We start from the raw sequence: 72089 nt of genomic DNA, 5'->3' as shown, positions 1-72089 counted from the left end.
TATCCCCTTATTTGTTTGTGTTGATAAATAGTTACTGTAATTTTAGTACATGTAGCTATGGTACTGTTCACCCCAGAGTTTAAATGTGAGGCTCACATCCTCCTGTGGAGATGGAATTCTGCCAGATTGTCTAAAACTTTTATTAGATCAGTTATGAGATCTGGGACACTTAAAAAATAGAAAAATAATATACATGAGGCATGAGTAACAATCAAAATTCTGGAAAAAAGCCAAAGCAGAACAACACCCCACGTTTTTGAAGGCAGGAGCCTAAATAGGGATGTGGAGCTGACCATTGCAGCTGAAGCTGTAATAAGCCTAATCCTCAAATACTTAAAAAATTTGGAATTCAGGTCTGAATTATTTCAATAACTTTTTTTTAAATGATCTTATAGTTCCCTTAATAATAGCTTCCTTGGTTATCATTGCTTCCATTCTCAAAAAGCACAAGAAAACACAATATAAAAACACAGGGCAGGCAGTATACATATTGAATCAGTGGTAAATGTGTCTTAATACCTATCTGCAGCTATGACCTGTAGCAGATTATTTGAAAACGAGTATAAATATAGTGTACACTAGCACTTGTCTTGACCGTATTTCAGCTTTCAGCTAGCCACAGTTTAAGGATTTCACTGCCTGGCAGTTGTAGCAGCATTTTTTGCTCAGTACTCCTAATGGATCTGTTTGCCATGAATTTGTCTAATCAATCACTGGTGTTCACAGTTCCCTGGGTCAAAGAATTTCACAGTTCAGCTATGTATTCATAGTCATTTGTTTTAAACCAACCACCTGTTAAGTCAGTTTGATGCCCATGGACCTTGCGCTTTGAGAAGCAGTAACTAAACTTTCTGTTTGCCTTCTCTGTCTTTCAGAAACAGTTGTACCTCTGTCACATCTCTTCCTCATCCTCGTCTCCACACTGAAATATAGCAGTCCCACTAATTTCCCCACTCTGCAAAACCGGTACACACCTTCAGCCACCTTTGTCATCCTATTTTGGTAGCTTTGCTAGTTTTATTATCTGCGTTCCAGGATGAGGGAGACCACAACCACATGTAATCTAAGATTTCCACTATGCTGAAACAGCCAAGTTGCTCACCAAATTCTGAATCACTCTGCTTTGGGCTGGGCATTATACAAAGGCTTCTAACAGATTACTGTGTGAAAAAGCAACAGGCTTAGGTGTGAATCTCCATTGCCAACATGAGAAAAATAGGTAGGTACAGGACTTCTGCGCTGTGGCAGTAGCAGTTAGTGACTCATCCTATATATCTGTCTACAATTAAAAAATAAAGAAAGGAAGAAAGAAAGAAAAAAAAAAACCAAGAAAGAAAACAACAACAACAACAACAAAAAAAACCCACAACTTTATACATTGCAGTTTTAGAAGAGGAAACGTACACCTCCCTTTGCCCTTACCACTAACGAAGAAACTGCTTCCTCCCTGCCAACTCCCACTTGTCTACACAATGAAACAGCAACAGAAAGAGATGAACTTTCCTGATTCAGGTGACCATCACAAGCATGTATTTTCTTTTCTCCAGACTCAGTGAATGTGCTTTCATATCAACTGTTCGTCCTACCCTGAAACTGACTGCTGATGACAAGGCAAACCAAGCATCCAATTTGACTGCCAGTTTGCACTGTGCCTCCTTGCCCCAAGCTGATTTTTTAGACAGGCAAATGAACATGCAGAAGAATGATTAAAAAAAAAAAAAAAAAAAAAAAAAGCTAAGGACATCATTGTGAGAACAATATTTAATCAAAGTTTATAGCTCAAATACAATGGACAAAGAGATCAAGAAACTCAGGCATCTGTAAGAATTGTCAGGCTCTTTAAGTGGGAGATGCAAGTTCTATTTTCCACTGTAAGTACCATTCAGATGTACTGGGTGCATGCAGTCAGGCACACAAAGGAAACAGATTTCTATGACACCAGCACAAAAACTCTCCATGGGAGCTTGTGGCAGCACAATTAAATGAGGCTGATAATTTACACTTTCTCACTTACAAATGCAGTATCATCAGTACTAGATAAATTATTGAAAAAGTTGTCAAATAAATTGCCTCATGGATATGATCACCATTTTGCTGGTTGAACAGCATTTAAACAGCTGTTCCTTCAGTGCCCTCCAAAAGGGATTATTTGAGAGAAGTTTTAATGTGACTCTTCTTTCACTTAACTTTCTTTAACGTATACCCTTGGTATAATTCTATTACCCCCTCAGGATTTTTACTTCTACTTCCAAGTAAATGATAGGAGAAAACTCTCCTATTCTGGGCTATGTATGCCTTCAAGACTAGGAGGCCAGAACAGTGATTTCTGTTCATTTGCATTTAATAAGATTGGTAAAGAAAGCAGAAACAATTTTGAAATATTTCAGCTTAGCAAGTAGGGGTGGGCTAATCAGTGAGTGGCAAACCTGAATGCCAGCCAAATCTACCCATAGGAACTGGAGATAATTCTGGTGAGATTCCTGTGCTGGGATTAGATGAGCCAGTGAACCTAAGGAGATTTTAGGCACATGCTGCACCATCATATGTATTAGTCCATTTCTAGTTCACAGAAATTTGTACTGGGGTTGGAGTATGCTGGAAGGAGGGGGTTTGAAACAGAAGACCTAAGGGTCTTTCTTTTCTGTTTTGCAACTTCCAATCTGTTAAAAGTTAGTTAAGCCGTGGCATGTTTTTAGAGACGTAAAAGCTTCTAACATATTTGTTGGCATTTTCATTGCTGCTGTGTTCAAATGCTCCTTTTTTCTGATCCAAAAAGCCAGGCAATATTGAACTTTTCAGTAAAAATGAGCCAAAATAAAAATGAAGATCTAACATACCTTTGAGATCTGTGTGGATAAAGCAGTTATGAAAACACCAGTCCAGTCTGGTTTCTGTGTTACAGTCAGATCTGGATGGGTTTGGTTTCCTGTTCTGTTTTTAAGTTGTATCTGTTCAAAGCAGAGTCTGTGATTTCTGTAAATGCATGAGATGGTTTCTCATGGCTAAAAATCCTCCCAGACTTTGGTCTTTTAGAATCCCAAGCCAGACTCGCATCACAGACCAATTAGGCCTTGAAAGGTGAGTGTTGACCTAAAAGTAGTTCTGATCTAGATGTCAATTTCTGAGCTGTAATATTTGGTAAAGGACCACGAAATCAAACTGCTTAGAGGAAAAACAACACTATCTTTACTGCTACACAATTACCTATCTCATCTTAAGTCTGTTCAGTTTTCAAGAAGCTTGATGCTGTATACATGGGTTAACAATTGAAGTAAGGACGTAAACTCAGTCTTCACTTGCTTCTGCTGAGTACCATAATGACTGGGCTTACTAAATTTTATTTATTTATTTATTAATGTCAGTGAATATTTTTGTTCCTACAGAGTCAAACCACCAGTGGATTGAAGCTAATTCTTTAGTCAGGTGGAGAAAGCATTCACCTAGGATGCCTGATGTCTGACTTTAGCCAGTGCTCAATGGAGAGTCTCCTAAAGCTCACATATGCTAAGCGACAGCAAGCATGATCATTGTTGGCCAACATGCTGTATTAGATGGAAAATGGAGTCCTGCCTTTCATTTTGAACACTGAAGAAGGTCTGCTGAAATTATAATTCTTGTCAGGGTTTCATATCAAACAAGTCAGGGTTTTTAAGGAGAACTGTCCTTGCTGGACTATCCTTGATCAACCATAGTATATGTGCATGCTGAGCCTTACATTCCTGGCCTCTTTCAAGGGCCAAGATTAGATTATTTGTAAGGAATGGATGGAGAATGACAGTATCCCATTGCAGAGTGGGCCATTTATCTGACATAGGAATGTAGCTATGTATTATCAGCTGTGTCAGTACTAACAAATACACCAATAACTTCGTACTGATAAAGATGCTGGGCTGGAAAATTAGGCTCTTAATGATCTGTAGAGCAAAATTAAAAAGATAAATAAATCCAAGGTTTTAGATGACTGTTTGAATAGAAAACCTAATCATTAACAATGTTGTCATATTTCTACACCTTGTCTCCTTCCCTTTGCGTTCACATAGGTCTAGGAATTTGATCCTCCGAAAACTGGCAGCTCAGGAAAATGTTGGAAGAAAAGCTTTTTTTTTTTATATATATCTCACAGTCCCTCTCTCTCAGTGGGAGCCAGTTCTCAAAACTCCAGAGCCAGGTTTGTTTCAGAAGTTACAGAGGTGAAAGCTTGCAGAGAGACATCAGATATAAAGTATCTGCTGGGATTGATAGGCACAGGTACCCATTATTTTTTGGTGGGGAGCCTACAGTCAGCTAGTTCAGCTTCATGACTGTAGAGATTGAGCTGACACTAATAAATAAATAAATAAATAAATAAATCAGAAGAAGCCATCTGCCTAGCTTCTTTTTATTTTTTTTTTTTATTTTTTTTTAAATTTTTTTATCTAGAAAGTTTTGAAGGTAGCAGCACAAAGAAGAAACCTTTTTTTTTTTTTTTTTTTTTTTTTTTTTTTTTTTTTTTTTTTTGTAGCAAGGGCTACATGCATATTACCAAATCCGGCAGTACTTTTTTGAGTTTCTGAGTTTGAGAACGTTCTTCAGGTGTGTTCTGATTGTGTGTGAGGGCAAAAGTTAACAACTAGGTTCCCTTGCAGCCACACTGCTACAGAACACAACCTAGTTGTCTGTGTATGTGCATGGGGGGCACAGCTTTGGTCTGCTTTGGCTAGTTCACCTGTGAGTGTCTGGAATATCAAGATCTGAATACAGTTAAAAAGACACTACTCTTTGATTTTGGTTGGAGATGAAACAAGAAAACCTAATCCAGAAATTCCAGATACTTGCAAGAAGGATGGGACACGGTGATAGAGTTGTGGTAGATTTATTTTCCAAAATCCAGAACATCTTTTCTGGGAAACTCCTACAGCAGTTAGTGTCATTTCCACTTGTTACTTTACAGAAGCATGGATTTCCTAGGCTCATTACGAAGTCTGGGGCAGTTGCCACTTTTCACTATTTTTACACCATCTTTACACTTTTTTTTCCCCCTATTTTTTTCACTAATTTTACACCATTTTTAATGGACAAATTAAATTTGAAAACATGGGGAGGTAGCATTTTGAAATGAGGACTGTTCATTGGTGCAGCCTGGCTAAGAAGCTGACTATGTACTCAAGTAGTCAGCTTGTCTTCAGAGCCAAGGCCATGTTACTGGTTGTGTTTAGCTACGCGCAATGCCAAGCACGCCCAGGTGTGCCCACAGATCCTGCGGTCGCAGTGTCGACATAGTACGGGAGCATGTGCATTCACATTACGATAGATGTTCTAAAAAGCAAGGGGGAAAAACCAGGTTTTTGAGTAGCCACAACTACAGCATTCCCCAGTTATAATCAATAAAAAGAGCTCCCATGAAGCATTCTGTTAGAGGGTGTGCTCTTCTGCATGTGACAGCGAAAGGAAGATTATTGTGAAAACAAGTTCGTACAGGGACATTAATGGAAATTTCCTCCCCTCTTCTGAAATCAGCTATTTTGAACAAGCATTACCGAGGAACTGCTACACAGAGCAAGCCAAGAGCGTGCACAAGCGCCCTTGTGAGTGCCTTGCTCTAACAGGCAACAGCATGAGCCCAGCCCCTGGCCACACCCTGCTGGAGCCCATGTGGCCCAGCCAGATAAGAGGCATTTTCTCCAAGGCAAGGTCTTGCTTGGCTGTGCCTGCCAGGAATACTGCGGGAAATTGACCATGACAAGATTTCGGTTTCAGTAACGGTGTTAGCAGTGAGACACATCAAGACATTTTGAAACAGCAGCGTCATTTAGTTGTGTGTCTTTGTGCACCAGTTGGCATTTTTTAAATCACTTTATTCCCTCTCTCCCTATGAAATACTCACAGCCCTGCAGGAAGGTGGCTGTGTAGATGTATTCACCTGCCAACTCGATCTGTACTCATGTAGGATTGTTCTCTTGTCCAGAAACCTGAAGTGCTTACCATAAACAGGTGCAATGCTCTGAACCCGTTCTGAGGGTCTTGTTCACATGCCCTGAGGACTCCTGGTGCTCATGGGTTGCCTGACAATCCAGGACTTTCTTGTTTACATTGCCTGTTATCAGTAGAACAACAGCAGTTTGCATAACAGCTTCTCCTCTTTCATCTCAAGTCTCCTGAAGCTTCTTTCCCAAATGTTGTTCCTGCCTCAGAACATAATCCCACATGTCACTGCACCTGCTGAAACCGATGGGGCTTTGCAAGGCCAGGTCTCCCATTTCACTGGATAGGGACACTCTCTATGCCAGAACTTTCTTGGCAGATCACTTGCTGATGAAAGGTTTGGTTTAACTGACCTGGGGCATGCATGCATGTAGTGCTACAGCCAAAAAAGTACCATAGGGCCTGCTGTCTTTTCGATTTTTCTATATAGTAGATGAATGGGGAATCCCACCAGCTCTCCTGCCTTGCTGCAGAGCTCAGCGTGCCTGGGAAGTAACTTGCCTGAAATCATTCCTATCTTAGTTTTCTTGTCAAAATATCCCACCCTGTGATCCTGGCTGTGGAACAAATGGAAGGAAAGATCGTCAAGTTCCATAAGTTTCCCCTGGATAAGAAAGGAAATGCAAATGTGGTGACTAACAAACTGATCTCACTTGGAAAAACCAGCAGCCTCTCCATCCATGCCTTTTCAGCTGATCACATGGCTGGCAAGAAATCAAATTATTCCCTAGAAGATAGGTCTCCGGCTTTTAGGCAGACTGGTGGTCAGTTGGGCCTGCGGATGCCAAGGGCAGGCCTCAGTAAGACAGACTGCAGGCAGAGTCAGGGCTTGCTCTGAATCTGGCAGAGAAGCTGGAAGTATTCTGGCATTACTTCTCATCCACCTTCCTCTGTGTGTAACCCAGCATTAGGAAGGATGCTGCCCAGCATGGTTTTGACCCTGTTACTTTCATAATTATTATGAAAGACCCTAATTCTGCAAACCAACTGAACTTCTCATCCCAAATTAGTTGTTCCTTATCATTACGCCTAGGAGCAGAAGATACCACAGCTGGTACTGGAAAGATTGAAATTGAACTGCAGAGAAGAGATTGAGTTCATCTAACTTTAGCCTCCTCCAAGCTGCATCTCTCACGTCAGCCATTTGCCTGGGCTCCCCCTCCAGTCAATGGAGTGACTCCAGAGCATGATTCACCACAGCCTAAGAATAGAGCCTGAGGTAGGTGGGGTGAATCACCCTCGGGAATTGCCTGTCTCTCTCTGTGAAGAGAGCTTTGCCAGATGGCTTTGATGACAACTCTTTCTTTTAGGTGCTTAAAATTAGAGATGAATCCCACCTCAAAATGTTCAACCTCCATGCCTTCTTGAAACAGAGAAGAACCAGAGATAGAGCTGCAAGCGAGCACGCAAATTTGCCACTGTTTTTAAGTGGCAGCCTTCACCCCACAGAAAAATAACCCTGCATGGATTTTAAAGGGAAGGTGAAAGGCATCTGTGCCCCAGCACAGTGCAGTTGGCATCCTGCCCAGAGGACATGGTGAGAGGCACAAGGCTGTTTCCTTCGCCTCTGCCTTCTAGTATGGTGTGGCTGGCTACAGCTGCTGGACTTGCATTCCTATCATATTTTCATATCATGCTCTCTCAGGTCTTCACTCGCATCCAGCTTCACAACGTACAAGCTGCCAAGAGCTGCTTTACCTGTCTTTTAAATAGGTAAAGCAATAGGCCCGAGGGCACAATGAAAACCTTCATCAGTATGAAGCACTGGACAGGTGAGTGTGGTGTACCACCCTGCCACACAAAACAGCCACGCGCTTCCCTTCCAACAAGTCACAAAACATGGACTCAGCATGGCTCTTCTACCCAACACCCTGTGGAGAAATCTGCTGAAGTACGTAGAGTGGTTGCCAGATGACGAAAAGAGGGAAGGATTCATCTAGCTAGCACCTTTCACATAGCATTTGTGTTACACCAAGAACAAGATTCGTGGGGGAAAAAAAAAGTAACCTGGGTAAGGCAATGAACATTTATAGAGGAGGAAATGTTCTCAGGAGTGAATTCATTATGTTTCTTCTCAGGCCAGAGTTTTCTAAGGATTTAGGAATACCAGATATATGAAAGTGAAATCATCATCTGACAACTATATTCGTGCCTGGTTTTGTCAATATTGTTTGTTCAAGGACTTGAGGACAGGAGGTTTTAGATCCTTTTGTGCGTTACCTGTTAAATTTTTCTTCTATCAATATTTGCACATGTTTAAATTGGTGGCTTAAACTCCTTTCTTAGTATGCAAGGGTGATTTCTTCGTGCTAGAAAGAATGGACTGAGAAGATATATTCATGTAATAGTATTCAGGTAGGGAATAGAGCCTGGCACAGCTGTGGATAAAAATGCTGCTTTTTCAAAGAATTATCAGGACGTTTCTGGTCATCTGATTGCTGTTCAGAGGTTAAAGTGCTGGTCCCCACAAAGATTATCCAAAGTTTGAATAGCTGCTGATTGATTGATACCTGTTTACCCAAAAAGTCCCTACAGAGCTTCTATTTTTGGCAGTCTATGTATTTGAGGACATAAGTCCTCAGCAAGACTTAAAAAAAAAAAAAAAAAAAAAAAAAGGACACACTGGAGCCATGTTCTCAGTACAGCTCCCACAGTTAATGCTTTTTCTTGTTTCAAATGCATTAAGGAAAAGCTCTGTGCCTTTTGTACAACCCAGGTCTGACTGGAAAGTGTGTCTGACACCATGTCCCTGCAGGCAAAGCAGAATTAGTTGTTTTTTTGCCTCGTTTCCAGCCTGTGGTGCAGGCAGGACGCCACCATTTACAACTTCCTTAGTTTCCACCCTCTAAACAAGGGCCCTTGCAGAGGTGCTGGCCTTGCTGCCATGCTGGCTGGGGCCAGTCTCAGCTTTGGATGTGCAGAACGTGGAGGGGAGGAAGAGGAAGGTGGCTGCCACATCTCCTGGGTGAAGGCAGAGGTGGCCATGTTTGGGCTTGGTGGGACATGGTGGGCTGTGTTGGGTGTCTCTGAAATGTAATCCTCTCCAGGAACATGCTAATACACCCCATGGCTGTCAGGAGCCTTCAGAGGACTCCTGTGAACCAGAATGGCCCTTCTGGTGTGCGGGTGTAAAGGAGGGCCGCCATCCTGAGTAGCCCTCAAGGCAGAGAAAGCCTGTGCCACCCATTTTGTGCCTGGCTGCCCACAGGCAGCTAAGTGGTGCCTGCATTTGTCTTGTGTTCCACCTGTGTGGAGAGGAGGCATTGCCTGTGTCCTTCAGAGGCCTGTAGTAGCCTAGAGTGAGAAGCCTAAAATTTACTTTTCCAATTTTGAATCAAAGAGACCTGTGAGAAGTTACTCATACATAGGACTTCACGTGAGTCAAGCAGCTCCACAGGAAAAAGAGGATGAAAAGTATTCCTAAGCCTTTAAAAAAAAGTCAGCCACGTGTAGCTGCAGAGATAGATTCAAACAGTTTTTCACATTCCTTATGAAAAATGGCCATCAAGCCTCAGGAAGAAAGCAGAGAGAAAAAGTAGGAGTGTGTTTGTCTGCAGACAACAAAAATAGAATGACATTTTTGCAAACTATTTTTTTCCAGTCTGCCAAGTGTGATTTCTATACAATGTATGATATAGGCCAGAAAGCCGCTGGTCCGTGGATTTCTGCAGATTATGATCAATCTATCATAATTTCTCTCAGTAGCTGATGAGTAGCTGGAAGATGTGTGATTCATGACCATAACCGTATTTTTAGATGTAGACCTCTCTGGCTACAGGATCTTGTGTTGCTTAGCATATGCCCTGAGAGCAGGAACAAGATAAATGTGGTGTCTATTTAAAAGAATCAGCTTACTAATTGAGAAGAATTGCAATGCATATGTTAATCAGAGATCTAACCGCACTTTCTATCAAGTGAACTAAAAATATTGTAATAGCCTTTAGTCTGTGCTTCTTGCAAGAAAGGCCAGTGATGACGTAATTTTAGTAATTGCTTTAAGCCTGTGGTACCTGGGTACCTCAATCTTGGAGTATTATGTGACTACAGTGAGCAACACGTGGGCAGATTTTGGAATGGAAACCTTGTGAACAGGAATCTCTTTCTGCTTTTAGAGGGACTCGCTGGTTTCCTTGGAGGACCTCTCCTGGGGCAAGATATGGATGTGCCTGAAACATGAAAATACTGTATGCCAGCAATGAGTGAAAGAAAACAATGCTCGGAATCAGCCTTGCCCGATCTGCCTCTCCATTCTCCCCCTTCTTTATTGTTACCTTGGTTTTCAATATCAGGGGTAGTCATGAAGCTGGTAAATTACCTCTGGCTACAAAGGTTGACAGGCTGGCTTCATGGAAATCAATGACAAAACTCATTCTAATTTCAGATGAAACAGCACTTCATCTGCAGTATAAAACACAAATGCACTGCTTTTGCAAGAGTATAAGATTAGCAGAACTGTCATTTTGGCAATATTTGCTACAAGACTATTTTGGAGCTACTCAGCTGCTTCTTCAGTTCAATCCATAAGATGGCTGAGAGTAAGCTGAAATCATTTTCTCCCTAGTTCCCTTTAATAATACGAACACTTGGGTCTCATTTTCAAAGTAGTTCACATATAGAGACAGGAAGCATCAGCAAAGAATTCTGGTAAATGGACATCTCAGTCCTCACTGAAGCCTCAGAAACTGAAATGCAGTTTCAAAACAACCTTTATTCTGCTTGAAGACTTATTACAATTTTTAAAGCAACTTAAAAACAAGACACAGCTCCATCAACTCTATAGCTTGAACAAAATCTCAAGGAGGCATGTTTTCACTGTTGCCTTGTGAAGGCAATTTACAACCGACTTTACCCTCCACCTCCTCAATGACCATTTTAAAACAAAGTAATCTAAATGTTTTAAAGACATTTAACAGAACAGAGCTTTATTTTTAAAAACAATAATAATAATAAAAAAAAATAGCAGCATCTTGGGCAGCTAATGCAGTCTCATTAGGACAAGTGCAATGTAACGTTACCCACTCCTCCAGTCCAGTTTAGTTTTCCACGGCAGTAAATACAACATGATTCCACATAAAATGTTGCATTTTGGAACCTTGTCCTATGGGAGGCATTGTGCTTTGTGCTGCCCATTTCTAAAGTGACCCTGAAAAAAAATACTATCAGGATTCACTTTCCCAACTTAATACCATGCATAGCAAAAGCACTGTGTGAAAATCGGCAGAAGTTTTCCCCATTAGAAGCATTTGCATGTTTTCCCAAGCATTATTATTTCATTGCCAATTACAAGACAAAGCCATTTCTTTACTACAGAACAGTTGACACCAAATAGAAAATTTTAAGATTTGGTTTTACAGTTTGATAAGATTTTTCTAGATAAATGAACCATACAGACAAGCTTTTTTTTTTTTTTTTTTTTTTTTTTTTTTTTTTTTTTAGAAAAAAAAAAACAACAACAACACAGAAACTCAGTCTTCTAACTGTATTTGGAAACATGCTGCACCCACAAAGGTCTAGTGCATGTGTGTGTCTTTACACAAAATTAATATCACTTACTGAATTCAGCAAAATGATCACGTTTGGTGAAAATGCACCTATACTGAGATCTATTCATACATAAACACAGCAAGTGTGTGCGCATATGCACTGATGCACACATGAATATCCCCAAAACTGGAAATCCCAATTTCAACTTACGGAAATCAGAAGCTCCTAATTTTCCCTGTGGGTGTTGGTTCTCTGTGTTATGCCTCATACTTTACAAAAGCCTTGCAAAAGTGCTGCTGCAGTGCAGCATAACTCAGGGATTTAAAATAAAAAATTCCCCAAACCAAAAAAACATACCAAAACAATTTCCACCCTTGTATCATATTAGGTGGAAAAAGTATACGTCAATAGAAACACAGAAAAGCATTGCGTTTCTTCAGTTATATCCACATGCCTTTTTTTTTTTTTCTGTATATATTAGTCTGTTTGAGATCAAATCAAAACTGGAGTGAACAATATGGTACATTAAGGACAAACAACTCTGCAGTGAATAGGGCCTTTGGCAGGATGCAGCTCTGTGCATTAAGGAGGGAGGGAAATGCAGAGGCCACACAATACCCAGGTACCAAAGAAACCCCACTCATGCCCACTTTGGGGGCGTAAGTGATCCTTGTGAATTGCACAGACCCTGTGTAGGCAGAACTTCCCCTAACGAAGCCCTAAAAGCATTTATCCCCATAACATAGTGCTTATTTCTCATTGTTGCTTGTGCAATAAAAGCAAGTGCCAAATTTGCACGCACACTATTTTTTCTCTGCTACAACCACAGATGAAGTGAAGTAGTACAGCACAACAGGAACAAATGATATCCCGTACTGGGCTGGGCATGCTAAGGATATGGCCCACTGACATAGCAGAGGTTTTCTTAATATGAGGAAAATTAGATCCAAATGCCTTAACTACGATGAAATTTCTTGAGAAATACTAAGTGAAACATCCATTCAGATTACATATATTTCGCCTATAGAGAAAAAAATACAATTTTACCCTTAAAGTATTTAACATTCAAAAATTAATATATGTCTGAAGAATACCTTGGATTGCTACAAGTTTTAAATTGTTGTATATTGAGCTAATTTGTAATGTCAAGCCCAGTAGTATGACTGTCATGCTAGAGTAATTGTTGCTTTTCATAGTAAAAAACAGTTATTAGAAAACCAAATTTAAATGGTCCTATTCTGAGAGGCCTGAAAGGAGGGTGGAACAAGGAATGGAAGGGATGAAGACTAAACTTCTATTTAGAAAATTAAAAAATCTGAATAATTTTGAAAATGATGACTATCCTGAAACATTTATGTTGGTTGTATCTTGTTTCCTGATATAGATTCTACAGAGAAAATACATCTATAGGAAAGCAAAGACAACCCACCAAAAAAGCACAAAATCCACATAATTAAAGAAAAAAACAAAGCTTTACAGTCTCAGAAATGAAGGGATAATGTAAAAAATAGAAGATAATATAAAAACTACTGGAGACAGGCAAATTCCTCATTATTTCCAATAGCTTAGTAAGTACTGAATGCTTGGAATCAAAATACATGTATCTCTAAAGCAGAGTTATGAGACAACTCCATGGGACCTACTGTTTTGATTGTGTGTGCAAGTCCCTTAAATAGTAATGGGTTTTCCCTGTGCATCTGTGGGGAAGAATAAATTCATCTTAATTTCGTCACAACTTGTCCAATATTTATATGAACTTCATTACTTTATCAATTTGCAATGCACGAATTTCTGCAATGGTCATGGCAAAAAATATATAACAACAATAACCACTGCAAGCCACCCACAATGAATTGTCCCAGAATTACTACTAAGTTTGCTTTAGTGGGATTCATGCATTTGTTTCCTTTAAACAAACCATAATTCTGTAAGTCTCTAGTGCCTGAAACTATGAAAATGTTCACTTTGATACTCCCTCAGTCTACAAACTTATGAAAATAAATCCAAAATATTAACTATGAAAGCCTAATCATTTTTCAGAACAGAGGTTTTCCAGTCTTACTTAGCCCTATGTTGTATCCAATTGTTCTGAGTACAGGTGGGAGATTTCTTTAAAAATACTAGTATGATAAACAAATCCAGGCAACAGTTTAGAGAAACTTCCTTCATATGAAATGAAAATACCTTGACATGCTGACAAAAATTCTGCCACAGTAGGTCAAGATGTCATTTATTTACTGTGAAGTGTGGATTCATTCTGAAATCCAACCTATCTACTCCAGTAGCTAAATTTTTCTGTTTTTCTGCAGTCATTATCAGAGAAGGATACACAATTTTTTCATCTTCCAAATACAAAGACAATCATGACAGAAGTTCAAAATGCTTCAAAAGCAAACATAGCAAGGTACCGTACTCTAAAGGTATCTCTGAAACAATATTGTTGGACTCAATGATATTTTGTAATGTTCATATATTTTTATTGAATAAAGCAGCTTTGAAGCTTATCAGGCACTGCCCAACAAAATATTTAGTCAAAAAAAAAAAAAAAGATGAACTTTTTAAACTTTGAGCTAGTAGCTCAATATTCTATACAAAGAAAATTGTAAAATATTTCATAGTTTTAATTCTGAAGCCAACTCTTGCTGGCTTCCTGTACATTTAAAAAAAAAAAGAAAAAGAAAAAACAGAAAATGTCAAAAGAATAACAAAAAGTAATCATTAAGAAAAGTATTCTCAGGCAAAAGAAAGAAAGACAAAAGAAGGCAAGGAATGAAGAAAGAAAAACAAGCTTAACCTGTAGACATGCTCAAGAGAAGACTACAGCCTAAAGAAAATTCAGTATTGCATAGCATGGTCTAAGAATTCAGCTTCCAGCAAACAGAAAGGGGAAAAGAGAAGCAGTTTGGTATTGATAGTTTCCATCAATGATAGTTAGTCATTCAATATGTACATTATTAAAGACTGTATGCCATTGAAAGTCCTGTTTTCTTCAGTCTTAAATATATTCTTAAAACAGGATTTTTAAACGTCTAAGCAAAACACTTCCTGGCACTTCACTGTTACAATTCCTCCAAACAACATACTGTAACTGAAGTCCTTTTAAAGTGTCCCTTATAAATGAAAGTGCCATTCTGCTACATATCATTCACCAGAAACCAAAAAATCCACAATGCTGTGTGTCTGGATCCACTGAGTGCAGCAACATCAAATCCAAGCCAGGTTGTGACCAAGAAATTCCAATAACCAAATGACAAAGACCTCTTACACCTTGTGTCTGCAGAATCCAATGTTCTAGCTGGTAAAGCTTCAGAAGTGGTCGTAAACAAGCACCATGGTTAAAGGCCTCTATGTCCCTGCTGGGAGATCAGGTTAGGATTTCTCTCTCTTGTGTTCTTCTTTTCTCAATTAAAAAAAAAGCACTTCAGATTAGAAACATACATTCACAGCTTAATACTGTGATCTTTCCGACTGCAGTTGTGAAGGAAAGCTCTAGTCCCATCTCTGAAGACAGATAGCTTTGACACTGCAGCTCAAATTCTTGAGTAAGGCTGAAAGGAGCCTGCTCTCTCCAGAGGCCTCAATGTTGTCAAATCTTTTCTTTAGAAAAAAACCAAACACCCAGAGTATTAAGATCTTCATCGCCTCTGCTGTGCATATACTGGGTAGGCTAGTGTGACATTGAGAGAGTCATTGTGCTGCACAAGTGATGTGTGTTGATAATGTAGCACCAGTTCTTTGAGAGAGTTGTACAAGTTATATGGCTCTGCAAATCCATACCCAGTAGGTGTTTTGTTTATCACACAGTGCTTAACTTCTCCATCCACCCTAAAGAAAAAAACAAACAAACAAACAACAGTTTTTAGTTTGTCAGTACAGTAAAATTAAGCTAGAAAATAAGGTACTGGCAATAAATCTTAAAACACTAGTCACTACATAGGATTCCTTCTATAGTCTTCTGTGGTGGAAAAATGGTAACAGCCTAGGTTTAACCCAAATTCCCAGGTGTTGCTTAAGGATGCAGGAGTTAGGCAGGACTTAGTAGCTGTAGATAAATGAGTTACTCCATGCTCTACTTTCCCTTGTTTTCAATGAGCCTCATCTATGTGAGCAGCACAGGTTTGAGCTGTGTAGAAAATGGAGCTGCAATAAGAATGGCCTCATGACTTGTTGTCTGCTTCTAAGCAGAAAGATCCAAGGGGATCCACACACGTGCAAGTGTGCATGTACCCCTTTCTCAAGGTGGGTGCCTCAAATGCATCATTCGCATTTAGGGTACGTACACAACAGAGCAGGCATAGCAGCCTTGCTTGCTGCTCTCTCGAACCAGGAATGTTCCATCTCGCTTTCCCCGCAGAAGATTTTCAGCTTGGCTTCTGTTGATATTTCCCACATTCCATGTTCTCTCATCATGATGGGGCAAGTCTTCATCATCATCTACCATAGAGTATTGGCTGTCAAAATATGACAAAAGATGTTTGTGAAACACGTTGCAGAGCAAAAACCATGAATATGCTGGTCCCCCTTTCATATCACTTGGAAAAACTTGGTTAGTAGGTTGTCTCCCTGGTAGAACTAGAGGCGTAAACCATGTAATACTACAACATTTCACCTGCTGAACAGAAATAAAAGTTCTGGTCCTTGTTTCTTTTAAAAATACTCATGTAGATGTGAAGATGGACATAAAAGGATGCTGTTTTATCTATCAGAATCTGCTGTGAGGATTTCAGCACTTCTACCATTGCTCACTGTTCTGGTATACTGCAAACCCACCAAAATCAATATCCTTTGAGACAGCTTCATTTCTAAAGATCAGAACACTTGGTCAGCAGTGAAAAATCATGCAATGTATTGATTGCATCTGCTGCTTGGGAGAGCTATGAGCAGTTGTACAGGTAGATAGATAAATTATTCATATGGTAGATGGCTTTGTGAAAAGGTTGGAATAGTAGTGTTCTCCTTCCTTATGAGATTATGAAAAAAGCATGTTATATAGGACCTTCTTTACCAAAGCTGCCACCAACTACAAAGCTGATTCAGAGTTTCATAGAACCCTCTGAGTTAAACCCACTGTGAAAGAAGATGTCTTTGGTTCAGCTATGGGGACACCACTTTGATACTCTACAGTTCCAAAGCTCCCTATTTGCCCAGCAGCCTGCACCGGTCAGCTTTGCCTTTGCTGCTCTACTTACAATCAGTTGTTCTGAAGAGTATCAGAGTGGTCTACCATGATCAGCAATTTCACACATTTTAATTTTTCAGGAAAAAAAGGGTTCTTTTGTTTCAGATGACCTGCTATCCAGCTCCTTTATCCCATCGTACTTCTTTGCCCTGTAAGATATTCTAATGCATTCAGTTTTGGCTCTATTTTCAGCACCTAGAGAAAGAGACTCCTATTTTTACTGCTGCTTATTATACTCATTTTTTTTCTGTTTTACCTTAGAGAAAAAGTCAAATTCTCAAAATTTAATTTGCCTGCAGAAACCTGAGCACTTAACAGATTCACTGACAGGGAGAGTCAGAGAGACAACAGTTTCACTTACTATTTTGATGCTATGTTATAACCACAGCCTGGCATTGCTCTTTCTAACTGATGAGGGTGCCAGTGGAAACAAGTGCCTACGTATTCTCCATTATATCTTCTCTGAGCAGAGCTAAGACTGAGTGAACAACATGGCTTTAAAATGTGTATGCCATATTTATTCCCTTCTTCTACCAATGTAGCCGCAGCAGTTGCACAATTTCCAGGAAAACAGCAGGAGACTAAGCAAACCAAGCCAAATTAAAATAGACCACTAATGTGGACAAAACTAGAATGTAAAACCAGAAAACAGTCATTGTCAATCTGCTGTTTTTGCTATATGTTCAGTCATGCAGTGTAGAAGGCATGCACAGGAGACTATACAAGCAGAAAATGTTGATACAAATATTACTCAGACCACTTGGTTTTTCTACTTGTTCACTCTTCACTGCTTACTATTTTTAACTGTGAATTTAAGGCACTTTGATACTATTTTGCAGCTTGCTTCTGTTTAAAATTTGGTTTATATTTGCTTTTTGCTGCTTTTTTTTTTTTCTTTTCATTTTTTTTTTCTTTTTATTTTTTTTTTCCGGAATGAAGCAAAAAGCAAAACCTATTCAGTGGCCAGGCCCCAGCTAGAACCTGTACTAAAACTGAATTGCTGAAATGATGGAATACTATCCTGCCATTTCCCAGAAAGACTGACTAGACCATAAAAATGGAGAAGGACCACTCTTCAGCATACACAATTTTATCACCTCCAATAGCAATGTGATACACTGATGTGGGCACCACTATACTAGATAGCACCATGGTGTCAACATATATAATTGGGAAACAGCCCACCTGTGCCTAAGAGACCTTCTGAACAATTTATTTATTCCTATGACATCCCTCCAAGATACCAACACCTTATAATCTTCATATTGCTGGTAAGAATAAAGACACAGGTTAAGTTCCAGTGCTTTGCTATAGTAACCTGATTACACACTTCCTTGAGTAATGGCAGAGTAGGGGATGAGAGGGAGTCCTTTCTGATACCCGTGTTACGTAGGCTGCCCTGCGTTAACAGTGAACATTGTTACAAGAGACCTAGAAGAGATTCCCTCTGGGTGGATATAGAATTAAATATGCTCAATCTCACTTTTGTGCAAGCTGATAGGAAATACCAGGAATATTTAAATCTCTTAATACTCACTCTTCTGTATTTTCATTTCCAAGCCATTCATTTAGCTTCTTTTGCCGAACACCTTTCTGAGTCAGCCACCTGGATAATAATACCAAATAAAATTATTAGTTTCAGAAGTTTGGTGCCAATAAATAAATATATTTGTACTATATTATTATTATATTATACTATTACTATATATTTTATTATATATTATTATATATATGTTTATATATATATATATATATTTGTGAATTCATAATGATACTTACATCAAGTACTGGTCTCTTGTCTTCCTCAGCTGTATGAGGTCTGGCTTAATGCTGTTCATACGCTTGTCTATCTCTCTATATTCAGCGGCTTGCTTCTTTAAATCCTCTTCTAATCTACGCCTGCTGTCCACAATTTCACTTATTCGAGACTTCAGTTTTTCATAGTTGTGCATAATTCTGAATGGAACAATGTGGTATGTTATACTCTGATAATGTTGTATTCATAACTTTGTCTGCTGTTTTCTCATATAGACTTTTAAGAGAACAGATTATTTCTCTAAATGTAGCTTCATGCTTTACAAGTTCACATCAACCCCGTTTGAAGTTTGCTTTGCTTACAACTGAACAACTTTAACCTTGACATCTTGCTTTAATTTTAGGCAGATTTATACTTGGCATTATTTCTTTCTTCAAAATCATACAACTTGAAATACACATACTGACCTTTGTATTTCTTTTTCATTTCCTTCGCGTTTAAATTTTTCAATGTATTCCTTACTGTATCTCTCCTGCGTCTGGCACTGCTCTTCAAATATTTTTATTGTTTCATTAAATGCTTCAATAGCTGTTCTTTTCATTTGAATTTCCTGAAAATAAAATAGTTGTTTAAATTACAGTTGTTATCAAACAGAGTGGATGATTTATTGGCTTGTATCATGGAGACATTTCAGTATATTCTAACAGAATGACTTCAATATCCCATTACCAGAATGCATCCTGTCTGCAGAGCTTTACAAAACAGAGGAAACAGGCCTCTGCAAAAGACAACCATGATGAGGCTTTCTGGGAAAGAAAAACTGCTAGAAAAAGAACTAGCTACAAGCTCTCTTTTGTATAAATAAGTTTTTTATAAATTCTTTTTCTGAAGATTACGCTTATGGCAATGCACTTTGCGCTTTGCACCAGCTAATGTCCTTAGAAGTTCAGTTGACTCTCTGAAATAAAATTTTAAGTTACTGGGCTGGACTGGTCTCCAGAGGTCATTTAGTCCATCTTCCTGTCCCCACATGGCTAGTCCAGGGCTAAGTCTTTGAAACTATTAACTTCAAGTTGCCTACACACCTCTACCTTTCTTCAATTATGTTCAGGTTGTAGGGGTGTAAAACTGCACAAATTCACCAAAACCTCAAGACTTGGCTAATAATTGGATGAGGTGAAAGAAGGACAGTGGGAGCTTTTCATTCCTGCAGAGTATCTACATGTCATCACTCCACCCTACATCAGTGAAACCAGACCTTTACAAAACTAGTATTAAAACAGAATGCTTCCTTACAGAGGTGTCTTGGAAACCTTAAGTCGCTCTGATGAGGTCAGTATGCAGATGTGTTTGTAAATCAAGGTGCTTGCTTTGGATGTGTGTGTCGATCTTGAGCACAGAGTTAGGTTGTAGGTGGTGATTGTTAAAACATGAGTAAGCAATTCCACTATACTGAGCAAGCAGAAAATAGCAACATGAATTTAATAACAGTCTTCTAAATCCACATTAGTCTTCCATTCCCCTTTTGGCTTCAAATCTATTTTACCTGAGATGTTCTTGTGTAGTCTTCATAGAGTCTGTCATATTCTCGGCTTTTTTCTTGGAACTGGGTATTATATTCATGTAATTTCTTTCCCACTGCTTCAATGCTGTCCTCTTTTACCACTTGATCCTGGTATGGTGAACAGAAGAAAAGATACTTTGTGAAAAAAAAACAATACACTGAACAGATTTCCAGACTGCTTAAAAATGCCCAGATATTTACATGGTAAACGTGACATCTCTTTTATCAATATAGAGGTATGATATATTATATGCACAATATGCAAGTCAAAATAAAACTAAATGACAAAAAGCAATTTTCCATTGCAAGTGTGCAGCTTTATAATAAAAATTATATATTTCATCAGCACTGAGTGGGGTATTTAGTAACTTAAATTTATTTCTTAATAATGCTTCTGCAGTATTTAAAATTTTAATTATTTATATGCAATTTATGCTGTTGGTTTTAAACAAAAATATCCACTTTTATACCCACTCTATGTTTTCAAATATTAACAGAGCTGAAATTCTTTGTAATAAATGTCTCCCCAGTCTGCGATAATTTCTTTGTAATTAAGTGGAACACAAAGAAAATAGACTAAATTACCTGCTGGTACTTAGACACTGGATACAGTAATTTTACATCCAGTTTAGGATTGTACTGGGCTAGAGATTCATTCCTGTAGTGGTTTATTAGCTCAACCACAGAGTTGAAAGTTAACGGGTCAGAAAAGCCGTACTTCCCATCTCGGTGAAATATTTTGATTAATTTGTTATTTCCTCCTTTCCTGCAAGTAAAGTTTGTTGAAAAGTTAGGCAGACTTCTACTACTATTTCCGAAAGAAGGTGGTATTTTAAAGGCAGTATTGTAGGTATTACAGACCTACTGTAACTGTCTTACCTTAGTGTAAGCGTGTAGTCTCCATGCATTTTGGTTGAAGCATCTCGTACCAAAAAGGTACCATCTGCAGTGTCTCGAAGCTTCTCATTCACTTCTTCTCTAAAATGAAAGCAAAAGTAACTAATCATTTCAGCTCCTTCTCACTCATTTATCCTTTCACCGTGCTCTAAATTCTTGTTTTAAAATAGCTTTTTTTTTTTTTTTTTTTTTTTTTGTAAGCCTTCTTGATCTCCACATAAATAAACACAGTTATTTAATAACTTATTTAGAATTACTAGTGAACAACTGGGATACAAAACCGATATATTCTATGTCTTCTCACTGCTGGAACGAAATTATATTCATGCAGAGGTCTTCTGCTTGTTCATACAAGCCTGCACAATTGGAGCAGCCAGTGCTGGTCTAATGTACCTATATATAGTACGTTAAAAATGTTGCTAATACATAGCACTTGTTAGTCTGGCTTGTTAACTGTTGTGCCTACAGTTGAGGATCTGGATGAAAGACAAGAAAAAAAAAATACTTATTTCTTGGTGTTGTCTTTTCATACTACTATTTCATGCTAGCATTTCATATAGCTGCCTTAAAACAACAGAACAATCACCAAATCATTTACATATTACATTCTAATGGACTGCCAGTAACTTTTTAGTCACGTTTGGAATAAAAACAACTATGATATGTTTCCGTTGGAAAATATCCTAAAAATTGTTCTTAGAGCTATAATTTTTCTATACTTAAGCAGAATACATACAGAGAAAAACAGAGCAAGAATATAAAGTCATACATGAGAAATACATGTCTTGAGATGTTTTACCTTGAGATATCTCCCCAGTACCATTCAGCATCTTGTAGTGACATGTTGTTATTCATGCCGTTGTTAGTTACAGTATTAGGTTTCGGTGGCTTAGGAGGCAGTGCTGCAGATAAAGGGAGAAAAAGTTGAGCATAACTCATTGAAAACATGACCATATATTCCTTGAAATCACACATTACTATATGAATGAGAAAAAAAAAGGAATAGTTACAAAACAGTATTTTCTACCTCTGACAGTATTTAAATGAGGAATCAAGAATTTTACTGAAAAAAATACAATTCAACAAAAAGGATGTATTGCTTCAAGAAAGTATGTTAATTTTGCAATAATATATTTTAAGCAAAATATAACACTTTAGTCATCTCCTCTCCCTGTGAGGAAAGCATTTGGGAAAAAAAAATCTAAAGTTTGCTATTACCTTCTTTGACTATCTTCAGGTAACTATAAATAATAAAACAGGTAAGATTTCATTTTGTTTTCTCCTATGTGACGATTTTACACTAATATTGCTGTTTTCTCACCTATAAGCTGAGTAATAAAAGACGCAAACCCACAGCAATACTGTATGTTTTAATACAAAGAATTACGTTTCCATGATCCTCTGCATTCTGTGCAATCGTTTGCAAAAAAAAAACAAACACTCACTTTGAGAAACCCATCTGTGACCCAAATATCCTTTGTGTTAATCTTAGTATTCTACAGAATAAATTGTCTTCCAAATGCCAGGACTGATTAAAAACCACATCCCCTTTTCTCAATGTCAAAGCTGCATACGTATGCCAGTGGGTGCCAGAGGAAGATACTGCAGCACTCCTGACTTACTAGAAAGGGGGACTACATTGGGATCAGGATTAAAAATCAACCCAGCTCTTTAGTTCTCTAGTAAGTACAACATTCCTTATGAACATCCCTATACGTATATAATGACCAGCTACAAAATACAATGTTTTTAAAGCTGCAATGAATATAAAGAGAGCATAACATTTTTATACACTATGAAAAAAAATATTATGTGCTATCAGGTATGCAGTTAATATTGTTAGATTTTAAAATCTGTTTTTCCCAAAGCAATTCAAACCATTGAATTGTAACCACTGATTCAGGAAACATAAGTGTTATTACAGCACCTCTTTTTAGCTACAGTGTGGAAGACAGCAAAATAGCAAAATAAAAGAAACGATATTTTTAAATGATATAATAGTAGAGATAGAACTACATATGACAGAAAAAAAAATCAAAACAGAAACAGGTTGATTCAGTAAAAAAAAAAACATTTAAGTAAGCAGACAGGTATTTCTACAGGTTATGATTCTAATTGCTATAACCATGCACAAAAACACAATTTAATTCTAATTTGTATCAATGACAAAGTAAATAAATCCTACATATCCATTAAGTATTTTTCATCAGATATCGTAAAGACCAAGAGGAATTAAGTCTTCCGTAATAAAACTGCAGTTTTACCTGGTGGATCCATTTCTATGTAAAACATCAAGTCTGTGCCACAATTTATATCTGTCTTAGGATATTCTATATCCAGTTCTTCCATATTCCAAACAGTATTGTACATTTGTATGAGTTTCACTGAGTAAGCTCAGATACAAGAAAAGAGTCAGGCTCTCTTTGTAATGGTGTCTTGGAATTCATTTTAAAACCTATAAGGGGCTGCACTGTAACCTATTACATCATAATCCTCAGCCAATCATGTCAAAATAATGTCACCAGACCACTCCTGTTTCATCATTTTGTTCTACATTAATCTTAGAACAATTTCAGTTTCAGAAAGAGTCTGCATTTAGCAGAATAGCAATATAAACCTGGTTTTACAAGCAAAAAGCCGGAGCAGGCTCTCCTTGTGCACCCTTATTTCCATTTCATTTTCCTGACTTTGCAGCATGGTACAGTCCAATCCTGGCAGGATGACAAAAGGCTGATATGCTGCAGCACGTAGCTCTTACACACACGCGCACACAACACATGCATGCTCACACACAGTGCAGCTCCCTTTGCAGAGAGGTAGGTCACTTCTCAGATTCATTCTCCTACTCAGATGCCTGTAGTTTACCACTGAAAAAGCTTTAAAAGGCTTGTGTGCATGTTAAAGATGCAAAAGAGAAAAAGAGAATAGCCATTATATACCCATTACACACATACATACTTAGGCTACATACATTACATAAATTACAATGCATACATTATTTATCCACAGAATGAAATATGGATTAGGTTTTTAAACGGTACAGAGTTCTATATTTTAATATGCACACAGATCTGATATACCTAATGTTATTATATAAATTGTGCTTACTGCAGAGATGCCAGCCCCGTTTCATTCTGTAATAAAATACAATTCCAATTGATCTGGATTAACTCATTTTGAAATCTAAAAATCAAATATTGTAGTCTTACATTCACCAGACTTTTCTGCACCATGCAAGAAAGTCAAAACTGAGCAAGATCTTGAAAAATGATTTTGCTGAACATAAAAAGCCAGTCTGTCAGGACACGAGATTCAGTCTGCCTTTTCACACTGTTTCTCTACCCTGCTCTCATCAAGATATTTATCAAGTTAATTGTTTTAAAAAATAAGAGTCCTTCTCAGTGTCTTCTTCTGAACTTGACTTTATGCCACCAGCATACTTGTACTATTCGGAATCTGTCTCTCTAAGCCCCCCCATTACTGGCTGCACCGCTCTCAGACCTCTTGGAAGAAGCATGCACAGAACAGACTATTGATTCCAGAGCAGAATGCTATGTAAAGCAATCTAAATGCTTTATACTTGCTATAATCTAAGGGGGCAGAAAACCAGATACCAAAAATAACCACAACAAAGAGTAACTGTAGCAACTATCTGTGCCTACATCAGGAGGAATCCTGGTGCAGCTGAAGTGTGCTCTATCTCACAAACACCCATTAAAAAATTAACACAGTTTATACCCGTCCCAAATATTTCACATGTATCTACCCTCCCACTGTGCTACTCACCAGCTCACCCCATTAGACGAGCACTAACATATAACAACATGTCTGGAGAACCAACGGTTAACAAAAAAATACATGCTAGTTTGCTCTCTGTATTAACAAGCTGAAATTCATTTTGAAATAGACTCCTGTCCCTGTTTAGGTAGACATGCTCCAAAGATTCCTTCCATTTCCAAAATGAAACAGGATACTTGAACTCATCCCAGACACAAGTCCAAACACTGAGCTTGGAGGTTTAGCCCACCTGCTACCTAAACAGTTGAGTTGCCAAGGTAATTATTTAAATTAGGTTATAAAGATTTCCTACCGAGACTATATTGCTGCATTTAGGTCTAATGTGGGATCGGTAAGATTTTCTTTATTCTGTTGAATAAGGTCTTTCAGGAGAAATTACTTCTCCCGGGTTTCAGTGGTGGCTGAGTTCTGGGCTGCCCGTGCTCGTATAACCAGGTTAGTGCTCGGCGCGGACTAGCCTAGCTTGCGGGCAGGAAAAGACAGGCGGCAGATAGGCATTTCCCCACTCCCTGAGTAATCTGCAGGCACTTGACCTTCACTCACCTATTTTAAGACCGTGAAACCTCTACCTGGTAATGGGTTATAGTGAAATACCTCCACAAGGTGACAAACAAAACAGAAAGAAATTCAAGAGAAATTCAAAATCACTTACTTTGTACATTATGCATCGCAAACGGTCGCCCTTGTTATACAGCCTGAAAACATAATCCAATAACCTGAAAAATTAATTGGCTTCCTCTTATAAAAATCTTTAAGAAACAAAAAAAAACAACCAACCAACCAAACAAACAAGCAAAAAAAAACCACAAAACTTCTTTTACTAGGAAGCTTTGCTGAAACAACTAAGCAAAAGATAATTCTGAAGAAGACTGTTTTCCAACCAACGTTCCACAAAAATCTCTAAAAAGCTGCAATGTGCAATGAGAAAACCCCAGCCTTCTCTCTCTTCTTAACTGCTGACAGCTCTGTGCTGTGCAGAACGTATCCACTTACTCTGTTTCATCATTAAAAAGTGAACCTGACTTTAGTACTGTAACAAAAAAAAAAATCACCACCCTCGGTAGCTTGCACGTCTCTCAGAGATAAAGATCTCAGTTTCATGATTAACTTGGGCAGGTTCAAATATTTGCTGAGCCAGGGATTTCAAGTGGGGGAGGGGGAGCCAGATTCACAGTAAAAGTTGTCATCAGCCAACAAGTGGCCAATGCAAGGCTAACTTTCTCATTTTAGCTAAGTAAATGAGAAGACCATTGTAAGCGGCCTTAAAATAGTCTGTGTAACTGGCTGGTGAATACAGTTTTAAAGTCAAGAAAAGCACCAAGAACAGCTAAATGCAGGAAGTGGCTAGCTTTCTGCAGAAAAAAAAAAAAAAAAAAAAAAAAAAGATTCAAAATCTTCCTTGAAAAGAGCTGCATCTCTCAGATCAGCCATGTGCAAGCAAAATAGCCTGCTTGCAAACACAGCATCACCTCCTACACTGGATCACAAATACATGTGTTGCTTGAAGACCCCCTAGAACAAGGCTGTGAAGCATTTTACCCATATCCTGAAACCTGAAAATAGTAGCGAAAGCACCTGTCCTTATTCATAGTGTTTGCCAGTACGTCAGGTTTGTTCATTTCCCACAGGCCGGTGGGAAAAGTAACTGTCCAGGGAGGGAGCAGCCTGGGTAAAATATGCCTTAGATCTTAGATCCTTGCCTTAGATCTGACTTGCTAAAGGAATGGAGCAGCAAAAGACTGCTCCCCTTTACCTACAGAAGTTAATTTCTTTGCCAGCTATAGTTTTACAAGGAAATAAATCCAAAGTGAAAGGACAAGCAGACCATGAGACCACAGATTCAGAGAAAGGAGTGAAGGGGATTAATATTTTCTTCCCACTTGTTGGTAACAGTGAGCACTGCGGTCCTTGAGCTTAGCTCATGCTCTTTATGGCAGTCAAACAGCACTGAAGTTTCACCCCCAAACTCTCCACCTAGCAAAATCCCCACATGCTACAAAATACCACACCTACCGAAAGCCACTTGTAGTTCACAATGAAATCACAAATATCTTCAGTACAATTTTGATGTTTTGACGTTGATGGATTAGCTTCACCTAATATAAATCCCTCACTTTCCTAGTCTTAGCCTGTGCCTACCTGAACAATTGTCAAGTCTATATGCAATTTAAAGTAGCACACTCATAAAAGAATAGCCTACTTCAAATGCAGGCAGTAACCTGTGTTTCTGAACTCATGACAGCACACAGCAAGAGAAGAGGTAAAATCCAACTTCTGACAGTAACTGATACACCTCCTATTTACTGTTAAAAGCTACAGATAGGCTCAATAACTTTTTTTTTTTTTTTTTTTTTTTTTTTTTATAGGACTGCAGCACAGATGCATATTCTCAAAGAACATAAGACATTCCAAAGCCGGGGTCACTTAATTGCTTATCATTTCAAAACACACAGTTACACAGGCTGAGACGAAAGATAAGACTTTGTTCCTAAGTCCATTTGCTTTTTGATCCTAGTGCCTTGTGCAAAAATGAGTGCCTAATCATCCTGCAGAAAGAATCATGTGTTTTGTCAAAAAAATTAGATCTCGACATCCATGCACCTGCAGTTTCATATAATTGCACCATCTTAACTTTTATTTGCATTTAAATTTCAACAACTTGAAATGTACCCATTGAATGTATAGATTTGCATTTGCAGAAAGGCAGCAGTGTATTACTTTTTACACTCTTAAGCAAAAAAAAAGTTCTTCTATCAGTAAAGAAATTTGTTTCTACAAAACAATGTGTGAAGCAGAAGAACTGATCAGATTCCACAACTCTGTATATACAAATATACATGCAAACATACAAATATACATGCACACAGGTATTAATATATAAACAGTTGTGATAATCCCACACATTTAACCAAATACTTTCAACTTGGTAGTGAGAAATGTAACGTATGCCCCAATGTCAAAGTCTAAAGCAAGAATTCAGAATAGCTAGGGCTGGCAATTACCGATACATTTTGCTGTCCGTTAGACCAAGTATGAAGCCTGACTTTTATTAGCTTAGAAGGGGAGCCCTCTGCCGGGTGAGGAGCCAATGCGCAATAGCCAGTGTGAAATCAGTTCTCCCAGGGATGGACTGCCTTGCACACACTGCAAAACACGCTCTGCACTGCCAACAGCACAGCCAAGCCTGTGGTATGATGCAGAAAAGTCCTGACATGATGAAGAAAGGTTCTGGCAAGGGATAGTATTTGCACATCCTCCTCCACTGAGCCCCGAGATGCTACAGACAGGACTACGGGCTAAGCCTGACCACCACAGGCCAGGGCAGCTTTGAGACAAAATTCCAGGGGAGCAGGACCAGCACTGATACTCCCCTGCTCTGGTTATTGTGCTGCCAAGCTTGCTGATATTTTGTTTAGCTGAAAGCAAAGTGCCAGCTTTTTGGCAGTGCTGCCAGGATCCTCACTCAGTCCCCAGCAAGTGAGCCATTAGGTGGTCTCATTACCTCACCTCTTACCTGTGACACAGCAAGTAGTAAAACCTACTTCATGCTTAAAACCTGCAGTATTTTACAGCAATAAAAGAGGACAGGCAGTCTGGACAAAGCAGCTTGAGGTCAGTAGGCGTGCAGGCCATTACAGGCTCCAAATCACGTGTACCAGACAGCAAGCAGCTCCTAACAGCCACTGCAGATTCCTTAGTGTCCCTCCACCCCAGCAGGACCCTGATCAACCCATGTTCTTCCCAAGAACCTCCAGTAAATCTCCCATAGCGCTACCTGTCTCTGCCAACCAGAGGGTAGCTGGCTGGCTACCTGACCATCCAGGCACTAGCTGGTCAGAATGCCATGCCAGCAACTCTACCATGTCTTCATATACTGCACACAAAAGAACGGCATGTATTTTAACTTTGGTGTTTTCACTTTGCAGAGTGCTTAATGTTATTGTAATTCACAAAAAATAAAAAATAATAAAAAAAAAAATACTGAGTTTGTGATGAACACTGTAACAGGGAACAAAAAAAATCAGTCTGGCTTTGTGCAATAGAAAAAAATAAAAGTCAAGTAATGGCCTAACATTAACTCCCGCTTTTGTGCTATGGTGTGCATAGCACCACGTTAGTAGCTATAAGATGTCCAATTTAAGATGCTGGTCCAATCTACATACTTTCTATTGTGTTGAGGCAAGAAGGATAATAAGTGAGTGATGTGATAAGAAAAAGGCCCGCAGCTGTGCAGAAGTCTCTTCCCTATTCAGACATCTCCAGCCTTGCATATAATGTACCTATTCACTGCTTAAGACACCACTAGAACTTCATGCACAATTCATTTTAGACTGAATGTTTTCATGCAGGCCTAAGAATAACAGGAAGAAAAAGAAAAAAGAAAGAGAAAAAAGAAAAAGAAAAAAGAAAAAAGAAAAAAGAAAAAAGAAAGGAGGATGCTATCACTTCAGTCTGTGAAAAATAAAAGACACCTGGCTACATCTGTTTACCTGTAATTGCCCAATCCTCATTACACCATTTTCAACAAAATAGTTTCTGTTTAAAACCTCTTAAGTTCTGTATTTCTCAATTTCTATTACAGATCATCATTCTCATAACACTTACATGAAAAAAAAAATCTCCTTCCTAAGCATCTTCAATTATTACAATGTCTCTACATGGAAATTCAAGACACTGCAGTCAATAATCTTGAAGCTGACAATTTTGAAAAATACATCTTATAATCCTCTATAAGAACTATAAAAAACACAACATTTCAGATGATCAGGTCACTGAACAATTAAGGTGCTGAATGCAGTCTTGTGTCCTAATTCTGTAGGCTTATGAAGCATTCTGTAAAGATTCAAGTTTTGGAAAGTATTTGAGCACTTTACAGGTCTAAGAGCAGAGACTAGTTAACCACAAAGTTTGAAAATTTGTAATTTTTTTTCAGCGTATTAATAGATATGCAAATGTTCTACTAAAAAACATTCCATTGCCGGGGATGGACTGTGAAACACACACATAAGGAGATCTATTTTTGTAACAGATCATATGAAAAATCCCAGAAGGACCCTCAAAATAGACAATTGTATTACAAAACATTAATTAATTCAGATGAAATATTAAAAACAAACATTTGTTTTTAATGATTAATGCAGTGTCATGATTTTAATGGTTAATGAAATGTCAAACCCTATAAATCTGATTGATACAGCCACATTTCTTCAAGTACTCTAACGATACTCTCAGGATGACTACACTTCATGTCCTCATTAGTAGCTCTAACATCAACACCTTTCAGTTTTATATTTTCCTCATAGGAAGTGTTTCAGAGCTTTATGCAACTAAGTGATCTCTTAAGTGCAACTTAAGAAACTCTCACTACTGACCCCAACTTTATAATGCCCCACCCAACCACTGCCTCAAGCCATGTAAATTTACATATCCAAAAGTATTTGCAAACACATCATTTCAAAAAATGCTTTTATCAAGCTCTGTAGAATATAGAGGTTTCAAGAATGCATTTTGCTTTTTAAGGCTTATAACACATGGCAAAGATATGCTCATTCTTTAACAATAAGCAGTTATTTGCTGCTTAATAAGGTAAGACAAGTAGTCATTAAAAGTTTGGACTCTGCTGGTTGTTATGAAACATTAGGAAGGGAAATACAGTGTCTCTAGAAATGTCTCCTCAACTATTTTGAGAAAAATGAAGAAAACCAAGGAACTATAAATTAGCTGAAAAGACATGTACATTAACTGTTAAGGGAAGGTTCCTAACTGAGCTAGGAAGGTTGGAAAAACCTTTCAATCAAAGCAGTAGGAACAGAAGTCTTTGTTTTAACCACTTAAAATTAACCTTTATTAGTTGAGGAAGGGGCTTATACAATGAACCTACCAGACATAGTAGCGATAATGCTTTTTTGTTGTTGTTGCTGTCTTTCTGCTGCTGTGTCCCAGCTCTTCAAAACATAAGCAGGCCTACAAATCCTACTGCCATGAACTTTACCTTGTACTGTTAATAGAGGTGGGAGAGCTATAGCATGCCCAGGGTGCTATTCACTATGGCCCCATCCTTTGCTTAGATATTCTTTGTTAATAAGCTGTAAAAGGAATTACCTCAAGCTAACATACTAAGTCCCCATGCATTAATAATTTCCTTTGCACACAGTAAGCAACTCTGCCTTCCTCCTACCAAATATTTGATTTAAAATCAGGGATTTTTGCATAAGTTAGCAGTGTGTTTTACTGTTTGTCAACTAAATTAGATGCTAACTCATGGAATCAAAACAAGTGCAATCTAATTTTCTTGAATGGGGTTTTAATATTTTCTGCACAGTTTATTGATACTGATTAATAAATCTTTTGAGTCTCTGGATTAAAATAATAAATATATGTAAATAAAGGGGAAAATTTCAGTTTCTTCAGATGATCTCTTTGGGGTACTGTTCAAGAAAATTTGTCTGGGAGTAGAGTGGCAGTTAACTAAAATCTTCAGAATATACACCTCCCACCCCTACCACTGTATGATACACATTCTATTGGTTTACAAAAAATTCCTATTTTTTAATGAAAAAGAAAGGAATACCATGAGGCTGTAGAAAACATGGATACTAAACTGATGTTAATGAAAAAGAGTTTCTTATAAAACAAATGTTGCACATCACTACGGAAAATATAAATAAGTTGGTTCTGTAATTATCTACTCTTGCATTGCTTGATTTGAAAAACAGTAAACACTTACTGTCCCTAAACATAAACTTTAATATTAAAGAAAATAACACCATAAAACTTTTAAAATTAGGAATTTTTACCTGGTACAGGCTGTCTCTCATTCCATTCACTTGTGATTAAAACCTCTAGGATCTTTATGTGGTGTTCAGTATTATCAGAGCTGCAAGAGATGGATTAGACAGTAAGAAACAGGAAAAAGAAGTTTACTTTAGTGTTATTCAAAAGAATCGGAAAAAATACAGTAACGCTAGTAAAAAATAACGTAATGTAAAATAACAACGTACCTTGCTATCTGGAATTTGAAAAGCAGAGGGCTGAAAATTTCAGCTAGAGACCTTGCATTTAGGAGGTTTTTGCTGGAGGCTTGACAAAGTCTGAGGAAATGTTTGAGCAAATATTGGAGTGTGAGCCAATACTGGGGAGGTATATTTGGAGATCTGATGAGTTTCTTCAGCAACTGAGCATATTCCTCTGAGCTCTGGACTTCTGCAAGCAAACAGACAAAAAGCTCTTGATATCAGAACAAGAAAATTTAACAAGTAAAATGTAACTATATATGACTCTTTTGCAAGCATCAATCTTACAGAAAAATAATAAAAATTATGTCCTTTGTGAGTGCTGCAAGACTTGTTTCTTCTTTTGAAAAAAGTGAAATGCTCAGGGAAAAGTAAAGAACAAGTATTTAAAAGTCAAATGGAAACAGATATGCATTTTGGTAAAAACCACAATGTGTTCAGAGTGTACTGGTAGAAGTCTGTCTTGTGTTTAGCGTCACACATGATTGGGTAATTCTGAGATGCACAAGATAAGTCTCACAGGTGCTGTTCTAACTTTGAAGGTTACCAGTAGCAATATCCTGTCCTGGGACATATAACAGAATACCAGGCCCACAAGCTGAAAGCCTGTAAGTTGTGATTGTTTGAAACGACCACTATGGATGATGACTCTTACACGCCTGCATTTGTCACTTCATAATCTGTTAACTCCCAACATACTGCAGAACACCATGACCTCTAATACATTTACTTTGTCAGCACTGATAAAAAGTTAAAAATTAGCTTTCTGCACACAGATAAGTCCTTGATTTTTCCCCCACAGCTTTTCTATAGTCATTCTACCTCCTAAAATGCAGAGAACTGGGCTATCCCTATATTTTGCATTATGTTAACTTAAACGGGTAAGTAAATAATGCATGTCTAGATCTGAACTGAAACAGCTTCCACCAAAAGCAATGAAGGTATCTTTTTTTTTTTTTTGAGATGCTGCCAGGTTGTTCAGAATCTTCCGTGTTCTGTGGGGGACAGCTGGATCACTGGGTGCTCACAATCCTAACAAAAGCTCCTTTGTTTGACATTTGAAATAATTCAGTGTTCATACCTTGAGCTACAGAAATCATGTCACTGTAAACAGCTGCTGGAACGATGGGATTTGGCAGGTCCAGGAGATATCTCTTGAGAGCGTCTGATAAAGTGTGTACATCAAAAGACTCTAAATCCAATGAAGAGGCATCTAAAGGGAAAGAGCAACATACTTTTTAGACATTAGAAATTGGAAGAAATGTACAGGTTTGTGATATGAACTCTTTATACCAAGCCAAAACTGCTAATTAATATCTGGTTTATGGAGAACAATTCAAAAGACATAATGGAAGACACCAATATGCATCTTTGACATGAGGAATATACAGTGCTCAACACTATGTCCAGGCCTTTGGCATCCGATGAACCAAATGACTATCACAGCTTGTGTAGCCTTCTGTCATGTACAGTGCAGGACTGACCTCATAATAATGGTAGTGACTTGCTGGATGTTGGCAATGTTGTGGAACATCAGAATATTTTTAACAGGTCTCTGTTTTACCTGTAAATATTTTGTGTAAGAAGTAAGTATTAATCAAGGCTTTGCTCAAATGCAGGTTCTCTGCTGGCAGCTCCTTCTATTATGACTGGAAGCTTGATTAACAACTTGGGGCCCCATGTCTGTAAATATTTATGTGAGTAAGTGGAAACAAATAGACACGTGCAAAACTTGGTGCTTGGTGCACCATCAGTTGGGATTTATCTTGTAAAACCTGGTATCCTTCCAGCATAGTTATGACTCGAGCTGAGGTCTGAGAGTGCCACTAATTCTTAGCACTGAAGCAAGGAATATCAACAGCAAAAATAAAAATAGGAAAACACAGAAATGCTTAGTGTGAGCAAGATTGGCTTTCCTCCTAAAACATGAAAATCTGCTGCAGTAAAGTCCCAAATGTTTGCATGTTTGGTACAAGAATTTAAATATACCAGTGCTGACTGACTTTCCAGAGTAGCCAAATCCCTTGTAAAATAACTCTTGAGCCTATTTGGCCAGATTAAACCAAACTCAGCAGGAAGGTAGAGGACACAGTTACAAAGTGTGTCTACACATACTGTAAAATAAGGCATCCGAGAGAGTAGTGAAACACTTAGTGGTCCTCCTTCCCCTTCTTTTTTTTCCCCAAAGGAAAGCTTGCAGTAGGAGCTCAATCTTTGTCAGACACCAAAGAATCCACTTGAGAAAATTACAATGGAAAAACTTGTAACGTGGCTATGAATTCCACAAATGCAATGAAGCATCAGAGAATACAACCACAAATTTCTACAAAACAGTTTTCAATAGGTCTGTTGCTCACAGGATGTTTATTTCATAATTCAAGTTAAGTCCTGATTCTCTCAGTGTTGACCCATTCTCTCAAGTACATCCCAAATTATTATAATGAATACACGAGTAAAAATAAACTTGTGGTACTCTGCAACTCTTTGGGTGTGAAGTCATAAACAGATCTTAACTATTCTGTCTGCTGAGCTGGCCAGATGCAAATCAGTTTTGATTTTAGAGCTAAGTAGCACTGTGTTGAAGCTACCAGGCAGTTATCCAAATTAATATGCAGAGCATTTTAACCATAAGCAGAACAGCACATTAATGCTGTTCATGGTTCAGAAAACAAAGCTGACTTGCACACTGATTGATCAAGAGAGCAGGCAGAGGAGATCGGGTCTGCTTGTATCCATGTATCTGGACGCCTACTGCACTGTCTCTGTCCTGGAAGACTCTGATAGTATGTTAAAGAGAACAGAGAAAGAGACTGCTACTGAAGGGTAAAGTCCTGATCTCCCTTCCTAAACCTAATTACATTTTAAAGAATACACGTAAACCACAAGTTTTTGATCTTAGGAGATAGACAAACCTTTCATAAAAGTGCACATTAGTTTCAAGGCTTAACAAGGGATCCAAATAAATTAAGAAATGTACCAATTTTGTTACTGTAAATAATATAATTAGAATAGTAAAAATAAGGTTTAGGCAGCTAGCACCACAAGCAGATCTCCTGTCTCTGCTTTCATGCATGTACTTCTCTCCCTCCACAATCAGTAGAGTACTAGATGCTCTTTTGATGTGAAGGAATGGTCAACTCATAGTATCATCTCTTGTTCATTTTACTAATAGTTGTAATTACTAAAACTGATGAGAGCTAATTTACAGTATGAGTTGCTTGCTTACACTGTTTGCCAATACGGCATGTAGCCAGTTTCCTTTCCTAGCTCTTGTATTTCTGTGCTCTTTCATGCAAGAGGAAGCTCACAACACACGTTGCACCCCAGCTTGCAAAGGCACGGTCAAGCACTCCTGCTACAATAGCTCCTCATCTCTCACAGTGCAACTGACTTTTGTCATGCCAGTATATTCTGGCATGAAAAAAAAAATAATACCAAAGAGAAGGAAGTATATTTCAGAGAAGTTGAATGGGTATGTGATGTTAGTGGTGTAACTGCATTTTACTGTCCAAAGCCTGAGAACCCAGGCTACTGCAGCAACATCAGATCAATTCTCGATTTCCCTTCCAGCATCATCTCTGTACCAGGCAAGCAACATTCAGCTATTGCCTCTCACCACACCAAAAAAAAAAAAAAGCATGCACAGGACTGCATGTAAACAATTGGCCATTTGTTTACAAAATATTAACCTGTAGCCTTACAGGAATAGTGCATCTTTCCCTTGCCTCTTAAAACAAACAAAGAACTCCCCACCCTCACCGTCACCCCCCCCTACTTTTTTTTTTTTTTTTTTTTTTTTCTGAGCAGCTAGACTTTTAGTCCTTGAATAAGCAAGTGGTCAAGAAATTATTAAAATCACTATTATTGAGAAAAGAACCATACAATAAAAAAAGACAACCCACAAAAGCAAATAAGTACTTTTCATATTAAGTGTAAACTTTACTAATTTATTTATTTTTTAACTGATATTTGCCTGATTAGTATTATATTATCCAGAATCAGATCATACATAAGCTGAGTAGGGGACCAAATAAAATGGTATCAGTGTGACCACAAAATCCATCTAGTGCTTTAAGGAAGAAAGCTGTACTTACCACATTCAAGAATTTGTCTTAATTCTGCTGAGCTGCTTGAGCCTTGTGTTACATACAAAGTTGAGCACTCCAGACCTTCAAAACAAAATCGATGGGATACATAAATATTCCAGTGACTGTTGCCATGAGACAACATACTTCTGTTTTCTTCAAATAAATGCCTACAGTATAAATTAGCAACATTCTCCCACCACCACCCTCCTACTGAATGTGATTGCTTTTCAAGGCTCTAAAACACTTCTTTACACATGCTAACTGCTGGATCTGCAGACAGAGCTGGACGTTGAAGCTCAGAGATCCCAACAGCCCCCCATTCTTGGCATAATGCTCCACAAGATGACCACAGAAGGCCAGGACTAGGAAACAGAGGCACATATCCCAGGGAAGAAAACAGCCTGCAGGAGCAGCATGGGAGCCAGATCTTCTTTTATACTCCACATGAACGTATCTACTCATCGAAACACTAGGTCTTTTAGGTAGATAGAAGTAAGAAGCCCAAGTTATGCCACTGCAGGAATGGGACATGGACATGACAAAAGTTCTGACATTTTCAAGTTAATGTCAAAGACTTAACTGAGACTTAAAAGCATGCTCAACTTTTGCCACCCTATGTGGTTAGCAGTGACAGACAGTATGGAACAGGCAAGTCTTAGGCTGCTGTTGACTATTTGTAGAGCCTGAAACTTCACAGTGTATAAAGAGGTACGTCACTGGTGAGAGAAAATGTCTGTATATGCCCCATAATATGTCTGGCTTACACAAGTAACAAAAAGCATTGGTAGATCACTATTCAGCCTACCTTTCTTTTCAATTGTCTCCACTATCTTGATGAGGATTGGTGGAGCAACATCAGGAGGTGAAAACTGCTCTGTAAGATCTGGAAGTGAAAAAGCTGCAAAAGAAAAAAGAAGAAGAAAAAAAAGAAAAATAAGCCAAGGTACAGCTGAATTCAATTTCTATTTATGAAAATAATGACGCATAATGAAACCTGCTAATATTTAAGCATGGAACACATTCGTCTTATCAGCTGTAAAAGACTGTGCAAACATCCCACTTGTCAGGCCTAAATGAGAACACTCCACAATTTACCAGAAAGCTGTAAAAATGATGACGACTGTATTTTTACAGCATTTTCTTTCAGAGATTTCAATCAGTGCTAGATTCACCTTCCGTATTACACAAGAAAAGAAAATATAATAAAAGCTTGCCACTTATGGAAGGACAGAAATACAATGTGGGAAAAAAAAGAAAAAATTTGTTCCTGAAGCATTTACATCCACTGTGCACCAGATGAGGGAGCTAAACACATCACCATTTGGGAGCTGCTGATCCACTAGGTAAACATGCAAAAGCATGAAATAGCAGGAGAAACAAAAGTTCATATTCGTATAAAAGCTAAGTGATATGTGTATGTATATATTATGTATGTATATATATATATATATATTTCATTTTTCAAGCTTAATTGTATTAACAGCATAGTTTTACTGAAGCAGGAATTTTCTTTTCTACAATAACCAGTTAAGAATAAGTAGCAGTCTAATCAGAAAGAAACATTTTGTCAATTCAAATAAACCTGCATACTAATTCTGTACAGAGTCAGTTTTCATGCAACGTGATTTCTTCACTAAGACAACATACAAATTAATGTTCTGGTGCTATGATGTAAGGGATGATCTATCTCTAAATGCATAATTTTAACCAAAAGAATATTTTCAATGTTTTAGACAGGTCCTGGTGAATTCCGGGAAAGCAAAAACATTTACATAAAGATATTATTAAACAGCTGCCAGAAACATCTGGCATTCTTTGATGATTAATAAACAAAGCTTAATAGTTGAAGTAAAAGTTGCCAGTTGCCTAAGTGATGGTGATCTCTGGACAATTAAATTCATCATGGACTGATTGAGAACAATACTTAAACACACATACACCTACGTGTGCATGCACATTAACACACCATATTTCTAGAAACCTGAAACTGAACTGAATTGTTATAATAATTAAATAAGAGAAGGAAAAAAAAAAAAAGAAGAAGAAGAAGAAACAATAGGAGAATATGAATACCGAGTTTTTATTGAAAATATTTTAGATAAGCAAAAAATTAAATACACCACAACTGAGAGAGCAGGCAATTCTGGCTGAGACCTTACCCTAGTTTGGAAGCATCAATGACATATCTTTTTAAAAATGCAAACAATTTAGAAGTGCAAAAGACAGGAAGTAAGTTACAGAAGAAATCTGGAAGTGAAGAAAATAGAAGAATGAAAGACAATTTACATAATATTTACAAACTAGGAGTAGAAGTAGATCGTACTGGTACACTGAGACATGCTACTTACAAAAGGAATCAGAATTATTGTATGAAAATGATGAAATACTTTCCAGTCCATTCATAACTGAAAAGGACATTAGAAAAATATCTTCTAGTTTAAACAGCTTAATTTAGGATGCCCAGAAAATGAGCATTCAGGAGTCCCAAAGAGTTGCCTCAGCAGATTTCTGGCCTGATGTTACTTTTTCATGACTCCTGGAACATCAAAACAACTCCTGGGGATCAAAGGAGTTCTAATGCTCTACCCGTACCCTGAAAAGACAAGATGACCCTGATGACTACACACTAATTAAATTGGGCAAATCTTGGGCAAAATAGAGGAACACTTGATATGAGATTATAATGATAAAACAATAAAAGGCTGCACTGTAAATAAGGACTGTCTGCATACCTTTTAGAGGATAGGTTTTATTAAAAAACACACACATTACTTCCTTCCTTGATGGCATCATAGAAAAAAAAATGCAAATGAGTTGACAAACTCTAACGTTTTGTCAGATAGCAGACTTAGAACAACCCTGCAATTAAAGCCTACATACAAAGTGAATAGTTGGCTCTATAGGTGAAGCCAACCAGCATATCTCCAGGTGTAGTTATTAATGTAGAACAAACTACTCATGGAGGCACAGATATCTTCATCTCTTCACATTGTTAAACCACTTCCAGGTGCCTTTTCGAACACATCCTTTATCTTAACATCATGTCTGCTTTATCAAACCCAAGTTGGGTTCAAATGCAAGACTTCACAGTCCAAGCAGCCTCTGCTGAGTCATGCTGAAATAAAGGCCATCTGATTTGTAAAACTGATATCAAATAATTCTTTTCATTCCTAAACTACGAGTCCATCTTATAGTAAAGGCAAATCTACTGAAAGAATAAACGAATTACTAGATCAGAAATGTATCAATGGGTGTTCTACAAAAACACTCCAAGTATGACATACTAATAGTGTCACAGAAAGCTAAGGGCATAAAATGCATCCTTAACATGGTAGCAAAACAGAGGTAGGTTTTAAGAACAGAGTTTGCATAGTTTTAATTACAAAAATAATTTTTTGCTCCCTTAGATAGCCAGTTACCTCACTCCTTCTTAAGTAACATCAGAGTAATTGCATCATCTCTGAACAAAGATAATATCTCTTAACTCCAGCTGGAGGCAGCAGTTCTGTCTAAACTGAAATTGAGCAAGAAAAGGAGAGATGAATAGGGAGAAAGAGACAGAAGGAAGTCAGTCTGACAGACACTATTCAGCTGTTATCCCTTGTTTCAGGCAGCAGAGATGACTATGCTTTCTCACACTAACCAAAATGTGCCTTGAAATGATCGCAAGGGATATACTGCAAATGGCTATAAACAAGGCGTATTTAGAAAAATAATTCTATTTCTCAGTAGATTTAGATTTTTGTACAGGACAGATGAATTAGGATTGATAAACAAAGCTCAAACATTGAAGTAAAATCCAAGCAAACAAAAAGGGAAAATCTAATGTCAAGGGAAGATTTCAGTTCATAGGAAGACACTGCAGTGAAGAAAGACTATGGAACACAGTTTGTCCCCAAGGGACATAAAGAATAGGGTGGATGTATACCTTAACCAGATTACTTGAACAGGGAATGCCTCTGCATCTCCACGCTTTTCATCTACACTTTAAAGAGGGTCTTAGCTTATAAACTAAATTTCTTTCCTAATCTGTTACTGAATCTCTTTGTTTCACAGTATCCTTAGATCAATAATATTCTTAGATGATGATAATGAAAAGCTTTTGGAAGCACTTACCTTTACCATTATGTAAAATCTACAATAAGTCTACAGAACATGTGTACATAGAGCAAACATTGCATTGGTTAAAATAAAATATTTCCTACACTGGAAAAATATCAAAAATAGTAATAAAATATAAAAATAGAAACCAGGATTTCTGATCTCTTCTCTTCTTCCCTATATCCCATGCCAATTCTCCAAAAGCAGAATTTTTTATCCATTAGAGACATTGCTGAACTTTTAAATATGAAGAGAGCCTTTAAAATAATGAAAATCTACTCCATAAATACATAAGCTACAGAATACTTATGAATTTGACTAAAAATCCAGGATAATCACCTCTCTGTTAATGCTACGAATACATTAGTGAGTACAAGCTCAATAGCAAAAAGACACACATGAACATGAGAAAAAAGTTACTTTCAGCACAGTAATGACAGAACAATACATCTAAACAATACAGTTATAGTGCTCAACAACATTGAATAAATCCTCACTTTATAAGCATGGAGGAGATATTAACAAATGAATATTACTTAACCCTCCACATATTCTAGTATTTCCTACTCATTGCTGTCATTTCCCATATTATAGCATCATATTTCCCACATTATAGCATCATACTGTCTTGTACTTTAAATTCCCAAAATTTTGCACAAAATAGAAAATTATGTCCATTTTAAGCTGAAGATCTCGCAAAACACACATCTGTTAGAAAAAAAGAAGACTCGGCAGTATTTGCAGAACTGAAGCCAGTTTGCAACATCTACACAAAGGACAGCCAAATTTGGGAAGTGCCCTTCATTTTCAAAATGATTATAAGAAATGGCAGAGGCTAACCTGAAGAAAACCACAGCTAGTTTTGGAAAAACAATTTGAATACTGTAGCCAAAACACAAGGCATCCTTAAAGAAGTCCTAATTCAAGGTTAGATGTTCTAGAAGAAAATATAGCATGCATATTCAGATATTTCCAGAGGAAAAGGAAAACTTTCCAGATAGGTCACGTTTAGTAAAAGAGGAAGATAATAAATTCTGACATGCAATCTTCATTTAGTACCTGATTTCAAAAGTATCTTTTGCTTTGAAGCATGCTGTAGCACAGCACAGAGGTTTGGAGAACCAAATCCAGTCTTAAGAATCTGAGCAACTTTGTAGATCCCTTTACTACAATCCAGTATCAGTTTTTCGCTTAGAGCAATCATTTTTTTCCCCAAAATCCTGTGCTTTATTTTTTTGGAAATCCCACTGTCTCCAAAATAATAAGATTCTGAAAAGCTGTCATACAGTTTTCGTGTCTTCTTTCTAGTCACAAGCCTGGTAGTAGGTCTCCAGATAGTAAGGAAGCTTCTGATGACACACGATAAAAGCTGGATTTTCCACTAGCTCTATTTTTACCTTGCCACAGTGAGAACCAATGAGAGGAACCACAAGTCAGGGTTCTCTCCAATCTGTGAACTCTTCACTCTCCCTGATACAGACAGGCCTGAACAGCACTAAGGCAACCGCAACGTGTGGGAGATGAGAGCATACCTTACGTTCAAGGGTTGCCAACACAGCTACAAAGTGCAAGATGAAACCAGCCCGCACCTGCACCTTTTGGAAGGCTTCTCAGTAAAAAGAGATATTTTAGAGTTAGTACCTGGCAACGACAAGTGGAAATTTAAAGCTGGAATTTGGCTTCAGAAGTTTCTGAGCCAAATCTTTCGGTACTGTTGGAAGAAGAATGAAAATGAATACATTAAAAAAAAAAAAAAAAAAAGTTACATTAAAAAAAAAGTTACATTAAAATGTAACAACACAAACCATGGAAGGAAGTTCAATTTCTGGATATTTTACAGGAACTATATACTAACATTACTTTAATTTAGCTTTGAATCAAGATTACTCCATGCACTTTCTTTTTTTTCTTTTTTTTTTTTTTTTTTTTCAGAAATGGCATTTAAAGTTGTTTATACATACTGCATTTGATGACAACATGACTGTACATAAAAGCATAGTATTTGACAGCACAGGTCTTAAGATGATCATAACTGGCTTATGTGTGTGCAGACACATTCTTTATATGTGTATCCACCTACATAGTGAAGTATGCAGTCACAAGATTTTCACATATCCATGTTTGAAAGTCATTCAGTATGTCCAAACATGAATGCTTTAACCAGCACTAAGTACTGTGCATGGGAAAAGTACTTCACCATTATCAGATATTTTCCCTGAAAGAGAATCTGAATTTCAGTGAGGATCCTGGCAGCCTGGCATTGCTGCAGAGCTGTTCAGGCAGTGGCATGTATTAAGGCAGCCTGGTGTACTTGGTGTACTGTGTGTCCTTCCTGCTAGCAGTCCCCAGGGTGGAGAGACAGCAGTGTATTAAGGGCTCTCATGAAAAGCCCCGTCTGTGGAAACCAGAGTGCAGGTCCTGTAACACTGGGAAGCACCAGGAGTGCCTCTGCAAGGCTGGTCAGGTGGCCTGGTGCTTCTCAGAGACCTTGGTAGTGGTTGCTCCAGACAGAGCCTCACTTGGCCTTCTCTGCCCCTCAGCACCCACCTCCATCAGCAGGGGACGCAAGGCTATGTGAACCTCACAGCCCATCAGGGAACGAAATCAGCCTGACTGACACAAAAGCCATAACTTTTAGTGTGGGGGCATTTCATGGCCCCTTGTACGTTTTGTTACAGTCTTAGGAAGCAACAGTTTCTGTAGAAACATTTGGTAGAACAAGTATGAGGGATCTGTGCTTTAAGTTCAAGCAAGACAGAAAAAGACTAGTCTGGCATTACAAATAAATACCACAGAGAAATTCACTCTGAGGACAGTAACCTTGCCTCAGCACCTGTAATTTTAGAGAGCTTAATGACATTTACCAAAAGAACAAACAAATACAGTATTTAGAACTGCCCACCTGTTATTAGAAAAAGGTTTTGACTGGACAGCGATGAAAGACAAGAAGGTGAGAGTGAAGACAAAGAAGTTTATGTCATTGTGTGTCATAGATAAATCAAGCACTACAATAGACAGTAAATTCAGCTGCAACTGTTGGAAGAATAAAAGACCTCTCCTTGTGCCCCTTCTGACCTAGGATGATTCAGGTTTGACTGCAATTAAATTCTCCTAGGGGCTGAAAACACCATTGAAAATGGCAGGAGTGCTCAACCACCTTTTCCAGTACTCATTTAATTAGAACTATTTCAAAAATATTAATGGGAAAATATGAGAGTTTTAAACTTCAGTGAATTTGACACATCATTATGAGTGGCTTAGTAAGTCTGTCTACTATTACTTGCCTTTTATTTTTATCAGATGTCGTCAATCAGGCAGACTCTGTGAACTCAGAATACCACAGAAGCCATGGCTGATAGAGGAGACTACATCCAAGAGAAATGAAGAGAGACGAAGATTATCTGAGTACTAGAAAAAGAAAAGGTCTGTCCCACTAACGCTATCAGCCTTCAGGCTCACAAGAAGCCCATCTTAATGTAGGCTGAAAAATGTCTGCAAGTCAAGATTTATTACCGTATGAATGATCTCAAAGCTCTGAAAAGAAATGAAGAAATAGTGCCTGCTGGTGACCTTACGTGACTGAATTACAACTGGGAAGCTTGATGGAAATACTGCTGATTCTAAAGCCCCATCAGAAAATTCTTCTATAATATGCAGCCAGCCCAGTTTACTTCTTCCATTTGTCAGCAGGTGTTGACTACATGCTAGAAGACAGTGACAACTTAATTCAGATGTTGTCTGCTAATGGTATGTTGAAGATATTAGCCTCAGTGAAAATAAAGAGCTGTACAGGAAAAACAGTTTACCATATCAGTGGTCAGTCCTCTTTTTCCTTCATCTACAATGGATAAACAGTCAAATAAAGCAGAATGCCTTTTCTAGGGCATCTCAATGGTAACAATTAACTCATGGATAAACAATACTCTCTTAATATTCTTTTGGACTTCAGTCACTTTTTAAAGCATTTGTATTTCTTCTGTGATCCTACATCAGACACGTAGGGGGACAAGAATTTTTTGAAGGGGTTTATTCCAAAAGATAACTGCTGTAATTCTTACCAACGTGACCTTCTGAACTTCAATCCATCCCTACACACTGATCAATCACAAAGCCAGAATTTACAGAAACCTAGTGTGAGGTATGTACCAACAAACACCCCTTATAAGCTTGAAAATTCAGGGCATTTCAGACTGATACTTGTAGAAAAAATGTATAAGTTGTAATATATGGTACTTAACAGAATAAGGCCATCCAGTCACTTCTTCAGGAAAACAATTATATGTATAGCATGACAGGGGCATTTATAGTCCAACCCACTGAATCTACAAGGGTTAGAATAAAAACTGAGTGTTACTTCATTTTTTCCTGGCTACACATAATATATGGAAAAAGACATAGTTACCTGTATAAATCAATGCTGTAACTGAGACAAGTCACATACTTTGCTTAGATACTTTCCAGGGTTATCAGCACATATATGCAAGCAATGATCTGATTGATAAAAAATCATGTGCATGGTGATTACGCAGGAAGTTTGGGGAGCTGGGAGAACAAACTCCTCCTTCATCCCCTTTTATAATGTCACAGCAGCTGCACTAAAGAGAATAAGGGGCAACTGTTGGGAAAAGAAACAACCCAGGGCACATACAGATTAGTACAAGAAACTCATCTATAAACAGTAGATGGCAGAACTAGACAGAATAAAACTTTGATTTGACATAGGAAGCCATGTTTTATAATTTACCAATTCTCTAGAAAGAAATCTGGGGTCTCCTTACCCTTCTCTGACACAAGAAAATCAATACTTGTCAGAGAGCTGTTGCGTTAATCATTAAAAAAAAAAAAAACACATCTAAGACAAAACAGAATGAAAGTTCAGACAAAAAGAAAGAAAGGACAGGCTGTGTCTGACTTGAGGAAAACTCAGCTGCACAAATGTGCAGAAAATATAAAGCCACCAAGTAACAGCAGTGTAGAATACTATATACCTTCATAATAGTTTAATACTTCTAATAGTGACTGCTAATCATGTTTCACACCTATTAATTTAATGTTTCATAAAGCCCTACTTGTATGATCTGTTGAAAGGGAAGTGATACTGTCTGTACTGGGCAGGAATTCTGTACATAATATTCCATCAGATTAAACCTCAGTAACTTTATGAATTATGAGCTGTCAGGCACTTTTCTCATCTGCGGCAGAATATACTTCTTAGAAATAGGAGCTATAAATAAGACAACAGATGTTCTTTGTTGGCTTCAACTGAAGCACAGATAATTTTTAAAAAGCAGACCGTAGTTAGGACCTGTAAAAACAGTATTTTGCTTCCCTCTATGGGTGAATTTTTGTAGTACTCCTTTTTAAACTATAACTGAGCATTTGAAATGGCTGCAACTATTTCCATTTAGTATTAGCAAAATTAGAAAAACAGGAAGCCCTGTTCTAGGGAAAAACTACACAGCTTAAGAAAAAAATAGTACGTAGAACATATTCTGTCCTGCAGTTCACTGCACTGTAATGTCATATACAATGCTTGAACTGCTTTGCAAAAGAAAACTCCTTACAAACTGAAGGAAATGGGAAAAGTACTTGTTTATTCAACTGTCTTTCAAAGTGTTGCCAGGCAAGCAGAAACAGTAAAATAAGAAATAACCAAGAATGCCGTAAAATAAGATGTCTTTCTGCTTCTAAGTAGAGGAAGGCACACAGTGAGCTGAAAAGCCCACGCCAAGCACCGCTGGAGGTATGCACCACGTGGGCAAGGAGTGGGGTCCCTCACTGCCAGTTTGGGAGAGGTGCATCTCACCTCCTTCCATCCCTACAGAGCACAAAACATGGCTAAAGGCTTCCCACACCTCTCCCAGGGCTTGCAGGCTGATGACTATTTCCATCTTACCCTTATTTCTCTCAGATTACCCTGTGACTCACAGGAGCACAGCAGGTAGCAGGGTTCTCACAGCCCCTAACTATCAGCTGTATAAGTGAAGGAGCTTTCTAATACTTCTAAACCGAGCAAGCCAGCAGTCCTCTGAGTGTTATTCTGAACACAGCAAAAGAAAACATTTTAAGGAGTAAACACCTACTCTTCATGTCCTGTTGATGCCTGCAGGTTCCCCACTGGTAGTTTGCAGTTGGAGAGATACTGGCAGATTAGAGTTAAAATATGGTGTGAGTACCCAGTTACCACACCCCGATAAGCAAGGTTTAAGATCACAGAGGTGACAGTAATGAGAGCAAGGTACAGGGAGGACCAGCGAAGTACAAAACACTGCCTTTTTCAACAAGAGAGGATCCTGTACATTTCCTCCTCCTTCAGGATGGCAGTTCCATGGCTAGAACAGAGCTGAGCTCTGGAAAAAAACAAAACAAAACAAAACAAAACAAAACATATATATATATATGTATATATAAAACCAGCAATTCTGCCCAATTCTCCTCAGAGATACTCACTGCCAATGAAAAACTGTGCATTCCAGCTTCTGTCAGTGCTTTTGTTTGAAACCTAACACAACACCATGAAGGAAAAGCTATGACACTGAATATGCAAGCATACTGTGTCTAAGCATGGGTGTGAGGATGAAGTGTGTTCCACCAACATCTGCATCTCGTGACCTACTTAACTGGTTCCCTGTGCAACTTGCAGGGTTATTATTGTCATTAAACATCCAAATTGCAGCAGTAAGACCTAGAAGTCCTTATCAGAATTGGAACAAACCTGTGATAGTTCTGTTCAAACAAAGCCTCCCTTATGATTAGCTAAGAAATCTCTTAGAATTCATACCAGTTGCTCTACTAACCTTCCTGCAAACTCTACCTCCTCTTTCCCAAAGATAATAAAGCCCTGGAGTTCTACTAACTTCTGCATTTTGGTCCCTTTTTTTTTTTTTTTTTTTTTTTTTAATAAACAGTGAAATCCTTGCAAAAGTGTATTTTAAATAGGGTATATGTAAGTTAATACATTTACACAGTATTTTGCTCTACAAAAAAGTTCCATCTGCTGCCTGTTATACTTCACAGACAGAAAGATAGCTAAATTTAAAAAGTACTGAGATCACAACATCAAGCACTAAAAACATAGGACAGCTATGACGTAAGGTAGTATGTGCCATTTCAGTTCTTCTTTTGACATTATGTTAACCTTTTTCCCATGAAATTACTTTGCTTATTTCAGCACACAATGTTTAGTGTGCAAGGGATAGAACCCAGCTGAATAGCTGAGGTACTTATTACCTTGAGTATTATCCAGATTGTGAAAGAACACTTGGTCTTCTAGTAGGCTCATATTCTCCCATTTACTTCCCCCATCAAATGCAAGTCCTCTATTATTTCATGTCCAACTCAGCTTTCCATGAAAGAGTACTTTGTTCCACAACTTGTTTTCTAACTCTTCAGAGCAAGTGAGGAAGGAAATACATACTCGGTTCCTGGAAACTTTTGTCATTCACAAGAGAGAGACAGCTGCCTATCTTTTAAGGGAAGGAATGCTGAGGGCCATGTCCAGAAGCACTTGAAAATATTGGTTCTGGCCAGCCACCACCATCTTCTACCTTTTCTGGGCAAGGCTGTGGAGAGTGTGATGGTAAGATGACTTCAGTGACCTCCACGACAAAAAGCTTTACAGATAATGCCAAATTCCCATGCTGGTCTTCTCAGACATTTGGCCCTTTTCACCTAAAAAAGCAGATATGTTTCCTTCAAAATGGCTGGGCAGTTACCTACTAAATTCTCTTCCCACATAATCATGATGGTTAGTAGTGGTGCTCCAGCAGCATCTCCTCTTTATAACAGGAGCAAGACTGCTGGATGGACATTCAGTATGAGATACTAGGGGAACTGGAACTCTCTCCAGAATGATCTGTCTCACCTGTAACGGATCCTTGTTCCTTACTGCTGTTTCTTTCATATTTTTTGGTTTTACTACCATGATTTATTTATTTATTTATTTATGCAAGGCTATCACTGGTTTGTGGTAATGACTCTACCTGAGAAGCATATTTTAAAATACTCTTTCTATTCAGTAATCAGAATACATTAAACTTCAGGACAGCATTTTATTTTGCTCTGAAAGAATATTTTGCCACCTTTTTTTTCTGTGAAGAAACTAAGGTAGGAGGACACAATAAATCACTCTCTATCTATAGGCAAGCAATGTAGAGGAAAAGAATAAGCTCTTCATTACTGAAAGAAAAAGATAATGTGTATTACTGTGTTTGAGAAGTCAAGTTGTTTAGATCTGGAAGATTTACATAAAAGTACTGGCAGAAACTGCTGACAGATAAAAGCCAAAACAGTTCCTTCATCTTGGGAATTATGGGAAACATAAGTACACAGAAAGTTAAAAATAATGAGTGTACAGCAGTCACACAGAAGAAAAAGCAAACAATGGTAAAAGTAATCCAGCATCAAAAGCTTTTTTTTTTTTTTTATTGTGGAAATGAACATATTTCAAATCAAGTCTTTTCCCTCCTTAAAAAAAAAAAAAAAAAAAAAAAAAAAGTTTAGGGCTCTATCTGAAAGGCAATCTTTTAAGAAAGTAAAACTGGGTTAATCCTTACACACATTAAACTATTTGCTGATCTGACACAGATACAGAAACAACAACTTTATTCCTGAACTGTATCTACAGAGAGTTAATGCCACATTTGTCTTTAATTTCAGATGAAGAAGAAAATTCTCAGGCTTTATAATAATAGATTCTCTGACCCATATCATACACCTGTCTAGGTTTCTCTCCATAGCAATGTTAATGTTGATTTCTCATCCCCACTATATGTTACACAGTTGAGATGCTATACAAAATGGATGTCATGGAATATGAAGTACAAGCACTTACTGAATGAACTTAAAGACCTCTTTTTCATAAATCACTGTTTGTTCCCACTGCACTAACTTTAATTTAGATCTTAGCAGTTAAAGCTGTGAAGTAATTTCACGGATCTTTACAAAGCAGTCAGGGTCTCAACTGGCTGGTTAACTGCAACAGGACAAAGAACTTTATTTGTGTACTGTCTAGCACATGATGTTGCAGAAATTCATACAGTGTAAAATTTATTTATGGGAAGTGTTAAAAAATTGATAAGAACAACAAAGATAGTGTAAATGAAAAGCTAGCATGAAAAACTGTCCGTGCTATTTTACATTACATTTTACATTATCTGCAAAGATTGAAGTCAAGGGTAAGAAGGCATGGAAAAGGATTTCAGATTGCATTGGTAGTTTTCCTTTGGAGAAAAATAAATAAATAAATAAATAAATAAATAGGCAAAGCCTGTCTTTAAGAAAACCCTTAGAATGAGCTACACATTGAACTCTGATAAAACCTTGTGCAACCTCCATGAAAGCCCACAGCATTAAAGCATTTCTTAAGGTCTAAATCAAAGAAATGTGTCTCTTTTGAAAATAAGTAGTATCATGGGAAGGAGCGAGGATGAAGGAGGAGTAGATCAGGCTGAAATAACTGCAAAAACAATCTCTATATGGTCTTGGAAAGCCTAAACTGGAGAAGAGCTGAGCAAAGAAAAATAAATAAATAAATACATCTGGTTACAAGCTGACATGTCTCCTATGATTTTAACTCATGTGCTTAAATGAAAGCTGCTGTTCCAGAGAAGATGCCAGGGAGGCAGAAGCTCACTTTATGTCCTCTGCAAAGACTCAAGCAGCACTCTGACCCCCTGCTTCCCTTCCCTTCCTCACTGCTGCCACTGGACATTTTCTATTTTCTCTAGAGAAACTTCATGGGGAGCAGGATCAGGCCTTACGCTGTCACTGAACTTAGGGGAGTACTGAGCATATCAGCGCTACACTAATATGCTGCATAGCTAAGTGCTGCAAGTATACCATGTTTCTATGAGTCACACACACACACAAAGAAAAAAAAGTAAAAAAAAGTTTTTCCACCATCCTGATCCTGGCCATGAAGTTAACTGCTCTTCTGACACATCCATATCTGAAAATATAATAGCACTATCAATACTTCTATCTGCATTCTCATATAGGTACAGAGAGCCATTAAAGCAACAATCACTCATAAGAAACGGGTGGAGGTTTGTGAATCTGAAAGTCTTTTGGCTGGACGGAATATGCCTTCTTCCACACTGGCCAGCAAAGACTGGGAACCATTCTGCCAAAAGGCCAGGCATACCTGGGTTGTTTTCCTGCTATCCTACCAAGTTGAAACAAAAAAAAAGTAACAAAAATAAAAAGGAACTCTTACACGTCTGTTTCTGTTACTGTGCTCCAGAGGAATCCCTTCATCGTCATCTTGCCAAAGAAAGAACCAGTTACCTTTATTTGACCCTAAACAGAAAAACACACATCTTCCCCTTTTTATTTTACATTTTTAAAGGAAAGAATATCAATGATTTTTTTTTTTTTTAAATGTGGGCCATGCCAATAAGCAAAAGGATGGCTCACTTGATTCCCAGATGGAGAATCCTTCCAGAAAACTAGTTCCCTGTCGAGAGCAGAAGGAAGAGGAATGCATACATTTTAAACTGACCTGATTTTTTTAACAGGCTTATGACTCCCTGTTTTTGAGGGTACTTCACACGACTTGCCTGCTACATCCGAACAAGCATCTTTCTACCTATTCCTCTTTCTAGTTTTACCCTTGCAAACTTGGGTATGCATCTCTAAAAACTTGCATCATAATTAGCTCAGCCATGGTATCTTCTTTACAGAGGCAGCTACAAGACAAAGCTCCTCAAAAATAGTAAGTGCAGCAGACAGCTGGTGTAACTCACCTAAGCCTTACTACCACCACGTATGTAATTCCTGCAGGACTAAGAATCCCTTCACAGGAGCCTGTCACCTCCCAGAGGGTTCTAATATTTCATGCTAAACGTGCCATGAATGTGCCATTAATAGCCTGTTTAAGAGAGATCAGTTTGAGCAATCATCTAAATCTAGGTCTTGTTTAAAGGGAAACACTTTTTTTTTTTTGTTGTTGTTCTAAGCAGCATATTTCTTGATTTCTCAGGGGAGCCAGCCCTGCAGCTTCTCTTTTTCTTGCATTTCAGTACATCAGTCAACCTTCCACCAGTCAGCTTCCCACATCTCAAACACTGTTCTCAAACTGGGAAGTCTTAGGAGACAAAGCAAAGCAACTAGTTATTCTCATGGTATTCAGTCGGGAAAAAATAATGCAAAGCACTAAGTAAATAATGCAAAGCACTCTGATATGTGCTGCCAGAGGTTGCAAAGGGACCTGACTGGAGGGAGAAAGTGTGAAGCCATAGGTGTAGACTCTTCTGGATGCACATATACTCAACTTGCCAGGTTTCTGTTTCCAAAACCCTGGAGGATTCCAAAGAGCTATGTAACGATTTTTTTTTTTCCCCCCTGCAAAAGAGCTGCAAGTTACGTATCATAAAATTGCAGGCACAAATTTACATATACTGAGAGTCAATACTGTATCCATACATCAAGCCTATCAAGACTAAGAGCAAATCACCTGGGTGCTGAAATGTCGACTAATGCCATCATCTGACTGGGCTTTGTAAAGGAAGCTACCTTTTTCTTTTCTTTCTTTATTATTATTATTTTTTCACTTCTTTAATTTGAAACAAGATAAGCGTGGACTAAAGATTTCTGACAGGCCACAAACAGCTGACCAAATCACATTTAACGTGACAGAAAACTCTAGATTTCCTAAAATATTACATTTGTCCTAAAATGAGAGAACTTCATGCTTTTACTTCTGAATGGCTATCAACTTGAGCCCAATAGAACAAATTGGAACCACATTGAAGTCTACTTTTCCTGCTTGCTTTATAGCTTCACCATGCTTTATGCATATTACATGTTTTCTCTTTCTCTCTCAGCATTTGGTCCCTTTTTCCTTCTGGCATTCTGTAATCCTGCCAACCAACAAGCTTTGCTTTTAATAAGTAGATCTGCCAACTTAAACACCAGTCTCCTAAGGCAATCAAATAATGAAACACACATGTATGTACTTGCACGTAATCTGTCAAATACCTCTATAGCCCACTACAAACGATTTTTGCAATACGGGGTTTTCATAGGAGCATGCTTTCATATACCCTTGGTTTTCAAAGATCAAATGGAGTGGTTCTTCACAGTCCTGTGTCTTGTTTGTACATACAAATGTAATGGCCTGCAGATTACATATCACTATCTACAAGGCACGCGAGATATGAAAAAAGAAAGAATAAAGGATGTGCAGGCAACTTCCTATGAAATATGCGTATTTTCAATTTTTTCATCTTGGTATAGAGGTCTTGTACAACATATCACAGATTCCTCCACAGCAGAACACTCTTTCCATGTCTTTTGTGTGTCTGGTGAATTAATGAACAACCAGTCAAGAATATGTTACCTACCTCCCGAATTGCTCATTTATCATCTGCATTGACACTCTCTTAATTTCCACCTTCTAAACTAGCATTTCCCCAAGAGAAATCTAATATATGTTGCTAGTAATAGAGTTATCCAGGAAAAAAACTTTGTCACACTGGGATGAAGTTGCATTGCCATGCTTCTTGATTAAATAAGGCCGCAGTTTACAGCATGGCAGAATAACGAAGTTAGCAAAAATATCTTTCAAGTATTCAAGTTATTGACTCGTATTAGAAAAGTAGTATTAGCTTTCAAGTACTATAATTTCCCATACAACTCTTGGCATAATTTGGAAAAATTCCTACATTGTTTCCATTAATCACAACTACAATACAATGAAAAAAAGCAAAACTACTGGACATACATCATAAAAATGTAAAGCAAAAGGTATTTAAAATGTGCAAGGCTCTAATGTACATATTTCAGTTACAAAACATGCTCTACATTTACAGTGAAGTGCTGAGAATTTGAAACTAGAAATTCTCAGAATCAGGAAAAAATTGAGATACCACTAAATGTCACCACATCTGTTCAGTGTGAGCGCTCACATTCTAGTAATTTTTTTTGCTTTTGATGCTTATGCTTGGATTCCAGCTGGTGAAGCTGGATGATGCAGGGAGAGGTATGCCAGTAAAATTTGATTGCTCTGAAGAAATCCTCTCAGACTCCCAGTACTCGGCAGCTGAAGCCAGCAGTGGAGCGAGTAGACGGTACTTGTTCCTTTTGACAAATTAAGCCTTACACTATCAAACCTAAAACAGTTCTGGTTCTTGGTTTTAGTTACCTTAATGAACATTTAACCTAAATTTTATTTGAGTTCTGTCCCCAGAATCAGCTTCTTGCAATGACTCCCTATTATGAGAAGACTACACTTAAAACCTTAAAATATCTTAAAACGGTAGTTATTTATTCCTCCTTATTTTTGGGCTGCCTTATTCCTCACAGGAATTATGATGCTACTTTTACTCACAACAGTGTCTTGAAGGTGCCTTAGTATCTGTGAAGCTCTTTGAAGGTATTATCAGCACACAAGGCAATGAAGAAATCTGTATCTAGAGAGGAGAATACTGTGAAGAAAAGGGGGCTTAAGACCACAAACTAACAACCAGAATGAAGCAATTCTCTTCCAGTGAAGACCTCTAAAATGAGCAGAGCAAGCATGAGAGGGAAAAGGGATCAAGGAGATATGCAATTAAAAACTGCATCAGACTTCACACACTCTAATGAGCTGTAATTACAAGTTTTAAATGCATAGTTCTGCAATCTTAATGATCTCCTCATACAGTGTGCAATTCACTGTATACATGCACATGCACCACGGTAATAAAACTCCGAATTTATTTTAAATGTAAGAATTTGTTACAATAACAGGATATTGAATTAAAAATGTCACCATACCATTTTCTTGCTTTTAAGAAACCCTCATTACTGTCACACTAGTTACCCAAACAAGCAGCCCTGAGAAAAAAATAGCCTTGCCAAAGCAGCATGGAACAAATTTTTCACTTGTATTAGGGAAGATGACTGAATATAACGGAAGAAGATAGCCGGGTGAAAAAAATCTCTACACTGTCATCACCAAATACTACTAAGTGTCCATCCCCTGTCCTCCCTCCAAATTAAGACATTTTTACTACTAAATTTGCAACTCTTTTTATAATGGACATACAAAGAGTATGTCCATACAAAGAGTATGTCCATTATAAAAAGTAAATATCTAAACTAATATCACCTCTATTAAGTATGCACTAAAGGGAGGAGTCTGGACACGTTAGGAGCATGCTTAAAATTATCTAGAAATTACAAGCTTGATGCAGGAACTACTAGTGAAATTCAATGCGCTGTGTTAGTAGAGGAGCTCAGACAAGATGATCATAGTAGTGTTTCGGTTCCATCTCTTCAAAATCCGTGAAAGTACAGTCAGAGAATGTCCTTCTTTACAGCAGTGCTCACTGTGTAGTATTGCATGCACGTTCATATTATATGCAATTTGGTATACTGAGAAAAGAGAATTTCTGCAGAACAGAGCTAGCATAATTATAGCAATTGTACTCCAAACCCTAAAGGCAATGAGAATTTTGTCCAAGAGAAATGAGAGAAAGAACTGTGGGATTTGTCCCACTGCTACTAAATCCTGACTGTAGGTCTGACCCTCTGCCTTCTGAAGTCAAAATTGGTTTTGCCACCAATTTAAAGGAAAGCAAAGTAGGAGCCTGCTGCTTCTTGTAAGAACAAGTCTTTTAAGTAAATAAAAAAATATAATATTTACAAGAACAGCAGTTCTTTAAAATAATCTCATTTTTAGTTTGCATCCAAAGGGATTTTGAATAAAACTCTTTAATACTCTGCTTAGAAGAGAACAGCTCTCATTAACAAGCATGGGCATGTTACATCTAAACTACCAGACAATCTACCACAGCATTTGATTGACTGGGTGTTTAGATCAGACAGACAATGAACAGAAAAAAAAATAAAAAAACATTCTCATCCTATTGGTGTGTTCTTTCTGTGTCATAATAAAACCCTAGATATTTGTCTTAGAGGAAACATCTGGAGAAGAAGCACAACAGTTGGTAACTGTCTTCCCCTTTTTTGCTGAACTGCACATGCAACTCAATGTCCTGTGTCTTAAGTCACTGGGGGGAAGCACCCCAACGTGCTACCCTTTTCAGTGCAAGGTTTAGTATCAGGGACAGAAGGGACTTTTCACTAGCTCTAGGAGACTAGTACAGTCCCAAGCAGTGGTCAGTTATGTACAACAGATGAGTGCCAAATGTTCCTCTATTGGACAGTCAGAATCCTCCCAGAAGCCAGAGCACAGCTGAAAGAAGCAGGACTTCATGCTAGGTGCCCTGTAGTAAACACTGTTAAAAGTTGTGACTTACTATAAGAAAGCAAAACAAACAAACAAAAAAGTGTCCTGATACTTATGGGATTGTGAAAATCTCTAATTTTACATATAAGACTGCAGCTTAGACAGGCTAACAAAAGGGTCTTGGAGTTTTCAGCACTAAGTCTGAACCCAAGAGGAAGTTAGAAAATCATGAAAGTGGTGGGGAATGCACATTGATCTTTCAACCAACGGTAATAAATTATAAATTCAGCAAAGCAAAGAGAATTCATACCTCTGTGCCCTTGAGGACCCCTAACTAAGTGAACAGAGGTCCTTTATCCCCAGATATTTGATATGAAAGTTTTGCTACTGACTGTTTTGAATATGACTTCCTTAACACTTTCTCTATTGAACAGGCCAGACTGTGGGGACCTTTGTTCTCAGAACTGGCTTACACTGGAACAAAAGGCCTCCCTAAATCTTTCTTTCCATAAGAAAATTGCTTATGTAGGCTAACGAGCAACTATGTTATTCTGGCTTTGGAACAACTGAATAGATTTGGACTGGCAAGAATATAGTCTACATTATACTCAAACATCTGTACAGATTCAACTCCAAAGTACCCAAGATAACTCATTTCAAAATGTCAAGGGATGACTTTTTCTGATGTTTCTCTCAGGGGAAAGAGTATATTGCAAATAATGCAATAAATGTGAAACAAAGAATGAAAGACTGCGTTACAGTCAGAGGCACAGAGCAACCAAATCCGAAGCCAAGAACTTGATGTTTCCGTGGAGCTCCCAAATGGCACCAGCCCATCACAGAAGAGCTATATATCACCCACACACGGACAGCTCTGGGACCTGTGCTTCACGGAGCCAGCAGACCATGGGAGCAGAGCACACCTCACTGCATCCCACCCATATCCTGAGGGCTTGCAGCTCTTTGCAGACCAAGGCAGGTTAGAGACTCCTCAGGCATACACCATCAAGTAGGAGGAAAGCAGGAAATCACAGGCGGCTTTGCAATTGCCTCTGTGAGTCCTCACCTGCACCAAGCAGCTGTATCACGGTGAGGAAACAATTCGTGGCTACATCTGCAAGCAAAACAGACATTTTCACTTCTCCATTCAAATGCAGCACATTAAAAATTAAGAATTAGCAACAGAGGACTTGAATGTGTCATCATGGTGTTACACACCATGTGAAAGTAGGAAAAGGACTGCAAATCTTTGCCCTTAACTGCTTATTTCTGGAATGTTTCTGGGTAGAAGGATAATGAAACCAGACACAGCTGTGCAACCTTATCTATCACTGTGTATAATTAGTGGTTTCTTTCATTAATTCCCTAATTAAAGTGCTTTGGTCTACCTCCAGCCAAAAGCAGCTCAGGAAGAGAGGCTTGGAAATGAAATAGTAACTTCACAAACTAAAAGGCCTGCCCTTGACACAGACTTTGAGAGGAAGGCATAATACTCTTTGAAACATGGGTCTATCCTGTTTGATACTATTTAGATGTCCTTCACCAAGACTAATCCTCCATGCTCATCAGTCCCCTACAAAATGTTGTCCAAGTGGGATGAGGAGATTGAGGATGAAATCAGTGACAGCACTCTCTTGTACCCTAGCAAATAAATTTCACTGTTATATTTGTAAACAAGACATAAAGAACTCATACAGCCATGCCTCCTGGGAGGTATGTTTCCTCCTTGGACTACAGAGATCACTTTGCACTATACTACCTCCTTTCCCATCTAGCACAGGAGTGCTGGATCGTGCTGCATCAGATGTATTCAGTCCTACAGGAGAGAAGGAGCAAGGAAGAGGCTCATGAACTACATCAATCTGATGTGCTCAACTGAAATATCTGGCTATCCGGCAGTACCTTTACATTTTTGAGTATGCATGTTTTTTTTAGAAGGAAACATCAAATGGTAGGAAGGGTTAAATGCACATCTGGTCTTCCAGAATAGAGTAACACAATTCAAAAAAAAAGTATCAGTCTAGTTTAAGCCTTGCTCCTCTGTTGGCCAGAGCTGAATGGCACAGAACAGAACTATCTGCCTTCCTTCAGCAGGTCTGCCTGCTACAGGAATGTCTTCCCCTCCTGGACACTACTGAGTGACCTGCCAGCATGGATGGAAACCTGCATGTTTAGACCTAAAATGGGTAGATCTCCCTTCTTGTCCTCGATATCCATGGTCTCTACTGAAAAAGCAACCTCAGACATTAGCCTCTGGGAAATGCTCTAGCCCAGCAAATGATGCCAAGCACATATGAATGCATCCAGTGAATTATACAAGCAAATTGTTCGACTGCTAGCTGAACTGTTAAAGACCTTTTCCACTTTTCATGCCATAGCATGCCACAGTAGTTTTGAAGTACAAGATAGTCCTAAGAGATATTCTGAAGAGTACAAACCATACGCAATCACATCTTCCCCTAGCGCATGGTAGTTGCATGCTTTGGAAACACTGTCCTAGGGACTTTTGATTTTGGATCTTTATTATCTAATAAGGTATCAGCCTAAATATCATTTTCACATGTTGTCTTAAATGTAAACTATGCAATCCTTTTAAAAAATAGAAAATAAATAAAGAATACTGTTTGAATGCTGCTCTCCTAGACTGTTGCATACAGCATTCAATTAAGACTGAACAAAAAGCAGTGAAGTTAGTACAGAAATTTATACCAGCAAACGCTTTACCAAGAGACTCCAGGCAATGTTAAAGAATGCGAAAATTTCTGTAGCAAAGTGCAAAAAAGAAACACATACCTAACCATAAAGAAAAACAAAATAAAAACAAATATTGTCACTGATGAAAATAAAAAGTAGGATTGTTTTTAGACATATACTTTGCTAAAAGCATGAACAGAAGTTATTAAGTTTTAACCACAGTTACTGCTTCAAAAAAAAAACAAAAAACAATTTTCTCTTTAAGTTCTCTTAAGTACTTAAGAGTCTCACCAAATTATTCTCAGGACTTAAAATCCTTCTCCAGTTGAATTCCTTTTTAAAATCCTGTAATTCCCCTCATCATTCTTAGCTATTAAAATAAAGCAGTTCTTTGTATGGTAGCCTTCAGATTGATTTCACGGATGTTCATCATGGAAAGTAGCCTTGGAGCAAGACACAGATGTGAAAGAGTGCACAGCCAGCTGTAGTTACAACACCTGTGTTCTTTCACACAAGAAAATCTGGATGTGTATATGGCATCACACAACTATTTAAGTGGGCATGGCTGTTTGCTCAGGGTGCAGAATGATCCATTCTTGGCAAATATATAGCAGCATGTGTTGCTGAAACTTACAAACTGATATTATCATATGCAAAACTAAGTAAGAACTATTTCCTAAGCAGTGGTGTTTTTTTTTCAGATGTTCCTGGATCACAGCTAAAAGAACAGATTGAGATAATTCCAGTTGAGAGGAGTAGGCTACTTCACCTTTGCCTTGTTTTGTATCTTGCCCCAGGAAGATTCAAGTCATCGAGAGGTATTAAAATACTCAATCTGTATTATAGAAGGTAAAAAATTCCAGCAGAATCACTCAGCAAGACGCCCCTTTTGTAACTATAGAAAGGTGTATCAAAATGAGTGCAATAAAAAACAGATGAATTTCTTATAGCAACAAAATAGTACTGTATTGCTTCCAGTTTCTTAAAATATGTGAGGAAAGGCAGTATTTTTAAAGTAATTGATACAGCTGGGGAGAAAAAAAAAAAAAAAAAAAAAAAAGACATTTCAGCCACACAAGCCTATTCAGATCTGAAGTCATCCCCGAGGAACATGAGGAGCTTCTGTGTGCCCCAAGTAATATAATTTTTCTCCAGAAATAGCAATTGGTAAGTAAAATAAAACATTTTTTTTTCCCACACAACATGGAAGACAGTGGTTGTGAAGCTCCTTCCTTCCTCTTGCTTCCTTCCTCCTCTACCAGCAGGTGGGGCCAAGCATCAACCATGAACTTGCCCAGGTCTCAATGTGAACACTAACTAGCGTTTTTAAGTCCAGCTCTGGGCTCACTGTGGTGCTCACAAAAACTATTTTGTTTACTATCACCCTGCTCTTACCACTAAGAAAAAAAAAAAAAAAAAAAAAAAAAAAAAAGCTTTGTCTCAGTTCAATACAGCTTGCAAAATATTTGTTTTCATTAGTGGTAAAACCAGGTGGCGAGAGCTCTGTTTTCAGAGATGCACCAATCTAGCAGTTTGAAATTTGCCTCATATACTGAGAAACGTGACCACAAAGAAGCTGCTGAATTTTTCTGGAAGGAACTTGCCCCATTTCTCACTGCAAGTGGAAAATCAACAGGCTTTGAAAGTTTGTGACCATAGGGCATTCCGATGACTGCAGCCAAACAAAGGCTTGCTCTCTAACTGAGCTTTTTAGGCTGAGTCCAAGGGCTCTGGATTGAGTGGCAAATACATTTACCAAACGAGATAGTGACTCATCACTTCACCCCATAATTTCCTTTTTCCATGTGCCTGAATCAGAAGAGATGACTCTTCTCTTCCCAGCTGAGGCTCCAGGTTTGCTGCGCTCCACTTACTATTGTCCCCCTACTTTACAAATGTAAATAATTTTCAGAAATTCAATCTCTCTGCTGGCTCTATAGCAAAATTAAATGCAGAAACAAATTCTACAGCATGTTCAATTCAACTGTGCACAAACGGTTTTCTGCTCTCTGTCAGTTTGGATCCTTGTCAGACATTGCATAACCCGGTCTTTGAAAGAAAGAGTTTCCAAATGTTCTGTCATTATCTTTGTCTAAGTCACTGATCAGTATCTGTTCAAGGAGAAAAGTAAGGAGGGCTGCTGGTTTTTTGTTTGTTTGTTTGTTTTAAATTTATGGTATAGTTTCATCATAAGGAGGAAGAGCTTCTGATTATTTTTAGGCTCTAAAACAGCTCAAATGGTATGAAGTGTCAGCAAACACAACCCTTTTAAGTTACACAGGAAGTCACAGGAAGCTCCAAAACATCAAAATAGAAAAACTTCACATGAAGCTCTCTTTAGCCTTCTGCAAACTGGCCTTCATTTAAAAGTGAGAATTGAACACTCCAAGTGAAATCTGAAAGTATTTAGGTCAATTAATCAAAGCTTTATACACCAAAGTCTGTTTAAAATCAGCTTTCAGAAATGTGGTAGAGAAGCAACACTAAGAAACAAAGTACACAGCCATATCAGCCTGAATAAAAGTTCAGAAAACTCAGCTGGACTCGGAACAAATTATGCATTTTTTGTTTTCAAAAGTTGTTCTGTGAAATGGGGCTAAGTAAGAAAAATCAGCCCTATGGAGGTGCCATTTAAAAAAAAAAAAAAAAAAAAAAAAAAAAGGGAAAGAAAAGAACCTCAAGACAAAAAGAAGAATTTGTCGTATCAAGTCTCAGTCACATCAACTTCAGGGGCTCTGGAGGAGGGTGTGAAGGTGACCCTGTGCTGGGTTTCCACACTTGAAGTGCCTTGACCCCTCCCAGTGGCAGCCATTCACCCTGCTTTGGTGGGAGATGGAGCCAGGGAGAAAATCGAGAGCCTCACACCAACCACACAAATTAAGTCTGCCTTTTGGTAGCTCTGACCCGCACCAAGCCTAAAACTGAAAGGTGCTAGAGACTTCCTGGGCCCCCTTATTTTCATATCTTTTCAGATGCAATTAAAAAAAAACCCAACCCACCAACAAAAACAAACTCAGACTAAATGTACCTCTTCATTGACAAACTTAAGGGGAAGGCAGACAAAAATTCAATGGTCCTAGAATTTCCTTCTAGTATCCTGACTTCTGGTTTGATCAGTTTGTTCCAGCAATTTAAATGGGTTCTTGATAAAATAAAAATCTGGAGAAAGATTTGACCTAGGTGTTAGAATAAGTAAGTTAATGTTTTAGCAGAATTTGACACCATCAGTAGTTTCATTTGCTTTCAAATTAGCTTCTAATATTTAAAAGATCTTTCTATTTATAATAGAGACTGACAGCATAAGACAAGCCTGATGAACAGCTCTGCCCATGTTACCAGCCACATTAATGCCTATGCTTGTTTAGGTGCCTGCAGTTACTTGCATCTGAGTGCTTGCAGCACTGTGAACACTGGCAGCATTTTGCGTAAATATTGCAAGTTTGATCTACAACAAAAGAATTTGAACACTGGTGAGCAGCTGATCACACCTGAAAAGGCTGGGAAAAAAACATTCAGAATAAATATTGAAGTATTAAAGATTAATGAAATTATTAGAAAGTAATTTCTTTTGAAAATATATATGCATTCGGTAAAATTAAAAGAACTTGCACGATTAAATATAAATTCTTAAGATCTCCAGTTCAGTTTCTGATATTCTTATCCACCACATACACACATAGGTATGTACAGAATTGACTCTTCACAGACTGACAAAAGTATACAGATTACAAATAACTAAGATACATTTAAGAAGTCTGTTTCCAGTTCCCCATTAATTTGTCATTTTGATACACAACAGTTTCAAATCATCAAGCACTGAAAATATAAACTTGACTGTATTTGGTCAAGCAAGTTTCATACTACGCATTAATTTATTTGAAATACGCTCCCAGGGTGTAGAGACAAGTATCATCCTGGGAAGAATCTTTTGGCCCACTGCCCATGACATTGGCTGCCGGACAATATTAACTGCGCTATTCCCTGCACCATATTTTATATGCAGAAACAGCATAGCACCCTGAATGTCAGATGTACATTGATCTATTATTATTGTCTTTAACTGAACTACAATTCCTTCTGCACCTCTGATTTCATCATAAACATCATTTTTTTGTATTAATTTGCTCAATTAAAAATTCTACCTTCTTTATTTATTTTTAGTAATATTCTCTCTCTGCGCTTTTCATATTTGTTCTAATATTTGAAGCATTCTCTGCCTTAGTTCTTTACTACAAAAAGAGCTGTGAAGACACTTCAAATAAGTTTTCCCAATTTCTTTTAAATGACTTTAAAATTAAATACATGATTTTAAAAATAATTACACCTATCTCTTGAGCCATCTTGAGTTAAAATTTCTGTGTTTCCCCTACTTCTTGTTGAGGAAGGTCTAATCCCTGCTGCTAAAGTATTAGCAAGTGTGCCTAGCCATTTACATGGAGTTCAGAATCTTAAATTCAAAGAAGGTATGGGAATTTATATATATATTAATTAGAAAAATACATGGTTGTAAACTCATTCTTAAAAATGTTGGAACATGGCAGGATCATGCATGCAGACTTTATCTGAGGTTAAGGTTCCCAGTTAAATTAGCACATTTTCTTGTTTCAAATCCCCACAGTCCCAAAATATTAAGAACAAGCACATGTAAATAGTGCTCTGTTCTCAAGGCAATAAAATTCAGATTAGGAGAGAACTAGTCACTGAGGCTTTGGGCAGTGTCTAATCCCATGGAAGCAGAAGAGGGTACATTTCAGCAGAGCTCCCCAAAACCTGCAGCAGGGTTTCACAGGGGAGCAACTCCCAGCAGCCAAAGCTTCTAGAAATACCTGTTATGAACACAAACCCAAGGCAGGCTCAGAAATTGAGATTAACACCAGGACTTCTCATTGCAGTGCTTCGGCCAGTTCACAGCATGGAGGTGACAACAGGAGCACCAAGCAAGCATGAGCACAGAGCCCAGGTGAGTTACAAAGCACTACTGGAAGTTCAAGGCATTGAATGCATCAAAGCCTCAGGTGATGGTTACCTCACTGCAGCAGGCACATGTGAAGAAATCAGAATTTCTTTCCACCCTCTGCCTCTCCAAATGACCTGGCTGTGCTGAGCTGTCTATCCATACAGCAATGATTATCCTGCAGCTACATGTGATGGAGGCAACCACCTCAGCAGGTGGGTTAAGAGAGAAAGCAAACCTTATCTGATCAGCACATGCTAATATCTAAATCAGGGAATTATCAAAGAAGTTTTCTTTCAAATGCAAATATCCCATTTTCTGAAGCAATCAAGTAAGAAACCGTGAGACTTGTGTGGCCAGAGGCTGAGGGTTCGAGGACAGTATGACCTAAAATGCCACCACACACCCTTCTAGCTCCTGTCCGGGTGTACATACACCATTGTTAGAATGAAGGCATTATAGACTTACAAGCTATTCTCAAGTGTTTGAGGATATTGCTGTGCTAAACAGTTCATGTCTATTCCTTATTAAGTCCCTACCAACATGGAAACACTTCTTCTAGGTTTCTACTTTGTTGCCACATACAGTTTTCTGTATTTCTGCTCTTATCTCTGTTGATTATCAACACAGCTAAATACAAGATTTTAACAGGTGATGTTGCAAACGTTTTTATTGAGGCAAGTAGTGACGATACTATTCAGGACCATGGTGTCACTGTGAGAATAAGCCACACATTGTCACTTGTATTTCCTATAGCTAGAAATACCGAGAATTTAAAGCATTAAATGTTGAAGTAATATGAATCACTCTAGATTTTTGAGAAGTGAAAGGCCAACGTAAAATCCATTCTAAGCCAAATGTGGCTTGTTTGTATGTAAAACTCTAATATCTCAGCATCAGTCAATAATGCAGACAAATCACTCTGATGAGGGGTTTTTCATTTTGTTTTTAAATCTACAGCTTTTCCAATTCCTGTTGTCTTTTTTCTACTAGCATAAGAATTCTAATCAAGTTCTGTCTGTGCTCTGTCCAACATACTGCTGCAAATGTAGGTTAGAATGCAATTTATGTTTAAACAAAGGAAGATATTTCCTTTGTTTGTATAAGTGCTATTTTAATACTGCATGCCCTACCCTGAAACAGACAAAATTAAATATGAATTTCTCTTTATCATCACTCTATTGTTCATTTTTAAATACCTACTCTTACTTTTAATGCCACATGAAAACCTCTGTGACAAAGTACATAAACAGCATGTGCCTATCAAATCTTCTGCTGTTGGCAAGAGAGTGATGTGCAATTTTTTACCACCAGATTCACCAAGAAATTTCTTAGCAGTGAGTTTGATGAACCACTGAAGGAAACATGTCCATCAGCTTCTTGGAAACATAAAATCAACAGTAACTGCTCATTCTCCATTTAAGCCTTTGCAGTTGTGAATGTTAAGTACACCTTTACACCTGTAAGATGTAGCTTACAGTAAGGCACTGCAGCAACCAGTAACTGAGGCAAAGCACATGAGATCACAAAGTATATGAGCTATGTATTAAAAGCACGCATAATTCTTCATTGACTGAAATGAGGCAGGCACTAAAAAAGCCTGATGAGCACGTGCTGTACACACATACATACAGTCATATAAGGCAATGAAACAAGAATATCTGAAAAATGTGAAAGACAAACACACACACACACACCTTCTGAGAACAGTACTAACCTTGTTGCTCACTCTCTGCTTCAGCTTTTGCAGGACTTGGCGCGACAGGAAGGGGTCGAGGAGGACGAGGCTTTGGAGTTGGGGGAGATATTTTTTTTCTTCCAATGTACTCTACGTAAGTTCCTGGGAAATCCCCCCTCTCCCCTGTGGTTTCATTAAAGCCATTTAACCAACCAATCTCATCAGGCTTGGCTTCTTCCCCTTCACTGAATCCAAGTGCTAGTAAGGTACCTTTATTCACAGTTAATATATCTCCTAAGTGCAAGTCAATGTCTTCTTCTCTCTCTTTCTTGTAGTCATATAAAGCTCTGTATTGATATCCTTCAGCACTCATCTTGGCAAATGGTTTAACATTCAAAAGTGTTACTAAACAGTATCAAAATGCAATTGTCCAGTTATTTTTATGTACAGGTAGATTCAAGATGTACTAAATGTGATAATAAAAATGTCAATAGCAATGTCTAAGTAATAAAATCCACCAGAGAATCAAAAAGCACCAGGATCTACCATTTCACTACTGATGGTTCTAATTCATGCATTTATTATAAGTCAATGTCTGTTGCAGAAGAATGGGTTCCACTTCTTCTATGTCTAGCAGAATTCTTCCAGTTAGTTCCTTTTCTCAGCTTGCTGGCAATTCTGGGTCTCCATACTCAAGTTCAGCTGATTGTTGCAGCCACTTACACCTTCTTCTGATGAACTTGCCATAGACTGCACACGTACCTTAAATATTCTGCCACGGAACTCTGCATGCATGCTCTTCCTGTGAAGAGAAGAGAAAACTGGTATAGTCATTTCAAATTCTCTAGATGCTTGCAAACTTAAGATTCTGCTCATGTTTTAAGCTTTCTGTAACCCTGGCAGGGATTGTGTGTCCACCAAAAGAGCCCAGAACAACACTCAAAAAAAAATGCAACATCACACACACACACACAAATCCGTCAACTAATGTTCACGATTTCATAAGGGATATGCCTAATGACTTGAACCAAATTTCCATCCCTGCAGTACGAGGCATGCTGCTTCATACTGCCTGCTTCCTTCTTGGTGGCTTATTGCTACTGCAGGCTCTGAGAGCAAGAGGGCTAAACCCTCGAGGTATCCCTGCCACAGCAGTATCTAACCTGGCAGGAAGGTTTCACTCGTAATCTCCCCAAAGACACACAGCCGCAACCCCTGCCCACAAAAGATCTGCCAGGACAGAGGTGGAGCTTGCTGTAATTAGTGCTGATGCACCCGGTGCTGGGGTACTCGAACTCCTGCTGCCAAGGTAGAAACCATGCAACAACCTCCAACTCAAAAACTGTATCCCCAAAAGCTATCGGAGGGAGGGGTCTTTTTGTAACATGCGAGAGAAACAAAATGTCTGAAATGCCTTTGCTAGATGGGTACCATCCCTGTCTTCTTAAAAAAGGGGCACTTCTCCACTCCCCCACCATCCAGGTGTTATTTAATGTGTTTACAGTAAAACACTGAAAAAGCAACCAGCAACTGAAATGGGCACACCCAGACCACCTAAGCAGCGCTAGCAGGAGGAAGGTATCAGGGTGTATGCTTAAATTACACTACAGGCAAGAGACTACAGGCCTAAGCATTTGACTCAAGGTTGCCTGACTATAAAGGGAAAACATGATTAAAAAAAATTAAATTTAGAAAACAGTAGTTTAAAGACATATAGAACAGTGAAAGTTTTCTAAACATTACTTCAACTGTTACTCATTTTCATCTACTTAAAAAGTCAAGCCCAATCATAACTCGAAACACCACCCTGGGAACCAGAAAGTGCTAACTATTCAAAAGTGCATTGAAACTCCTGAACTGCAGCTGAATAAAAGACCTGAGGGGGCTACGTAATACCAGTAGGTAAAATATTAACTGCACACTGTATACTTAATGCCACAGAAGGCAGATTTTTTTATTTTATTTTTTTTTAAGTAGCACTCTCTTTCACACTGTAAAGGGACAAGAGAAGACAGGGCTGGAATAGTGAACCTCTGACAGCAATTTTCCACACCGTTTTCTCTAATGTCTCAATCATCAAGCCACTGGAAAAGCGCTATTCAAAAAGCTAAAAAGCGCTTATAAGAACTTATATGGGCTTCCCTTTTCAGTGCATGGCCTGATCCCTAGTTTGTATGGGGCTCCTCTTCAGTCCATCAGGTCTAAATATAATTCCCTGCAGGTTGTTACGCAACATCTCTTGTAACAGAAGACATAAGAAAGTCTTGCAAGTTCTTGAAGAACTTCCTTATCATTCACTGCAACCAGTTTTGCTGTAGGAAAGAATATTCTGAGTCTGAATTAGACTTCTCATTAAAAAAAAAAAAAAGCCTACACACATGTATTTATTCAAAAATTTTTCCAATCTATCCACAAGAACTAGGCATCCAGCTACCACCAAAATTTTAATGACAAATTTCTGTAGCCACTTCTGAACACCCAAACTATGTGCCTTAGCACACATACTACCAAGCATCACAGACTTAACAAAAATTAACACAAAGAGAATTTCACCGATATTTATTTCGCTTTTTCTATCAGAAGAAAGTGCACAGACATTAAATTGAAAGGAAAAAAAAAAGGGGGGGAGGGAGGACAGGGGACGATGACAAATCTACAGCACAAGTATCAATTAAATTGTACAGAAGTCTTTTCAAAAGCATGGGTTCTTCTCATAGAGCAAGGAAACAAAAGACACTTTCACACCTTGGATTTCAATGTTGGGGCTAATCTAAATGTTCCCAATCAAAACCAAGAATGCACAGCAAAACCTGCTAGAAAATTACCACTTCTACTACATTAAATATTCCGAAATATTTATTCTTTTTAAGAAAGGTTCAACAAGTGCTCTGCTACAACTACTCATTTTACTCCTACTGCCTACAGGCATTTTGGCTGTTAACCAAATAAGTCTTCTAAACACTGCATAATTTAACTGACTTGACCTAGTCCTCTGATTTTTTATTATCAAATGTATCATAGCAACTTTATGGCCAGATATTTAAGATGAATACTTGTACATCTTTCACTTGATCTGACAATGCAGAATTTGTCATGCTGTAAGAAAATGTCTGTGACAGTTTTGAAGCATATCTTTAAAAATAACTCAAAACCTAGATCGGAGAGAACAAAAGGTGCAATTTAGTTGCATGCTAGAACAACTCAATGCAGTGTTGGCAGCAAAGCTTCCCAAAACCCATCCTCCCCGGGACGCAGAGCTGCAGCACTGGTGTGTACAAAGTGCCCGGCACCACTCTTGGTACAGTGTCCCCCACATCTGTCTCCTGACTGACCTACTGTGCACGTACCTTTTTATATTCTCAATACCTCTCAAGTCTGGGGATGGAGTGTGGCTCAGACCCTGCGAACCTTGCAGACAGCCCTAAGGCACATGGATGAGCAAGTTGTATTTTCTCCATAGCAGCCTGGTAACACTGCAGTGTCTCCAAACAGCCCTCTTTGATAGTTCTTCATTTTCTGCTCTGTTAAGATTCTGTATAAACAGACTCCCTTTACTCCAAGTGGACTAACATGGTCTCTACCCTCAGACATTTTGAGTCAAACTGATTTAAGCTGATTACTCTTAAAATAAATAGCTTGGAGACATCTTAAGTAGATGGGAAAAAACAAACCAAACACTTTAGGCAAGAAACATTGTTGTATTTGAGATGATGCATTACTGGATTTCCAGCTGGCGGGTGGAATGGAAAAGGAGGAAGAAGCATTGTAAGAGAATCAAATGCTCATTTGTTTTTTATTTACTGTCTAAGAGCTTGATCCCAATGAAAGATTCCCAACTTCAGGCAGAATTCTGGTCTCTCAACAGAATGGTTTCATATCAGCAGCTACGAACTTTGACATTCACCAGAAAGTTGCAAGAGGTTCATGTAAATTTAAGTAGAAAAGGAAGGGGACGTGAAAGTGTCCCCTCTACCCCTCTTTCTGTCCCTGTTAAGAACGATGGCTGGCTTCAACCCCACTGGCACTCCTTTGGGGACTGAGAAGAAAACCAGCTACTACTCAGTGAACCCACGCCACTGCCAGCCCAACCAGAGGGGCATTTGTGGGTGTTACCAGTCCTGCACCCCTGGATCAGACAGTGAAGATTTTCTTTAATTAGTGAATTTAATAACCGCAGCTTTTTGTATTGTCACCTCTCTCTCGCACTTGTGATCCCTCTAACGCTTACTCCAAAGATTTCCAGTAACTCCCCTCGCACAGGTACCGTGGGGTTTGGCGATTTGGAAGTTCAGGTACCGCACGTCGGGGCGGCACTGAAGCAACGGGAACCTGCGTGCCAGAGGGGGAGCCGGCTGGCCGGCGGGCTGCTCTCCCCGCTAGGTGTCCGCACACCTGTAACTCTGCAACTCCAGCCTCGGCTGCCCCTCCACTGCGATGTTGCCGTGCTCCGAGAGGCGACAACCCGAGGGGCGAGCACCACCCGGGCGCGCGATGCTCTGCAGGACAGCGAGGTCCGCGGTATCAGTATGCCTAACGCTTCATTGTTTAAGCCCTTATACAACTTCCAGCCTTAGAGAGGGAGTTTCTAAGCCCGTGGGCTCTCTGAACTCAGCAAGCCCGAAGCAAGAAGCGCGTTTCCTCGGCCGCAACACAGCGCACGTCCCGCTCCCAACCCCTCACAGGGGCTGCACGGCCAGGCGAGCGGGGGGGCTCCAGCTACGGCCCCGCTCGCGGCTCGGGGACGGAGCCGCCCCGGGAGAGCGCCGGCAGCGCCCCGCCGGGGGGCAGCCCCGCCGCCTGCCGGCCTCACCCCGCGCCCCGGCACCGCCGGCGGAGCCCAAGCAGGAAGCGCCGGGCCGGGCCCCGCCGCCGGGAGCAGCTCCGCCGCCGCCACCGCCACCGCCGGGGCTCGGCGCCGCCCGCACGGCCACACGGGGCGGGGGGGCAGGCGGCGGGCGAGGCGGCGGCACCCCGCTCCGCTTTACCTCGCAGCAGCAGCAGAAGCAGCAACAGCGGCGGCGGCGCCTCCCTCCCTTCTCCGGGGCAGCCGCCGCCGCGTCGCTCCGCTCCTCCGCAGCCCGTCTGCTCCGTCCCGTCCCGTCCCGTCCCGTGCCGAGCCGAGCCGAGCCGCTCCCCGCTTCCCCCGGCCGCGCTCGCCGACCCAGTGCCGGGCTGCGCGCTGCCCGCCGCCGCCGCTGCCTCCGCTCCGCCTTCGAGCCGCCCGGCGGCCGCCCCCTGCCTGACGGCGGCCGAGGGGCGGTGCCGCTGCCTCGCCGCCGCCCGCCGGGCCCCGGGAGCCGCTGCCGCCCGGCTGGGGCTCGCCGAGGGGCTCGGGGTGTCGCCCTCGAGGGTCTCCTCCCGCTCTGCGCTGCCCGCCGCTCGCCAACCTGCGGCCGCCCCGAGCCGTCGGGGGCCCGGCGACCTTGCCAAGCGCCCGGCAGCCCCGGCCTGGCGAGGGCAGAGGCGAATGGGCGGGGGTGGCGGCTGTCTGAAGCAGCCCAGATCTGGGGGGTGATAGCGTTAATTGCCCTGCCGCGGTGCCAAAGTCTGCCGGGCTCCGTGCGGGGCAGAACGAAATGACATATTCCCTGCCCCAAGGAGTTCACAATCTGAAGTGGATCTGAGAGCGCCAGGGTGTGACACGGCACCGCGGGGTTGCCGCAGCAGAAATGGTGCTGTTGGGGTGTGCGCACTGTGTTCAGGCAGGCCTGTGTTTATCTCTAGATGCGTACATATGTTAGTGTGAGTCAGGCCTTGTAGGTGTCTCTGTGAAAGGGGAGAAAGTGATTTAGGCCCAGGGGTAACACATGCAGGGAGCCGCGTGCAAGGACGGCCATGCAAGAGACAGCTTCATCAAAAACAGTCCCATGGGATGGCAAACACAAGTACCCAGCTTGACCCGACCAAAAGCAGCAACATGAGAGATGTGCAGACCTTCAAAAGTAAAAACAAGACATCTGTGGTGCAAATGGGCACTGCTGTGGTCAAGGGTTCAGTAAAGGATGGAGCTCGAACCAGCCAACTCCGTGAAGAGATGGCTTTTGCAGCTGTACTCACCGGGGCTTGTAAGAAGACAATCTGGGTGTTAAAGAGGTGCGAATAAAGATGGTCATGAGTATGAAGGCAGGACATGAGGACACAGGCAAGAGGTTTACTTGCCAGGACAGACTGCAGGGATCAGGCCTTATGTGTGGGAAACAGACTGGTGAAGTCTTCTCCAGCCCGAGGTCTTACGATGGAAAGAGAAGTATGAATTGGCGAGGGGGGAAGGGAAGAGAGCCTGGCTTTCATTTAGCGACTGGGCAAGTTAGCTTATGGTCTGATCACAGGCAGCTTAGAAAAGAAGTGAGAACAGTTTTACTACAACACACTGTGACAAGTTCTTGTGAGGTACAGCAGAGGTAGTGTGCATTTCTGAAATCTTCTTGCTTTTGGAGGTATTTTTGCTGAAAATGTTCTAAGCCAAGAAATTTGGTTGTACTGAGTGTGGAGAAGAAATTGAAATCTCTTATCAGCTATAGTTCCTTTAAAACATACTCCTCTGTGGCCTCTTCTTTATGTTTTGGAGTCAATTTTTTATTTTTATGATTTTTTTCCCTATTGAGTTCCTAACTTTTCATGCTTCCAAGAGGCACTGGAATATTTCCTGACTCCTATTAATCCTTTCTGCATCAGTTCATTAGGGCTCAGTTCACTTCAGATCTGCAGATGAGAGAAGATGACAACTCCTAAGCCCTCAGAATAGCAGCACGGATCTGACCACACAAGGGTGTGACAGCACTGCAAGGCTGCAGCCACGGGGTCGCAGGATCCAGTCCCTGGGAAACAGTAAAAATGCTCTCATTAGCCTATCTGGCAATCAAAGCACACAGAACACGTTTTAAACTAAACAGTCTATTTGGAATATGGACTGGTGTTTGCATGTAAGCAAGAGCATTGCTGTAATTTAATTACTAAATAGTAAAGTGGAAGATTGTTGAGGGAAGTGACAGCTCTCTTCTCTTACATTTTTTTTCGTGGGATTGAAAATGCAGGCAGAAGCAAAGTTCAGAAAGAATGTTCCGTTTCTTCTGTCCAGACTCCTGTCTCTGGCATTTGCTGTTGCTGAGGGCAAAAACAGCATGGATTTTGAAGGGGATTAGACAGACGGGCTGGTTGGAATGCCAGTCCCGGGCACTGGCCTGACAATGGGTATTTAAGGGAACGAAAAGCCTCTTGAGTAATGGTTCCCAACTGATGCAGCTCGACTTGTCCCACAGGTGAAAGGCAGAGCTGGAGTTGGTGGCTGTGCTCCCTCCCTGCTGGCATGGCATCCCTTAGCCTCCGGGGCAGGGTCAAATGGGCCTCCCTCCTTCTTCCCTTCTCTAGCAGCAGAGCATGCTTTCCTTACCACATTTCCTCCCTGAACTTGACTCTTGAGTTCACCTGAGGCACCTGGCTTGCTTCTTTTTCTTTGTTAAGCAGGGAGAGAAAGGAACCCAGAAGGGAGAAAGCAGGCAGTGCTTACTGTTGGGCCTGGTGTGACTTCTCTACCAAGGTCACTCCAGCTCTCTTTCACCCCCTTCCCCACAGACCCCAGCATTATGCCAGTGTCTTCAGGGATCATTTCCCAAGTGTAATCTTGGTAGCTGAAGGCTATGCAATGGGGTTTGCACTAAGAATGTTACAAAGCAGTACTTTGGTGTAAGGCTGGATATGTATGGGAGGAGGATTCATAAGTTCAAATCCTGTGTCCTTTTTCAGTCAG

General features: G+C 39.1%; 1 protein-coding gene across 3 annotated transcripts; it reads right to left on the bottom strand.

Moving 5' to 3' along the window:
• Positions 1–14846: 14846 nt before the first annotated feature.
• Positions 14847–69436, bottom strand: PIK3R1 (phosphoinositide-3-kinase regulatory subunit 1). Of its 3 annotated transcripts, XM_032206600.1 has the most exons (16): positions 69328–69436; positions 64382–65144; positions 36546–36638; positions 35747–35821; positions 32734–32865; positions 31641–31842; positions 31437–31516; positions 21641–21743; positions 20824–20922; positions 20530–20710; positions 19927–20052; positions 18848–18990; positions 18404–18580; positions 18162–18230; positions 15726–15896; positions 14847–15270 (listed from the first exon to the last, which is right to left on the bottom strand). In XM_032206600.1, the coding sequence occupies exons 2-16, from the start codon at positions 64713–64715 to the stop codon at positions 15081–15083; spliced, it is 2175 nt and encodes a 724-aa protein (XP_032062491.1). In that variant the 5' UTR covers positions 64716–65144; positions 69328–69436; the 3' UTR covers positions 14847–15080. The 3 variants fall into 3 exon arrangements, with proteins under 3 accessions (XP_032062491.1, XP_032062492.1, XP_032062493.1); XM_032206601.1 differs by lacking the exons at positions 31437–31516; positions 31641–31842; positions 32734–32865; ... (2 more) ...; positions 64382–65144; positions 69328–69436 and adding an exon at positions 23106–23474; XM_032206602.1 differs by lacking the exons at positions 31437–31516; positions 31641–31842; positions 32734–32865; ... (2 more) ...; positions 64382–65144; positions 69328–69436 and adding an exon at positions 22287–22418.
• Positions 69437–72089: the final 2653 nt, after the last annotated feature.

Source organism: Aythya fuligula, chromosome Z (assembly GCF_009819795.1).
Source record: "Aythya fuligula isolate bAytFul2 chromosome Z, bAytFul2.pri, whole genome shotgun sequence".
In the NCBI taxonomy this organism is placed as follows: domain Eukaryota; kingdom Metazoa; phylum Chordata; class Aves; order Anseriformes; family Anatidae; genus Aythya; species Aythya fuligula.
The sequence above is the reverse complement of the archived record's forward strand: the minus strand, read 5'-3'. Positions and strand labels throughout refer to the sequence as shown.

Bases quoted from the DNA above. Each gene is read 5' to 3' on its own strand.
- PIK3R1 (XM_032206600.1), bottom strand. From the start codon at position 64,715: ATGAGTGCTGAAGGATATCAATACAGAGCTTTATATGACTACAAGAAA. The intron at 20,711-20,823 runs GTAAGACAGTTA...CTTTACTTGCAG, and splicing joins GACTACACGCTTACACTAAG to GAAAGGAGGAAATAACAAAT. The intron at 20,053-20,529 runs GTAATTTAGTCT...TCACCATACCAG, and splicing joins CAGTGTCTAAGTACCAGCAG to GATCAAGTGGTAAAAGAGGA.